Raw genomic sequence first — 72,089 nt, 5'->3', positions numbered from 1 at the left:
AGTGTCCCTGATTGGTCTGCTGTAGGGAATCCCGAGGCACTGACCCTGCGTGGGTTTGGGCGCTGTTTTTGGCCGTGTATGAGTCCCACAAGATCTTACAGTGCCTTTGAATGCCACCCTTGGGATTGGGTAAGGACCGCTAGATGTGCCGCGTGTTGGTTCTTCCAAAATTGCTAGATAAGGCAAACTGTCTCTAAATCCCACTTGTTAAACTAGTATTCTCCCACTGACTGTATATTTTGCTTTTCCATACAAACAATAGAAACCCCTTCAATTCTTTCAGAGAGCCTTAGATACGAAAGGCTGCTGGTGATCCATAATACGCTTAATGTGTTCCCTTCATAGTGCTTTTGTTTGTGGAGTAAAGCATGCGATCCGCTGTGCAATAGTGCAGCCATGCTTACGAATCCCTTTCCCATCATGCACCGCTGACATCAATAGATTACAGGCCAATAACGCGATGAGTTTGTCGGTGTTCGCGGCAAGCACTGGCAAGTGGCCGGCCCTCCCATCCCGCGATATCCCACCCACCCCACTTTTCAGCACTCCATTTGCCATGTGTGCGTGAGGAAATGTGCTGTGCACAGACCGGAGCACACTGCGCGGCCCTGATTAATATCCAGGCCGTTTCCCCACGGTGCCATGTGTGCAGAGGTCAATTAAATAAACATGTCCGAGACCTGATCTCACTTGTACACCACAGCCCTCTATTCCTGCCCGGGAACTAGCATTGTTTTCGCGAGCTTGGCTTGTCCTCTCTATTGCCTTTTGAAATAATAATAATAATTCTGCAGTGTTCTACGTGCCAAACGTGTGCACAGACTTGTATTCATGTTATTAATCAGACAGAATCAGAGCAACGTGTACCGGGACAGGTTTAATTAGCAGTGGATAGCACTGCATTGAATGAAAGCATCATGGGGCATGCATTGGCTATTAGTGCGATTTATCAAGGCAAGCAGTTCATTTTTCCACAATAAAAAAGAGTGCAGTCCGATCCCACCTACAAAATAGGGATTACTTGGCTTCCATCTGGATCGCAGCGACCACCCGTGAGCAGACCTCGGCACAGCAGAATCTTCTGCATCTCTCTGCATGGTGGGAGTTGAGGGACTGAGGGCGTAAGGGAGGGAAGGGGTAGCCAGCGAACCAGAGCGGTGTTACTTATAAGAGAGGTAAGTATTGATTCCAGTCTGCACTCACCTGTTTCAATAGACGCGGAGAGAGTGTAACTAATCTGCCTGGTAATGGACGTGGGGAGAGTGTAACTAACCTGCCTGGTAATGGGGGCGGGGATAGTGTAACTAACCTGCCTGGTAATGGACGCGGGGAGAGTGTAACTAACCTGCCTGGTAATGGACGCGGGGAGAGTGTAACTAGTCTGCCTAGAAACGCACCTATCCCAGTATGGGAGTATCACGTGTCCATCTGTAATGGACGTTGCGAGCGTATAACTAGCCTGCCTGGAAACGCACCTATCCCAGTATGGGAGTATCACGTACCTATCTGTGATGGACGTGGGACAGTGTAACTAGCCTGCCTGGAAACGCACCTATCTCAGTATGGTAGTATCACGTGCCTATCTGTAATGGACGTGGGACAGTGTAACTAGCATGCCTGGAAACGCACCTATCGCAGTATGGGTGTATCACGTGCCTATCTGTTATGGATGCGGGAAGAGTGTAACTAGCCTGCATGAAAACACACCTATCCCAGTATAGGAGTATCACGTGCCTATCTGTAATGGACGCAGGAAGAGTGTAACTAACCTGCCTGGAAATGTACCTATTTCAGCATGGGAGTATCACGTGACCATCTGTAATGGATGCGGGAGAGTGTAACTAGCCTGCATGGAAACGCATCTATCCCAGTATTCGAGTATCACGTGACCATCTGTATATTTGGTGCAGATAATTAGCATAATTGTAATGCACATGATGACAGCTATCTTTTCGTACTTAAGTGACTTCTAATGAGACCTTTGCATCTGTAATTCAAGAAAGGCTAACACCCTAGTAATCTTTGAATTTTAAGCACTCTTTTAGGCAAAGATTTATATTTTTCCGAACCAGGCCATGAAATAGGAACGTGGATGCCCAGAGAGAAGCACTAGACAAGGTATATGTTTTTCCGCCAAGCACAACTCAAAGGAAACTATTGGGCCCCAAAAAGATCTATCGAGATCACCTCTGACTTGATGTATGCCCCAAGGATCAATCCTGTGGTACCTTCACTAGAATACAGATGTGTTTCCACTTACTACTCTAATCAAATCAGTGGTTTCTTAAAAACACTACATGCAGATGATACACACGTGTTCCTCTAGATGCTGCAAAGGAATCAATAGACTATGCCATATGATGTGCAATGGCTGCTAAATGCCAAAACATAATCCAGAAACGGATGAATGATAACTAACTCTTCCTTGGAGACAATAAGTCACAAACCCTCTAAATGATTGTAAACTAAACTTCCTAAATCCATGTCCCTGTTCACCAACTTTTTCCAATTCAGACCCACATCAGGAAGAAGCTCAGAGGTGAAATCCATGGGCGTTCTTTTTTACTTTGAACTTTGTTTGTTAAAAAAGTCACCAGCCCACCTATCCTCCTGAACCACCCCAAAACCGTCATCCATGCCCCCAAACATGCCAGCTTCAAGATTGATTCCTGGAAGACAATGATTTTTAGAAGAAAAATCAATTTGTTTAATATAAAAGAATAAAGTGTGTTATCTTGATTAAACCCACTGGGACAGGGGTCCATTTTATTGATCCATTTGGCTTCCCACTGTTTTAGGAGCATTTCTTTGTAACCTCCTCTTGGTGGTAGACAGATATGTTCAAGTCCTGTACATTTGAAATTCTCTCTTTTGTCTCATGGGTGTTCAGTGTTCCAATGTATTGCAAGTGGGTATTTAGGATCAATGCTTTTGATCACTTGCATGTGTTCTGCTAGTCTTTTATTTAATGTGCATATGGTTCTTCAGATGTAGCATTTCTGACGGGTACATCGAATCTCGTAAACTACAAATGTGTTGAAATTGATGAAGCTTGTGATCTTTTGGGTTCTTCCATTGGGTAAAACAAAACAGAATACATAGACATTTACCTCAATATGCTAACACAGGCCCTATCATCCTACATTAAAAACACCAAGGATGTCATCCAACAGCTGGAACAGAGCAAGAGGACTACAGATTCGGACCCATAGACGTTACATCATTATATACCAGTATCCAGCATGTACAAGGAATTGCCATAGTAGGACACTTTTTAAAATCACACTCCATAGCATACTTTATAAGAATAGTTTTATTTTTAGTATGTGTTACATTTAGTACTGTTCCTTTAACTTTTAATTATGCCTTGTCAGATAGGGAATATCATTGGTAATCATGTGTTTAATCTTCACAATATTATTATCAAGCTCAGTCATGATCACTTGCGACAATTTTATAATATCATAACACCTAGTACTTTCTACCACTGCCCTTTAATATCATGGGCGCTGCAATCCCAAAAATAATCTTTATATATTGTTCTCTTTTTCAATATTATTTACAGGCACACACTATTCATGTTTAATAATTGATTATTCGTCTGAAAATAGCTGTTCCAACCATTAACAAGTCATATAATTATGACATTTATATTAAATACATAGATTTTTATCCTGAAATCTTTTTTCCAACAAGGAATAAGTCATATTTGTATCACACTCTGTTACTTTAAACCCAAAGATTGTGATAATTTGCCATTAATGTTCTTTTATGTACTGAAGATGGCTGTCACACAGCGTGATGACATCACCATGCAGAACATAGCGCAATGATGTCTTTAATGCCATGATAAACAGTCACCATCAAGAATCAATCGCTGCGTGCGATACTGATGTATAACAAACACACTCTATATATGTTTTAAGTAATATCTTTATGCCATTCAATCATTATAAATACCTAGAAAGTGTCAGTTTGTGTGAGATGGAGTCACACTGTGACACAAAACTATAGAGATATTTTTCATATCACATATGGCCACCATGTGATGCGGTGATGTCATCATGCCTAATGAAATGCAATTACTTCATGCACGTCACTATAAATAGGTGCCACCTTGAATTTATCGCTGCATGTGATATTGGCGTGGAATAAACACAGGACTTGTCAGAGGTATTGATCTGGCACTCTTATCAACAGTTGTAAGAATGATTTTTGAATTTTCTTTGCACATCCTAGTACCTTTTTATTTTATATTTATTTTAGCACTTTATTTTAAAATCTGTATATTATTCAAACACTGCTAACCACAGCTAGTTTTTCACATCACAGCTTTAGATTTTTGGAAAACCGTTTCCATATAATTGCAACTTGTCCTAATCATACACTGTGTAACATAATAAAACATATTTTTGTCTTACTTTCCTTTAGAATAGAAATTAATGTCAGTATCAGCAACAACCAGACAATATAGACTACATCCCTTTCTAGACAATTCACAAAGACTAAAATTAGTCATCAAATATAATCTTTGGACACAACCACACTTACAATAAATCAGGATTACAGACATCAGTTAAAGGTCAGTAAGAAATTCATCTGAAATCATTGTGCATCAAAATAATAGACCAGTAAAACAGCATAGAACTTTAAAAGTCAAAGTCATATACAATCTGTTTTGCAGAATATCATCTCCTTTATGAGCCACATAGTGTGGTGAAACAAGTGTCGAGGAATAAGAACCGTCTCCACTTAGTGAGGAATATTCACATTTTACATTTTCTTTGCACAGTACAATCTACTAATACAAGTGATGTGAATTTGAGAAATCACTGGACAAGATAATATGCTGAGAAATATGAGGATTATCTAAATTCTCTTTGCACAGCACAATCTGCTAACATAAGGGATGTGAATTTGAGAAATCACTGTACAATATAATATTCCACTATTAATTGCAATGTTCTCCAAAAGGTTCTAAAAGAACTCTAAAGGACCAGTGGTGATCCGACCGGATATGTGTATCTGGTCAGCTGGCACGCTGTATTAATCTGCACAAGTGATAGATCTAATCAAACGTCCGGCACGAGCCCCCAATTTGTAAGAGGATTCAATTCAACACTACAGCTAAGTCAATGCCTAGTCTGGGATACTGAATGGAAACCCTTATTGATATATCTTTATGTCCAGTTCATGCGTTCTGGATGACTACCCCTATATAACACCCCGCTCTTGGAATCCCCCTGACCCCACTGAGCCAAGAAGTAGTTCTGTTTTGCAAGTTAAAAAGGTTTATTTGATAATTTAAACAATAGATATATATATCACACTTTATAATAATTTAATAATTGAATATCACACTGAATCTGAGCAGTAATCAATAATGGATAGTCTGGCACTAGCACACTTCTTTATAATCAATGATGAGTGGTTATAGGATGGATAAGATAGCAACAAGACTTTATGGTTTCAAATGGATGCAAGGTGGAATGAAAATGCAGTACAGAAAATACTCAATATGCGTTCAACAAAACAATGTAATCACTTATCTCTGGCAATCCCCTCCCCCCCTTTATGCAATGCAAGGAAATGGAAGGAAAGCACACAGTTCTCAGAAATGCAATCAAATGTAATTCAGTTCACCCCAGCAAGCTTAGACTACAGAAGTTTAAAACACAGGCCCAAAATGCTTTTATGTGTGCTGGCAATGAAGTGAAAAATATGCTAAATTGCCTTTAATTCCCTCTAGAGGTTCAGGGTGAGTGGTATATACTTTGAATGAGTTCAGGATCACTTTAGCAATGCTCTATAATGGTTGTCAGGTTGCAAACGAATTTTTGCAACGGAAGGCAAGCAGCAGCAGATTTTTTTAACACGTGGAGAAACTTGCAAATCGCGGCAAAATGTCAAATCGCGGCAGATTTTTCCGAGTGCGCCGGGCGCGATTACAGAGGAACTACAAGGACTATCAATATCGTTTTGGGTCCTAGGACAGCCTAGGATCTCAGCTTCCAGATGAAAGTTACTGCAAGTCTCTAGGACAAACGGACACGGAGATATGAGCGATTAAATAAAGGTCGTTTTTCAGATTTAAAATTTTAAAGTTCAAAAAGACAAGTGCAGCTTGCAACTAGAAAATGACAGGTGACAGCTTTACAAATGACAGGTGACAGTTAGGAGACAGTTCTACTTAGATTAAATAGATTGAATTATATTATTTTAACTAAGAGATTGGTTCTGCACAGTTTGCTAGATACTCACACTATATTCTTGAATTAAACGGGCCTCGCCACGGATCTGGTCAGGTTTTAGACTGGACTCTGGTCTCTGCACTTCACAATGATCTGGGTCAGCTCTACTCTGCTGGTATGGGTCTCTGAAGGTTGATGGAGGTAAAGTATGGATTTTCCCGGCAGAGCTTCCAGCTGCAAATGGATTTGAAGGTCACTATCTGTCCTGTCTGTCTGCTTTTATCTGTTTTTAAAATGGGTGTGTGTGCAGCATCACTAGACCCTACCCCTCTCCCCTTATCATTGGCCCAATTCTCCCCTCTCCCATGATTGGGGAAGGAACTGTGAGTCAGAGTGATGCTGTAGGTTTTATGGGTCAGAGGATCCTCCCCTGTCAAATTGCACACAATCTATATTTGATAAAAAAAAACATATTTGCACAGGTACACATTTGTTTAAAATTACATGCACCCCTCACATATCAGAGGAGGTATCCCCTGTTCAAACTCTGCTCTTCCTGGGGGCTTGCATTCAGAAATGGCACATATTTCACTTTTTAACTGATTTTGCAATGCCGGACATTAACCCAAATTTACACACGTGTGCGCAAGGAGTATGGACATTAATTGATGAAGTGTCAGATTTTTCACATGCATACATTTTGAGTAATATCCTCTTTTCCGCTAAAACCCCCCTGAACATACCACCGGGTCCTAACACGTCTTAAAATGTGGGCAGAAAAATCACAAGAATTATGGTATCATTTAAATAATTTTCACAAGTCCGTACTATGAGTTATTCATCTTTTTAGAGTTATGTTCTGGCCCCAAAGGGGTGTGGTTTCCCCCCAGCACAAGGTTGAATTTCTGTTTTTTCCAGTTCTGCCAAGCCAGCTTGCTCTCACAGGCAGTGCTCCTCCCCTGTCCTTCCAGGAGGAAGCTCCATTTACGACTCCCGCCAATAAAACATTTGCCTGAGTCAGGACAGGGCTTTGTTCAGAGCTCCTGTATTCTGTGGGGGCTCCCCTTAATTCAATTATCAGAGAGATGGCATATCCTTAGAGTGGCCAGCAAAAGGCAGATAGGCCTGGGAACACAGCTGTGACTCAAGTTTCACTCCTGATGGGGGGTAGTTGCCAGGCAAAATTGGAATCTCTTTAAGCCAGTTTTTAGATAAAATGTCACTTTTTGTTCCCCAGTTTAAGTCAAGACAATGTTTTACATATGCAGCTAGAATGCTGATTCTAAGTTTAAAACTATGACATTTAAACAATTGCAGCCTATGTGACACTCAAAAGTAGGTCACTCATTTCTTTTAAACATTTAGATTTTTAGTGTCTTTCAGTCCAAATTTACTTAAACTGCTGAAATCCACAGCTCAGCCAGTCTTGTTATAAACCTTCAAGTCACTTCAGAATATAACTTTACATTGGATCCACCTCTCAGTAAGTCTTTCTTTGGCTTGCCTTGGGTTCATTTATTCAGTTTTACACAAAATCTGGTGGTTTTAAAACGCTGGCTTTCTGATAGTGGTGAGTCCTGGTACTGCACCCCTTTTTGGGATTTAAGAAAAGGAATTCCCAACAGTTATGGGTTTGCTTTTGGCAATCAGCATTGCCATTCCCAATGGTTTCAGACTACTGTGTGGGTAGTCCAATGGTGGTTTTAGGCAGTGTCCTTCTGTGCCCATAACATCGGCAAAAATGAGTGGCAGCCTATTCTTCATGCATTTCCCTGTGCATTTTCTGGGAAGCTCTGGCCATCATGATGTTTTCCATGTCAGTACTGCACAGTTTTGAGGTAGGGCTTGGATGCGTGGATAAAAACATCCCACAAGCCCCCCTCTTGCGATGGCCATTCTATTTCACTAATGGGACTCGCAAGACCTGGGATGTTTCCTCATCTTCTTCCAATAGATAGCACAGTTCAGCATCTTTTTCTCCATCCGGTCGGATCGATCGGTTCTCCTCGCCAGTCCTGATGGGAATATTGGGCGGTACTCTGGGCCCGTTGCGTCTCTGCTCCCGGTCTCCGGATCGTCCTCCTTGTCCCGTCTCCAGGTTTTCTTTCTCCTAGGACGACAAAGGAAGAGCGGCAATACCTACTCATAGACGTTTTTCCACCACTGTTGAGATAGTGGGGCAGCATATGCATTTCATCATAACGAAACATTACATTCTTATTTTGAAAAAAAAACAGTATAACTAAGAGACAGTTTCATGCAAATCACAATATTTTAGAGACTAGATGTGGTATGTTTTATGGTTGGAACTGAATTAGTCTGAGACAGTACCCGCTAGGATTCCAGAGGATTCCTCCAGTTGTTGCAGAGTGTGCCTGGGATGGCAACATTTCAACTGGTTTATGTGGACCCACTTGTCTTCCCCCTCTGCCAAACCGCCTTTGGGGATGTGGATTTTGTAGGCCACAGGGGAGATCTTGTCGATGATCTCAAAGGGTCCCTTCCACGTAGGCAAAAATTTCCGCTGTTTTGCCTGGTTTCTTTGGAAGTTGTATAGATAGACCCGGTCCCCCACCTGATATTCCTTCCTGGAAGTCTTCAGGTCATAGTGGGTCTTCATGCTATCAGCCGATCTTTCTAGATTCCGCTGAGCGTAAGCAAAAGCATGTTGGAGGTGTTTCCTTAAATTCTCCACATACTCATGAGTTGTGGAGGCATTTATCAGTTTCTGCTCTTGGGTCCTGTAGAGCAAATGCAGAGGAAGCACCATCTTGCGTCCAGTCATCAACTCAAATGGTGACATTTTGGTTGCAGATGAAGGGGTAGATCTGATGGCCATTAGGACCAGAGGTAATCGGATGTCCCAACTTGGCCCAGAATCTGCCACAAACTTCTTTAATATGCTCACAATGGTTCGGTTGTAGCGTTCCACTGCTCCAGAAGAAGCTGGCCTGTAAGCAATATGCAACTTCCTTTTGACCCCCAGTATCTCCCACATCTTTGTCATTACTTCACTGGTGAAGTGGCTACCCCTGTCTGACTCAATCCTTTGAGGTAGACCAAAACGGGAAAAGATGTGGTTAATCATCAGGGCAGCTGCAGTTTCTGCCTTGCAATTTGGGGCTGGGAGACATTCCACCCACTTGGTAAACAAGCATGTCACAGTCAACATGTACTTATTCCCCCTAGCAGAGTGAATCACGGGGCCTCCAAAGTCGATTTGTAAATCTGACCATGGCAGTGTCATCCCCCTCTTTTGGAGAGGCGCACGGTGCGTGAGGGATGATGGCTGAAATTGTGCACACACAAGACACCCCTTCAAGTATTGGTCGAGGTCCTGCCCCATGTGTGGCCAGTATGCAACCTCTCTTAAGATTTCCAGTGTTGTGTGAAACCCCCTATGACCGGCGGTGGCCGCATCATGGGCGTGACTTAACATCAGGCTTCGGAACGAGGCAGGAACCACCCACTGATCGTGGCCAGCTTTGGATTTCCTTACCAGCAAACCGTCTTGGATTCGGAACATTTTTGGACATTTCATCAACACTCTTAGGTCCTCTTTCCCAATGTAATCGGTATCCGTCAGGGGAAAGTTCTCAGGGTCCTCAATGTGCTGGTAAAATTTACCAATTATTGGATCCCCCTTCTGAGCGGTAATCAAATCAGCATCAGGGGTCTCCTTACTCCATTGGGCAATTGAAAGGTCGTTGTGAGCATTTGTCTGGGACCTAGTGATAGCAGTGACCTGGATTTCCCCCAATAGGGACTCAATCTCAATTGGATCCCCTTGGATGGCCCCGGTTTTGGCCAGCTGATCAGCTAAGTCATTTCCAGTTTTGTCTGGTCCCTCTACTTTGGAATGACCCTTGATCTTTTTCCAATAGATGGTCATCTCATTCGAGGTGACCAGATCATCAATGTTTTGGATCAACTTCCCATGTTTCAAGGGTTTGTTGTTAGCACATAACATGCCTCTGGTTTTCCAATTAACCAGGTGCTCCACGAACCCGTTCCGTACATAATCTGAATCTGTGATTATGACCAGTTCGTGGAGTTGATGCTGGACAGCAGTGAGGATGGCCTGATGCACAGCCATCAACTCTGCCACCTGACTACTTCGGGGACCAATTTTGTAACCAGCGGAGGGTTCTGGGGACTCATTCACCCATGCATTCCCTACGCCGGCCACCAGTTCTTTCTCCCCGTTGTTGTCAACATGGTAAGAGCATCCATCCACATAGACAGTGGGCATTCCCTCACACTTGTCCTCTTCAAAGACTTTGTGTGGGGAATTAAGGTATGCCTCCATGTTGTCCTTGATTTTTAGACTTTCGTCCTCGAGACAGTTTTCTCTGGCACAATCATGCAAGTCAGCCAGACCTTGCGCGAGGGGACTCTTCTTGTTTTGGCCATATCTGACCTCCACAGGAAAGCCTTGCATTGACAGAATCCAGGAAGTAATTCGGGAATTACTCACATTTCCGGCCCGGATTCTATCACTTTGGAGATATTGCAGAGGCTGGTGTGGAGTCTCCACTATGATGTGTTCCCCCTGGATAAACGGGCGGTAATTCTTCAATGCCCACACCGTTGCCAGGAGTGCCTTTTCACAATCGTTGAATTTTTCCTCCACAGAGGATAAAGTTTTGCTCGCATAGGAGATTACTTTATTGACCTTGTCATGCTTTTGGTATAATACTGCCGTCAAGCACGTATTAGAGAACCCCGTCTCCAGGAAGAACTCCTTGTTTCTGACAGGGTAAGCTAGGCAAGGCGCTTGTGAGAGGCTTCTTTTGAGTTGTCTTACTGCCTCGGCTTGTTCTGGACCCCATTCCCACTTGACCCCCCCCTTCAGGAGATGAATCAGGGGTCTGGTGATCTCTGCGTAGCCCTCAATGAACTTTCTGCTGTAATTCGTCAGTCCAAGGAGGCTCCTTAGTTCCCGCAGAGTTGTGGGGTCTTTCAGTTTCTGAAGTGCTTCCACTTTCTTTTCCTGGGGACAGAGACCCTGAGGAGTAATCTCATGCCCCAAGAAATTAACACGGGTTCTACACCACTGTGCTTTCTGAAAGGAAAGTTTTGCTCCGGCGGCCCTCAACTGCGTCAGAACATAACGGATCTCCGCTATGTGTTCCTCCACAGATGAACTTTTGATGAGGACATCATCTACATAAGCCAGGTTACCCCTCGCACCCAGGTCGGGCATGGCCTTATGTAGGAAAATATTGAACTCATTACCGGAGTTAAGGTATCCGAAGGGAGTCCGGGTCCATGTGTACTGCTGGCCCCCAAAGGTAAAAGCCAGCTTATATTGGTCCTCCCTACTGACAGGCACAGTCCAGTATCCATTGGTCAGGTCTATTGCAGTGAATACCTGTGACCCCTGGATCTGGGCCAGCCCTTGGTCAATGTAGGGAAGAGGCCATCGGGAAGTATGGACCCGTTTGTTGAGCTCCCTGAGGTCGGCGCAGAGTCTCCACTGGCCGTTTGGCTTCAATATTCCCAGCACCGGATTATTGAAGGTGCTGTGGACTGGACGGATTATTCCCCGGGACTCAAGGTTCTTAATTATTTCAGTAAGGGACTCCATGGATGCGAGAGGCAAATGATATTGCTTCACAAACACAGGAGTCATGCCAGGGTCCGTGGGGATTGTTGTTGTGTGGATGTCGGTGCGACCACAGTCATATGAGTCTACCGCAAAGAGATCTTGGAAATCCAAGAAAACTTGTTTCAACTTTTGCTTTTGTTCCAGAGTCACACAGGCATCAGCTAGGTTGACTCTCTCTTCCACCATCTGCCTGAAACCTGGAAAGACTTCTGGTTTGGCTATCTCAGCGGCCTCCTCCAGCTGGGTGGAGAAGTCCCTGGTGCTGATTTGGACTGGAGGCTTCAGGTGGGAAAGGCAGCCCTCATAGACTTGGAAAATCACCTCATCCATCCTGAAGTCACAAGTCACATCTTCCTTACCATAAGGGCAAGAAGTGTACACCAGGAAGTTCCCCCCATGCCGGGTAAAAATCCTGTCTGGTGTTGTATTGTCGTCACTGTCACTGTCAAAGCAGTCCTTGGGGATTGGCCCTAACAGTTCATTACCTAAATCTATGGAAAAATGTCGGTCATCAACCGCCATTCCAATAATGGTGCCTGCGGCTAGAGTAATACTCTTTAAGTCGCTGTTATCCACCTCTATTGGAATGGTGTCGTGTTCTATGTTGACTAATGGTGTTGGGTTTACCCCCAACCCTTGCTGTTGGAGAGAAGCGTTTAGATGTATGTAAGCATCAGGGTTTTGCAGATATTGTCCTCTTTTAACTTTCACTTCCAGGGAAAATTGTCGGGTCCTTTCTGGGATGGTGACTTCCTCTTTAATCTGAATTTCAACTGCATAAGGTAGCAATTGAGCTGACCTAAATGCTTTTTCTGGATCATCAAAGCCCATGGGATTATCCGCTAATCGGGACCAAGCTTTGAAGTTTATTAGGTCCAAACTAATGGCAAAGCGATTGAGAATGTCACTGCCTAAGTAAAAGGCGGCAGGGACGTCTCGCACGACCCAACAATTGTGGACTATGCTCTTGTTGCCAATGGAGATTTTGAGCATACACCTGCTTGGCAGGAGATGTTTGGAATTAGGTGCTTCCAGGTCCATTTCCCATTTGTCTATCAGTTTGAATGTGGGAATGGCTGGATCTTTTGGGAGTTGGCGGAACATGGCTTCGCTGATGAAGCTCTTACTGTTGTTCACACACACTCGAGCGAGAACAGAGTCCTTCCCATCATTTAATTGGACAGGGATGAACAACTGCTCTCCAATTTGCTGAATATCAGCCAGGCTCTGAGCTGATTTCACATCTTTCTGGACTATAGGAGTGGGAGTTTCTGATTGTGGATTAGTATAGAATCTCAGAGTGTTTCCTTCCAGCGCGGAGTACCACTTTAGACTGGAAGGAAGGTTGATTTTCAGAAATAGAGAGGACCCTCCATCACCAGTCTGTTGTCCTACTGCTATTACTGTCACGTCTGGAATTTGGCTATTCTGGAAGTGAAATTCTACTTGGTCAGATTTTTGTTCAACCATGTGGCAGGTGCCGTTTAAACTAACATGGTTGACACTCTGTTTTAATTTTATTGGTCGGCTAGTCTGGGTCCAGAGGACCTTGTTTACACAATCTATTAGGGGTGACAACCTTCTCAGGAGGTCATTCCCTAGTAAACAAGGGGTGCCCTCTGGAGTCACAACTATGACTGGGTGTTTCAACTTGTGTCGCCCAATTTTAATGTCCAAGTCTGCCGTCCCCTCGACGGGAATTTCCTTCCCGTCAAAGTTCTGGAGTTGTCCAGGAAGTGAGGTGAGAGGAATTTGGTAATTCTCTCCCCTTCCTGCATTCAGTTCGTCAAAGGCCCTTCTGGACAGAAGGGTAGCTTGAGATCCAGTGTCCACCAGTGCCAAAATCGTACCCTGCCCCTGTACTTGTACCGGGGCATAGTATCTTCCCTCCTTCTCCTCAAGGGGGCACAGATAATGCACATTTTTGGACAACTGGTGGGCTAACTTTCTGGTTTTGGACATTGCTAGCGAAGAGATTTGGGCAGAATTCTGTGGAGAGCCTTGGGAATCTGAAAGAAAAAGTTGGCAACTGGAGATCAGAGCCATTGTGGGTTCCCCTGGCTCCGGTTCCGGGCCGCCCCCCCCTTTTTGGAGGCAGTCACCAGGATGGGTTTGAACCAGGGGATTTTCTTGCGGTTGGTTCTGGGATGAGATGGTGGGCGGCGGTAGCTCAGTCTCCACATCTCCCCAGTCTGGATTTGCATCCCTAGGGACCCATTTTTCTTTGGGAGGAGTTCCCCCCTCTCTGAAGGAGAAGATCCTTTTCCCAGGATCCTCTGAGGATCCCTCTCCCTCAAATTGGAAGATCTGTACCTCCTCCTCCAACTGAGTCTGTTTGGGTCTTTTGTTTCTCCTACCCCCCCTCTGCTCCTTAGGAGGCAGACTTTCAGGGGCAAGAGATTTTGTTTCCGGTTCCTGGGTTTCCAGGGGCTGTTTACAAGTGAGGAAGGAAGCTTCCTCCAAGGCTTTACACCCCCCTTCCCTTCGTGCCTCCTCCCTGGGAACCGGTGAGTTATCGGGGTGCTGCCCCCGTCATTGTTCTGGAGCACCAGGTCCAGAGTTGGGTGCGTTCTGCGCCGGCATGCCGATCTGAGGGTTCTGCTGAGCCCTCAGTATGTGACCCAGATCCCGCGCCATGTTTTGAACCTGGCGCTCTAACTGGGAAACCCGCTCAGGCTGATACGGGGCCCTGTTTTCTCCCCTGGGCTGATCCCGGGAAGGGTAGCTATCCCTTCTTTGGTAGTACCCCTGGTTGGGAAGATTTGGATACCCCTCCACCCTTGGCCTCCCCTCTCCCGGATTCGATTGTCTGGGCTCAGGGAATTGGGGAAAGAAGGGTGGAGGATTTTGGGGCTGGAAATTGGGTGGATACCTGGGGAAAAAGTTCTGCCCAGGATTTGGAGAATTTCTGCCCTCCTGTGGGAAGTTAGGAGGGAAGTTCCCTGGGTTAGGTGCTTGGCTGGATCCCCCCCCTTGGGCTGGAGGAGTCCACACATAACCGAGGATGGGTCGATTTCCCTTGTAACGGGGACTTACATAATCAGGAGAGCGAGGGACCCCATTTGTGGGGCTGCCTCCCTGGCTCCCTGTCTGTGACTGGCCCGAAGACCTTCTGGGCCTAGCATTATTAGGTGCAGGTAGGTTTTTAGGCCCCCCCATCTCCAACTCTAAAACGGGGGTGACCTTTACCTCTGCCACCTTGGCAGCAGCAGGGGTGCTGTTAGTTTTGGGGTTTTTGGGCTGGTTTTTGTTTTCCACCGGTTTCTGCACCTCGTAGATGCGGGTGGCTTGTTCAATGACCCATTCTAAGGATCTTTTCTCATGAAAATCTCTCACGAGCTGGGTCATTATGTATTTGGGCAAGGCATGAAAAAATGTATTAATGAATTCTCTACTGTCTGTGCGCACCCTTCTGGTGGTCTGCGCAAAAGCACGTTTCAGTTCTTGCACAAATTCTTGTGGGGCCTGATCCTCCCCACATTGCAAATTGTAGGCTGCCTTGCGAGCCTCTTGGGGATTTCTGTGAACAGAAAAATGTTTCAAGATGGCCGCCTTATAGGTGGACCATCTTAAATGATTTTGGTCCTCCAGCCCCGCAAAGAAACTGGAGTATTCCGGGGAGAAGGTCCACTTTACATATTGAATACAGCTTTGGCTGTCCTTCAAATGAAAAGTCTCCATCATTTGCTCAAACAACTCTAAGTGCTCCCAAACAGAATACTTGGCATTCTTATGATACGGCGTGATGACGCTCCTGATTGCCTTAATCTGCTTTAAGGGGTCCTTAAGCAAGGCCCTTTTTGTCTTATTGGCCCTTTTGGTCCGGGTAACCCTGGTCCATTCATCTTCTGACTCAGAGGCACTGCTCCCAGAGGTTCCCGTCTGTTCTTCCAGGTTTTCCCGGATTCTGCGAGCCTGGAAATGGCTGGCAGAATGTGGGGACCTGGTCTCCTGTGTCCTGTACCGCTCAGAGGAGTCTTCAGATCCCTCCTTGCTGCCAGGATTTGATGGGTACCCCCCCCCACTGACCTAACTGGGCAGAGGTTTTCAGGATGCCCTTAATGGGCCTACTCTCCTGGGGTTCCCCACTAAATTGCACTGTGCTTGGGTGCCCATAATCGGATGCCCGCCCCTCCATTCCTCGGTGGTACTGGCCTATGAGCCCCATGCTTCTGGCTGGATAGTAATCTGCCATCCCTGTGGCCCTGTGCTCATGTGCGCCAGGGGACATGGGGGTGGCAGAGTCCAGGGACTGAGAGAAATAAAGGCCTCTGGTACTAGGGCTCCTGGGGTTATGCTCAGGAGTTTCTCTTTCCCAGCGAACCTCATCTCTATCCGCCCCTGCTCCCTGTTGCAATGCAAGAGCCTGCGCCTTCAGTTCCTCAGTTAAGGCCTTACTAGACTCTATCAGTCTCTCCTGCATCGCTACCTGTTGTTGGAGTCTATCATTGTGCTGGCAGAGAGCCTCATTCTCTCTCTGCGTTTCCTGATTGGTCCTGGAGCACTGGGCCAGTCTTTGCTGCAGGAGGGTTACCTCCTGAGCTGTGTCCCTAATGGCCTGCTCCTGTCTTGCCAGAGCATCCTCCACCCTCCTGGTGTGCTCTAGCAAGTCCTGGTGTTCTTTTTGGAGGTCACCCAGTCCCTGGTGGGCCAGGTGATTTTCTTCCAATTTCCTTTTTAAGTGGCAGACTTCCTGGCCCGAGGTATCCCTTTCCTGACTAAGAGCCTGCATCTGTGCCGCCAGGTCGTCCCTTTGCCTTTGGAAGGCACCAGCTTTCTGGCGCTCCTGGTCAAATTCTGCCTGGGTATCCAGGTCTTTCAAAATCAGTTTATTGCTCTCTGCCTTCTCCCTATCTAGGTGGCTTTGCAGGGTGACTACCTGCTCAGCACATGCCCTATTGAAGTCTAACTGTTGCTCCAGCTTTTTCTGGCTCTGCAGTAGGGAGTCCAAACCTTCTTGGTACTCCTTCTGCAAGGCCAGAAATCTGGTATCCTGGTCAGCCTTTTCCTGTTGCAGGATGTCCATATCCTTCTTTATTTTAATGATGTGCTGTCTACTCTCATTTTCTGACTCCTGGCTCCCCTGCAGCCTCTGCTCAGAAGAGACCAGGTCAGATTGGACCTTCTCTAACGCCATCTGTCGCTTATTCGCCAGATCTTGGCTTTCAGTACATTTATCCTGCATGTCTCCCATATATAGGTACAGGTATGCCGCTATCCTAACCATCTTGTCTTGTTTATCCTTAGCTTTAGGAGCCATGTATAGTTCACTCAGGGCCACATGTAGGGGACCCTGATCTCCCCATATATCTGACCCTGTTTCAGTGACCTGTTGCGTGATGGCCTGCAACCAGACCATCTGGTCCTGGTGAGTCCACTCACCTCTCACAAATAACTTATGTAAGAAGTGCTCTCTGGCTATTTTCATGTCTACTAAGGTCGTCATTCTAGAGATTGGTCTCTGTCCTGACTTACAGAAATTAGTATTTTATTTTTGCAAAACAGACCTTTTTCTTAGAGCGTTCCTTTGAGGAGTGCTTTAAAGCGTAACACAGCGTGGTGATCCGACCGGATATGTGTATCTGGTCAGCTGGCACGCTGTATTAATCTGCACAAGTGATAGATCTAATCCAAACGTCCGGCACGAGCCCCCAATTTGTAAGAGGATTCAATTCAACACTACAGCTAAGTCAATGCCTAGTCTGGGATACTGAATGGAAACCCTTATTGATATCTCTTTATGTCCAGTTCATGCGTTCTGGATGACTACCCCTATATAACACCCCGCTCTTGGAATCCCCCTGACCCCACTGAGCCAAGAAGTAGTTCTGTTTTGCAAGTTAAAAGGTTTATTTGATAATTTAAACAATAGATATATGTATCACACTTTATAATAATTTAATAATTGAATATCACACTGAATCTGAGCAGTAATCAATAATGGATAGTCTGGCACTAGCACACTTCTTTATAATCAATGATGAGTGGTTATAGGATGGATAAGATAGCAACAAGACTTTATGGTTTCAAATGGATGCAAGGTGGAATGAAAATGCAGTACAGAAAATACTCAATATGCGTTCAACAAAACAATGTAATCACTTATCTCTGGCAATCCCCTCCCCCCCTTTATGCAATGCAAGGAAATGGAAGGAAAGCACACAGTTCTCAGAAATGCAATCAAATGTAATTCAGTTCACCCCAGCAAGCTTAGACTACAGAAGTTTAAAACACAGGCCCAAAATGCTTTTATGTGTGCTGGCAATGAAGTGAAAAATATGCTAAATTGCCTTTAATTCCCTCTAGAGGTTCAGGGTGAGTGGTAAATACTTTGAATGAGTTCAGGATCACTTTAGCAATGCTCTATAATGGTTGTCAGGTTGCAAACGAATTTTTGCAACGGAAGGCAAGCAGCAGCAGATTTTTTTACACGTGGATAAACTTGCAAATCGCGGCAAAATGTCAAATCGCGGCAGATTTTTCCGAGTGCGCCGGGAGCGATTACAGAGGAACTACAAGGACTATCAATATCGTTTTGGGGTCCTAGGACAGCCTAGGATCTCAGCTTCCAGATGAAAGTTACTGCAAGTCTCTAGGACAAACGGTCACGGAGATATGAGCGATTAAATAAAGGTCGTTTTTCAGATTTAAAATTTTAAAGTTCAAAAAGACAAGTGCAGCTTGCAACTAGAAAATGACAGGTGACAGCTTTACAAATGACAGGTGACAGTTAGGAGACAGTTCTACTTAGATTAAATAGATTGAATTATATTATTTTAACTAAGAGATTGGTTCTGCACAGTTTGCTAGGTACTCACACTATATTCTTGAATTAAATGGGCCTCGCCACGGATCTGGTCAGGTTTTAGACTGGACTCTGGTCTCTGCACTTCACAATGATCTGGGTCAGCTCTACTCTGCTGGTCTGGTCTGGGTCTCTGAAGGTTGATGGAGGTAAAGTATGGATTTTCCCGGCAGAGCTTCCAGCTGCAAATGGATTTGAAGGTCACTATCTGTCCTGTCTGTCTGCTTTTATCTGTTTTTAAAATGTGTGTGTGTGCAGCATCACTAGACCCTACCCCTCTCCCCTTGTCATTGGCCCAATTCCCCCCTCTCCCATGATTGGGGAAGGAACTGTGAGTCAGAGTGATGCTGTAGGTTTTATGGGTCAGAGGATCCTCCCCTGTCAAATTGCACACAATCTATATTTGATAAAAAAAACATATTTGCACAGGTACACATTTGTTTAAAATTACATGCACCCCTCACATATCACAGGAGGTATCCCCTGTTCAAACTCTGCTCTTCCTGGGGGCTTGCATTCAGAAATGGCACATATTTCACTTTTTAACTGATTTTGCAATGTCGGACATTAACCCAAATTTACACACGTGTGCGCAAGGAGTATGGACATTAATTGATGAAGTGTCAGATTTTTCACATGCATACATTTTGAGTAATATCCTCTTTTCCGCTAAAACCCCCCTGAACATACCACCGGGTCCTAACACGTCTTAAAATGTGGGCAGAAAAATCACAAGAATTATGGTATCATTTAAATAATTTTCACAAGTCCGTACTATGAGTTATTCATCTTTTTAGAGTTATGTTCTGGCCCCAAAGGGGTGTGGTTTCCCCCCAGCACAAGGTTGAATTTCTGGTTTTTCCAGTTCTGCCAAGCCAGCTTGCTCTCACAGGCAGTGCTCCTCCCCTGTCCTTCCAGGAGGAAGCTCCATTTACGACTCCCGCCAATAAAACATTTGCCTGAGTCAGGACAGGGCTTTGTTCAGAGCTCCTGTATTCTGTGGGGGCTCCCCTTAATTCAATTATCAGAGAGATGGTATATCCTTAGTGTGGCCAGCAAAAGGCAGATAGGCCTGGGAACACAGCTGTGACTCAAGTTTCACTCCTGATGGGGGGTAGTTGCCAGGCAAAATTGGAATCTCTTTAAGCCAGTTTTTAGATAAAATGTCACTTTTTGTTCCCCAGTTTAAGTCAAGACAATGTTTTACATATGCAGCTAGAATGCTGATTCCAAGTTTAAAACTATGACATTTAAACAATTGCAGCCTATGTGACACTCAAAAGTAGGTCACTCATTTCTTTTAAACATTTAGATTTTTAGTGTCTTTCAGTCCAAATTTACTTAAACTGCTGAAATCCACAGCTCAGCCAGTCTTGTTATAAACCTTCAAGTCACTTCAGAATATAACTTTACATTGGATCCACCTCTCAGTAAGTCTTTCTTTGGCTTGCCTTGGGTTCATTTATTCAGTTTTACACAAAATCTGGTGGTTTTAAAACGCCGGCTTTCTGATAGTGGTGAGTCCTGGTACTGCACCCCTTTTTGGGATTTAAGAAAATGAATTCCCAACAGTTATGGGTTTGCTTTTGGCAATCAGCATTGCCATTCCCAATGGTTTCAGACTACTGTGTGGGTAGTCCAATGGTGGTTTTAGGCAGTGTCCTTCTGTGCCCATAACATCGGCAAAAATGAGTGGCAGCCTATTCTTCATGCATTTCCCTGTGCATTTTCTGGGAAGCTCTGGCCATCATGATGTTTTCCATGTCAGTACTGCACAGTTTTGAGGTAGGGCTTGGATGCGTGGATAAAAACATCCCACATATAACAAACACACTATATATATGTTTTAAGTAATATCTTTATGCCATTCAATCATTATAAATACCTAGAAAGTGTCAGTTTGTGTGAGATGGAGTCACACTGTGACACAAAACTATAGAGATATTTTTCATATCACATATGGCCACCATGTGATGCGGTGATGTCATCATGCCTAATGAAATGCAATTACTTCATGCTCGTCACTATAAATAGGTGCCACCTTGAATTTATCGCTGCATGTGATATTGGCGTGGAATAAACACAGGACTTGTCAGAGGTATTGATCTGGCACTCTTATCAACAGTTGTAAGAATGATTTTTGAATTTTCTTTGCACATCCTAGTACCTTTTTATTTTATATTTATTTTAGCACTTTATTTTAAAATCTGTATATTATTCAAACACTGCTAACCACAGCTAGTTTTTCACATCACAGCTTTAGATTTTTGGAAAACCGTTTCCATATAATTGCAACTTGTCCTAATCATACACTGTGTAACATAATAAAACATATTTTTGTCTTACTTTCCTTTAGAATAGAAATTAATGTCAGTATCAGCAACAACCAGACAATATAGACTACATCCCTTTCTAGACAATTCACAAAGACTAAAATTAGTCATCAAATATAATCTTTGGACACAACCACACTTACAATAAATCAGGATTACAGACATCAGTTAAAGGTCAGTAAGAAATTCATCTGAAATCATTGTGCATCAAAATAATAGACCAGTAAAACAGCATAGAACTTTAAAAGTCAAAGTCATATACAATCTGTTTTGCAGAATATCATCTCCTTTATGAGCCACATAGTGTGGTGAAACAAGTGTCGAGGAATAAGAACCGTCTCCACTTAGTGAGGAATATTCACATTTTACATTTTCTTTGCACAGTACAATCTACTAATACAAGTGATGTGAATTTGAGAAATCACTGGACAAGATAATATGCTGAGAAATATGAGGATTATCTAAATTCTCTTTGCACAGCACAATCTGCTAACATAAGGGATGTGAATTTGAGAAATCACTGTACAATATAATATTCCACTATTAATTGCAATGTTCTCCAAAAGGTTCTAAAAGAACTCTAAAGGACCAGTGTGAATCTTTGCCCATAAGCACTGTAAGCTAATTTCAATTGGATCTTTTGAATCAAGGCCACAATAATCCCAATTTCTATCAATGTTTTATGGGTGGGGGCGCCAAAAGGCAAACTGCATTTGTCATCTAATTATTCATTCCAAAGAAGTAGATAGACTTAGATAGGCAGGGAAGTTCTGAGTTAATTTGGCTTTCTATAAAATGACAGCTTTATCCTGAGCCCCATACACATTTTAATGTATGGTTGATGCATGCTCAGAGTAAATCAAAGCTACTAATAGTGATGTGTATGTTACAAAAGTCTCTATACCTGTAAATGTAGCTTTGAAAATTGAGATGACTAGTGTACTGATCATTCTTCATGGGAGTCACCATTGACATTGGAATGTCATAGATGTATAATTTGTTTATATTTAAATGAATTTACCTATTGCTATTTTATTAATAAATAGATATTCTGTGCAACCATGTGTGTTTCTTGTCCTGAAAGGGGGCTGAGGGGTGCCAGATGTTAGTATTGCTAATTTGCAGGTCCCAGGTTCATAAATAAAACTTAATTCAATAAATAAAAATGTTGTGCTCCTGATTTGAGGTGGGTGGAAAAATCCCCGGAACTGGTTGCCGCCCGATTAAAACATCCTTCAAGTCATTTCTAATAAATATTGTCAAATAACACCCTGTAGCACCCTGACATCAGGGAGCGATAGAGGGTTGGTATATGTAGAAAGGCAAATGAACAACAGTGAAAAGCATTCTGATAAAATGCTATCTAAGGTAAAAGAATATTCCCAAAAAATAATTATCATCAACCTTTCACAATCTAGCCCCATATTCACATTAGCATTAGATTAAAAAGCCTCCCCATTTTAGGTACAATTTTATTTTAGGTATAAAACATGGGCACAATTCACAAAGCCTTTTCGGAGCAGCTAATGCACTTGCAAATGTGCAAATGAAAAAATGCGCTAACTGTGGCTGGCATAAATGGTGCCTGTTTTTCAAACAGTAAGTGAATTAGGGCATTTGTGAACATATGCATCAATGTGTGTGTGTATGTGTGTGCAAATAGTGCCATGTGCATGCAATTGCACATATGCCTCTTAATGAGTGGAAGATAGATTTACCTTCATTAAAACCTACTTTGCATATGTAACATGGGTATATCTGGAAATGGGCAGGAAATGTAACTGTTGTTCATACCTAAAGAGACAGGTGGAGCATCCAGATTCCCAAACGAATAGCAAGGCACTTGCACCTTTAGATATGCACACTTGTGCATAAATCAATATTGGAATGTGTATTGGTGGAGGAGGTGGGCTGTGTGACAGCACATAGACACTACTCACTGGAGCTCAAAGGTTGCTTGGCAACCAAGTCCTGATTCCCGTGCCTCACTGAATGCCAGAGCCTTCCTGAAACTAGCTTGGAGCCCCTGAGAGAAGACTGAAGATGATCATTGCATGGAATGTAAGCTTAAAGAAGTGTGTTTGTGTCTTCATGCGCATATTGTTTAATATGCAATGTGTGGGGGCACACAACAGTTTGAATGCATGAGCACAATTGTGAGTTAGTGAGTTTGTGTGTGTGGTGTGTTGGTCTATGTTTGTGGCGTAGTTAGTGTTTATGTGCTCAATTGTGAAATGCGTGTGCTTGTTTGGCGGGGGCTGCCCTGACACCTTTAATGTGTTTGACAGTGTTATCCTGGAAAATATGCTGGCTTTAAACTTGTTTCCTATGCCGCCTGCCTGTGCCTTCCTGAATCTAGCGTGGAGAGCCCAACAAAAGACTGAAGGCAACACCACTGCATGGAAAGTTAAGTTTAAAGAAAATGTGTTTATGGGTTTGTGACAAAATTACTATTGCTTTGCAGGAGTGCAAGGACGAGTACTGAATAAGTGTACTCATTGCCACACAACTACTAAACCAGTGTAGAGGAGGAGCCAAATGCCTCTACTGGAAGTCCCACCCCTATCTTGCCTATATGTTGGAAACCGGAAATAGTGACAAGCACAACACCTGTAATGATGCCTATAACCCAAAGAGCCTTTGAGACAAGGTATCCATTGAGAAAACCATTCTTTATGCATCCGCGGAGAGCTGACCGTCTCTTGGGAGAGATCCCTGAAGAGCATGTAAAGACGGATGGAAGAGGAGACTGGTGATTTCACATGAAGCAAGGTGACAAGCCTAGAAGAAATGGCAAGATAGAAGGTTAATCGACCATATAGAATCTGATGGTGAAGTAGAGGATGGAGTGACCCTTTACATGCGGAATGAAGATTGCACGTGCAAAGAGCACTGAAGAAAATGCAAACTGTTTTATAATTGTACAGATGCTGTAACGCAAGTAGACTAAGTATTCATGAAGGCTGGCTATATGTAGTGAATAGACTGCAGGCGGTGCCGCCATTATATCGAATCTGGATGTTCCATGTTGTTTTTTAGCAAACTGGGACCCCATGAACAGGAGGCCTGAAAAGTGTGGCACAGTAGAATAAGGACAGTTGACGATGGACGAAGGACCGAGAAGGCTTGTCTGGCCCAGTGTCAAAGGTTGAGGCAGCTAAGGACCTGGTTATCTATCATGGAAGGATACAATGAACGGGAGAGGTGAAGTGAGGTCCTGTTAAGGTGCGACAGAAAGACAATGAGTGCCAAGTTTTATTCATTTGAAAAATATTAAATAAGAAGAAGGAGTTAAAAAACATGGTTTTCTGTCACATGGTCTAGATGGAAATAGACTGTGGGGAAAGCTACGGCGAGACTTGAAGAAAAGAGCATGCTCACACTCCCTTCTATTCACAGGAGCAGTGATACTTTGCAAGGCCAATTTCAAAGACTATTGTAATGGCAAACGGCTTGAGTGATGATGGATGATGGACTAATTGGGTGGGGAGGCATGCTCAAGTCCAACCCACCAGCACCTGGGGTACCAGCTTGCGTGCTGCTAGTGAGTGGAATATTCCAGAAGGGTACAAGCGTGCCAACCAATTTTAGAGGTCCACATATCAAAGAGCCCTATAGTTTAAGACCCAATGAAACATTGTGTATTTTATGACACTGAAAATGACTTGCACTAGAGGTGGGCATAGTTGTCCACCTGACTGTAGAGACCCAATCACAATCCTATTCCCCATAGGAAGTATACCTAGATGTTCCCCGTAGACCAACCACAATCCCAAGTAGGTTTTCTTACTTTGCCACGTAGTATGACGTCAATGATGATGAGCTTTACTATATAACTGTGATTTTTATGTAATTCGCTGAGAGATATGCTGTGAGACGTCCGTTGATGTCCATTGTACTGTTTTGGATAATTGTTAATACATTTGCCAACTTCCTGAGTCTGTCATATTATTGGTGTATGAGTAACTTCTGCATCCCCATCAATCCCATATAGCGCTACCTCGCTTAAAGGGCCTACAGGTTCACGAGCAATGATCCCAACTAGAAAGGTGAAACAGGCACAGCTTTACAGGTATATTTCCTTTACCTCCTTGTACAGAACATGACAATGGTAGGACGTAGTAGAGCTGAACCATTGTAATGCAAAATGACTGGAGTACCCAGCATTATCACCTTCCAACTCATTGTTATACATGAAAAATAGTACTGTCGTGCCCATCTGGGTCATTAGGTTCAGGAATAACAAAGAACCTGCCCAGAATGAAGAGACTGCACCCAGTGCCCACCGTTTTTTCCTTCTTGTTTGACAACTACTGAATGACAGTTAAAATAATAAAGTTCCCGAAAAACCTCATCATAATCAGACTGAGTTTGGGAAAATAAGTGCTGGGTCTCAGAAATAAGCACTGAGCCTTGGCAAACACCCCTACAAACTAAGCACTGCATAAGACGGAGTACAATAGACCAGAAACACATAAATAACCTAGATGAAGAAACTGTAATATGCAGGAGCAAAGCCTCCATATTAATGTGATGGTAAAAAGATGGCGAGGAACATAAGAACGACGAGCGATAGATCATTGCCGTAGCCCCGCCAGGGCGAGAAGGGGCTCTATACAGCCTCAAAATATTAAAACCAGGAGGGAGCACCTGAGCAAGGCTAGGACTAGGGGAGGCGTTCAGCCAGGTCTCTGTAACGAAAACAAGATAGGGGCTGCTGCAGCAAAAGCTCATAACAGGCTAAGGCTAATGCATGGGAAACCAACAAGCGTGCATTCACTAAAAAGCATATGACCTGAGAAGATGTTCCAATCCAGCTGACAATACCCGAGGCAGGCTGGGAAAACCAGCCGTAGGGGAAAGTAGTGTCAGCAGAGGCAGGTTTTAACAACATTTCACATGTGAAACTATTTCAGGAAGTAGATGGCGTTCAAGCTGCGTCTGAGGCCCGGATGGGCATAGATGGGAAACATTAGAGAGTACCATGCAACATCATGACAGCATTTAAGGTGCCCAAATCAGTGAACAATAAGTTCAGAGATGCTGGGAGAGTTAGGGGTCACTTCATTGGTTCTTGGTTGCTTGGAGACTCTGAACAGTGTCTCTAAGGGTAGGGGTAGTCTTTTTGCTGCCATTCGCAACCAGGAAGATTCCAGAGAGCACTTGGAGGGGCTGCAAATTATAGTGACCAAGATCCTCAGTACCAGTGTTCTAGTTTCAAGCAGGCATTATCCAACAACTGGTCACTCCAAATGTTCCCTTGGGATGGTTAGGAAAAGAGCTTGCCTCTTCCTTGGAAACCTTGGTCTACACTTCTAGGGTACAGTGGTCTGTATGCCCAACCTGATTCAAGATGAACCATTTTTCAAGTGTTCAAAGATGAATAGTCTAAGGAGAGGTTCTGCTCCCCTTGTATTTTATTGTATTGTATTGTATTGTATTCATCATTTATATAGCGCCCTTTCCCTATTTGCATGGCCTCAATGCACTTTGTGGTTGGAACACTGTCTGTGACCACGGTCCATGTGTGGGAAATTCTAACAGTTAATTTAAAGATGTGTGTGTATTTTGCCAGGTTAGGACTTATGTGGACTGGCTAGGTTCCAGTAAGCAGCCCGTAAGGTCAAGCACATGGGCTGGTGCTGTTGGTGGTTTAGGATAGAGTGCTAGTGCCAAAGATTCGATGTGTTCCCAGCTCATCCAAAATATTAGTAGGTTATCGCTGTATATTAATGGCAGAGGTGTTGAGGTACGCCAGGGGTTTCAGTATGGACGGATATGCGAGCTGCTAGACCATAATAGCATATCCATTGCTGCATTCTAGAGTGTATGGATGAGTGGCCGTGCCTGTGGCCTGCGTCCACAGATGTGGTGCAAGGTATACATACCACAAGCCTCAATGGAGATCATCTTCAAGGTCGTTTTCTGGGTCCAACATGATTGGCTGGTCTCGCCAGTTGTGTTCTCCATTGATTGAAAGTCTGAGCAGTGGGAGAGGGACCCGGAGGGATGGGGGTGATGTACGATCATCTGTGGGTGAGGACGTGGAGGTAGCCTGAAACATTTGTCATGGTGTGCTGCTGCAAACGCTGCCGCAATCTATGGGGACATGGGTGGATAGGTGTGTTGTTGGGTTTATGTTGGTGTTTCTGTGTGCATATCTACAATATAGAGTGCAAGAGGAGTTCAAGAGGTGGAGGGGAACAGCCATGTTTTGAGGGCCTTTCTGAAGGCCATTGATTGTCTATGTTGCAGATGTGCAGGGGCAGAGAGTTCCAGATGATCTGTGGTTGGACGGAGAAGGAGGATCCGCCCAGTCTAAAGGAGTTGTAATGTGGCAACACTAGGAGAGATGCTGTGCCAGATCTGAGTGTTTCTGAGGGGTGGTAGCGAGTGACTTTGTCTTGGAGGAATTCCGGGATGGTGTTGTGGATGGCCCTGTGAGCGATGCAAATGGCTTTAAAGGTAGTGCGTTGACCAATAGGGAGTACATGGAGGACTCTTAGTGTGGTGCTGATGTGTTCTGTGGGTGGCAGGCTAATGAGCAGGTGGTCACAGTGTTTTGGATTCTTTGTAGTTTCCTCAGCTGAAACTTTGGTGTGCCAAGGTAAAGGCAATTTGCATAGTCTAAGCGGGAGAGGATGATGGCGGAGAAACGGTGAGGATAGGTGAGGTATGGGAAGATACGCTGGAGGATGGGTAGATGTAAGAAGCATATTCAGGGTATGGAATTGATGTGTTGGGAGAGGGATAAATCCGTGTCCAGTGTGCATCTGAGGTTTTTCACTGAGGTGGAGGTTGGAAGGGGCTAGGGATTGAAACCAGGGAATAGGTTGGGGAAGGAGAGATGTGTTCCTGCAGACTAGGATTTCCGTTTTCCCAGGATTGAGCATGAGGTGGTTGGTCGTCATCTAGTAGTGAATATCCGAGAGGCATGATGACAGATCTGGATGGTTGGGTCCTAGCGATTTTGGTATTTTAAGGATGATCTGGGTGTCATCCACATAGTTGTAGCAGGTGAGATTGTGGGAGCAGATGATTGCGGGGAGTGGGTTCAGATAGATGTTGAAGAGGAGGGGAGATAGGGATTCTCCTTGTGGCAACCCTTTTCATACATATCATGAAGTAGAGATGGAAGGGTGGAGGAGCATGATTTGTGAGCGATTATAGATGAAGGAAGAGATCCAAGAGAGGGCAGTGTCTTTGATTCCTAAAGAGTGTAGCCTGTCTAGGTGAATGGTGTGGTCGATGGTGTCAAAGGCAGCAGAGAGGTCAAGGAGAATGAGTACAGTGCAACCTTCTGCATCCATATTTCTTTTTAGGCCATCCCAGACGGACACTACGGAGAACTCTGTTCCTCAGAGCAGTCTGAAGCTGGATTGGGCAGGATCCAGGAGGTTGTTGGCTTTGGTGAAATGCATGAGCTGCTTGTGTGCTGTGCGGTCCATGAGTTTGACCATGAAGTGGGTGTTGCAGATGGGCCGGTAGTTCTGGGGGCGGAGTGGTTTGTGTGTAGGTTTTTTGTTTTGGAGGGGTTTGATGTACAGAGTTTGTAAGGCTTCCGAGAAGGTTTCTGATGTTAGGGAGTGCTTGAGAATTGAGCGTGCGATACTGCCTACACAGGTTGAGGCTACAATGTTTTTAGGAGGGTAGGCTGGCAGGGGTCCTCAAGGGAACCTTATTGGCGGGCTTTGTGCTAGAAGAAAGAAGAAGATTGGAGAGAAAAAGGATAAGGTTTGTACCGAGAGTGGGTTTGGACGGGTGTCAGGCTGTGGATGGATAAAGGGCAGGGGCATTCTTTCTAATTTTCAGATGATGGTACATTGTCTTTCGGTAGCGACGTTGTAGAAGTGTTCTGATAAGGCGTTGCATAGGGATTGGGAGCTGGGTGAAGCAGCCCAGAGAATTGAATTCAGAACTTATTCTGTGATTTTCCTTGCTCGGGTTTTGTGAGTTTAAGATTCTATTTCCATAGAAGGCTTTTTTGTTTTTTATGATTTCCAATCTATATGCTCTTGTTAGGTTTGCTACGGTGATTTTGTTGTGGGTGGTTGGGTTGGTTCTCCAGGTCCATTCCAGAAGGGTGCTTGAGGGTTTTTAGTGATTTGGGTTTGGCAGTGTACCACCTGTTTGTAGAGCCTGATCTCTGAGAGGGCTGTTTGTTTGGGGTCAGGGGTGCGAGAGCGCTCAAAAGCAGGAGGTTGAAAAGTTTGATGGGGGATGCTTCCTGGAGGGACAGTGCTGAGAGTAAGGTGAGGAGGAAGTTGACTGGATCAGGGGTGATAGCAACTTTGTTGCAGGGTGGAGTGAGTGGTGTGGAAGTGGATGGTGGGCTTGCATGGCCTTGGACATGTGCCGCAGTTGAAAGTGGGATGGAGAAGCAGATTGCTGAGTGATCTGTCCATGTTAGGGGGAATGGAAGTAGTGTGGATATGATGTTTGTGGTGCTAAAGACTGCATCGAGGCCGTGGCCTCCAGTGTGTGTGGGAGTGGAGATGTGTCATGTGAAGTTGAAGGCTTCTAGGTTGTATGTGAGAGATAGGGTCATAGGGTTTGAAGGGGAGTCAAACCAGATGTTGAAGTCACCTTGGATAGTAAGTGTTGGATGTAGGTTTAAGTTAGTTGTCAGAATGTCGCAGAGTGTGTCTGTGAAGTTTTTGCTGTAGCCAGGGGGTCTGTAAATGAGTAGGAAGCTGTGCATGGTGGAGGGTGAGAGTTGGAGCATTACCAGAAGGGATTCATAGTCTGTGGTGGTAGCTGAGGTGTTCTTAATAAGTATTGGAAATTGGTGTTTGTGTAGTATTGGAAGTCCCCCACCCCTTTGTGATGATCTGTTCTGAACAACAAGGTTGTAGCCAGGAGGGAAGCCCTTGTGTGCATTTGGTTCATAATCGTGAGCAAACTAGGTCTCTGTGATGAAAAGGACATCTGGGTTTTTGTCTGTGATAAGCTCAAAGATGTTGAATTTATTTTTAGAGGCTGACCTGGCCTTGATGAGGATGCAAGAGATTTGGTGGGGTTTGTTTTCAGGTGGTAGACGAGTCGGTTTGGGGATTGTAGGAGTAGAGGGAGTGGAGGAGGTGGAGGTGGCAGGGAGTTGAGGGACAGTGTGGACAAGGGAGGGCATTGGGGGATGGGGTTTGGTTGTGGTTGATGGGTTAGGGGGGTAGTCGGGGGAGGGTGTGCGGGTGGAGATGGGGTGTAGGTGACCGGGGGTATGGGAGAGATGGGGAGTAGGGGTAAGACTGGGTTGGGTGCTGAACGGGAGGCTAGGGCATTATAGTGAGGTGGCAGGGATTGGAATCTGGGTTGAAGTATGGGTGCTACTAAGTGGTGCCTGAGGTGGCCTACGTCTGGGCCTGTCCTTGACTTTCTGCAGCCCATGGGGTGTGGGTGAGAGTGCGGGGCTATGGAGGTTGAGGGTTTGTTCAGGGCTGCTCTTGTTGCACTAAGAGAAGAGAAGCGTGAGTTGGTGGCGGGGGTGCTATGTTGTTCGGGAGAGTTGTGAGGTGAGGGCACAGGTGTATAGGTAGTGGGCGTGGGGAGGGAAGTTTGGCTTACTTGGGTCGCTGGCCAGTGCAGTATACTCACGGGGTCAATGTTTTCAACTCCCGCTCTCCATTGTGCTGCTCTCCATTGTGATATGATATGATTGCTTATTCACAATGCGCTTAATACCCAGAGGTTTCCAAGTGTGGACCCGGAGATCGAACCTGTGTTGCTCCGCGTCGTCTTGCTTCCAGGGCGAACTCGTTGCCCCAGAGCTATCCTCCCGAGTGCAGTGCAAGATCTACGTGGAGGTTGTAGCAGGGAAGGCAAATGTCTTGGAGTTTTGGGGTGAGGGGTGGGCTGCAAGTCGAGGAGGATGTTGGGAGGGTGGGTTGTGTATTGGAGGTAGCTAGGTAGGGATGAGGTGGGTCTCGAAAGGCCTACTGGCGTGCCAGTGTGCGTCTCTGATTTGGGCAATGTGTGGCATGGTGTCTGTCCTGTGGGTAGGATGCATCCTTACTTGGGAGGTCACACACGTATGGACAGTGCAGTTGGGGTCAGGTGTGGAAGATTGGGTGGTTGGTCAGGCTGGTAAGTGTAGAAACAGGAACACCTAGATTATGGACCACTGAATAGAGGAGGCAAGTCCACCTGGGACACAACAGGAGATGTAGACTCACCCAGCCCTGGAACACCTTGACATGGGGTGGAATGCCTATAAATTTGGGCACAACCTAAAATGCAGTAGCAACAGGATATGGGACAACTGGATAGAGCGAGAAAAGCTTAAAATGGGGGTGAAACCATCAATGCAGTAACAGGGAAGCCTGGATAGTGGTAGAAACGCCTAAATGGGGGTACTACGCTAGACAGTAAATACAGTAACTCCTAAATGTGGGGAGGTTGGATAGCTCAGGAGCAAAACGCATTTGTCTTGGAAGCAAGACAAGGCAGTGCAACACAGGTTCGAATCCCTATCCTGCGCTTAGAAACCACTCGTTGGTATTAAGCACATTATTAAAGAACAATTATAATTATAGTTACTTTACTAAACAATAAATGCAGTAACACCTAGGTTTGGGACACAGAGAAATGCCTAAATTGGGGGTATTACACTAGACAGTAAATACAGTAACACAAAGGTTTTCAACCACCTGTATAGAGGGAGAACGCCTAAAATGGGGTACAGCAGTACATGCAGTACCACTTAGATGTGGGACAGCTGGATAGTGGGAAAGATGCCTAAATGGGAGTGCTACACTAGACAGTAAATGCAGTAACGCCTAGGTTTGGGACCACATGCCTAGAACGGGGTACAACAGTACATGCAGTAACAATAAGATACGGGACACCTAGATAGTGGGAAAGATTCCTAAATGGGAGTACAACAGTAAATAGTAGACTATTGGCCTAAATGCGAATTATGGTTAACTGAGACAATTTGCCTGAATGTTAGATATGGCTGGCTAACACAATCTGCCTAAATGCGAGATATGGCTGGCTAACACAATCTGCCTAAATGCGAGATATAACTGGCTAACACAATCAGCCTTAAAGCGAAATATGGCTGACTAACACAATCTGCCTAAAAGCGAGATATGGCTGACTAACACAATCTGCCTAAATGTGAGATATGGCTGATTAAAATGTGAGATATGGTTGCATACAATTGCGGACTTCATGCATCAGAATACAAACTATTGGGTAGTATAGGAATAAGACCATAGTGGGTTGGCTCCGTTATTCCTTTATGTAAGGAGTCCAATGCTGTCTGTTGGAAAATCTGAAAAAGGGGGACAGGAAGTTCAAGAATCTTGAGAAAATCCAAGTTGGTGAAAACCCCAGCTCCTGCCATCCTTGGAGGAGACAATTATTTCCCACGGTAGAGAAAGGCCTGTGCTGCGACCCATACGAATAGGTCATGTTCAATATAATTCTAGAGTCACAGAGATCACTGTGTCATAACCAGACATGGCTTTTATTTTCCGATCTGCCTTCTGCCACCAGATCCCGGGACCCACAATTTTTTTAATTTTCATTTACCCTCAAAAATGCCCACAGTTAAAGGCGTGTGCTGGCATGCAGGACTTTTAGTTGCAACAGTTGCATGCACTTTGTGACTGCCATGTTGCCAAACCAAAAAGCAGCTGCTGGAAGGTGTCAGTAGACAAACTCCGCAAAGCCAGTTGTGTGCATTTTGGTTATATAGCATGTGGAGCCTTATGAAAGTAGTGTCTGATTAGCATATCTCACTTTCAGAGACAGAGCTACCCGGGTTATTTTATTAATGAAAACAATCAAAGCTCAGGCTTTTAAACAGGTGTCATCTGTCACAGTGTTCATGCATGTTTAGGATATCATGTGATATGTGTGGGCACGACACAGTTTGAATGAGTGTGTGCCTGTGTGAGTGAAAGTGTGTGTGTGTGTGTGTGTGCGTGTGTGTGTGTGTGTGTGTGTGCGTGTGTCTGTTTGTGACTGAGTTAGTGTTTGTGTTCACATGTGTGGCACATTCATGTGTGTGCTTGTTTGGTGGGGGGTTGACTGGCAGCTAAAATGTGTTTTACAGTGGCATGCTGGAACAAATTGTGGGCAGAAAAATGAAGGTGCTTTACAGTTGCAATACTGGCATATGTTTGGTCTCTGAAAGCATGAGCATAAATGTATTTCACAGGGCCTTGCAGGCATATATTGTGGGCCCAGATAAAAGGAACATATGCTTGAGAGTGGCTATACCGAAATATATTTCGGCACAGACAGAATGAAAGTGTTTTGAGGGGCCATGCTGCAATATATTCCTGACATAGAAATCATGAATATTTAATTTACATTGGAGAGTTTACATTGGCAGCCTATATTGTGGGCAAAATTATGAAAATATTTTACTGTGGCAATATGAAATTGTGCTGACCTATATTCCAGGCACAAGCAGCATGAAAAAGTTGTACATTGCTTGTGGGTACTGTTGGTGACATGGCATCCAGCTATTGGATGTGTGTCATGTGTTACCCCATAGAGCCAATTGTAAACTACATGCCTTTTACCTCGTTTTTCCTCAAATATTTTTCTGAGAAGTCCACCATTGAAACCCATCAATTTCAAAATGTTGTCGAACCCCCCTAAGGTAGTCGAGTCCATGGCTACGTCTGGCCCTTCACATTAATTGAGGCAAAATATTAACACGTCAAGTGAATTAAAATCACCACCCACCACTGACATTGAATCATTTACAATGGTGGTGCCCTCCTAGGAACACTTGACCTCACGGGCACCAAAATCCGTCTCCGCCTCCGGTTGCTGAGTCGCTTTAGACTTGAGAATATGAGATATTTAAGTCCTGCCCAAAATTCTGGGATCTTCCAAGCAAGGAGTTCGAACATAAATGTAATTACAGGCCTGGAAGGTGGCAAATATTTCTCTGTAAATCCTTCCATCCCACTTCAATGCGTGTAAATCAATCCCAGGCAATACATATGTGCTTGGAGCCGAGTAGAGTTACATCGTCAGGGAGGGTATAGCAGAGGTTCGGGAAAGTGGGTGACTTTGTCCAAACTTTTGATTAGCTCAGAACGTCATTAGATTTCCAATGTTTATCTATAGATCATCATTCGCCTTGCTACAAAAAAACTTCTTCAGTTTTGCTTGAGTATTTTATCATTTCGATTTGAGATTAAAACCTCTAGTAAAATTACGGCAGCAGTGAATGTAAGAATAAGGTATTCTATGTTCTCAACTAACTTTAGGAACGGCACGTTAAAACGCTGTACTGGTTCTTCCTATAGACGTTCCCCTTTGTTATTTGTCGGTGTTTATTTGCCGCTAGTCCTTATTTAAAACAGTTGGGGTTGACTATAAAAACACTCCCTAAGTCTCACGTCTTCAACGTGTCGAGTCCTCACGTTTTCTGTTACATGCCCAAATGTGCTTCCAACTTCCCGGCGCTCATCGCTGTTTCTCAGAATGTGAAATAATGCAGGGGTTTATTACATTGTAGGCGCACGAGGACGCTTCAAATTGCACAAAAATGGTTGCAGACAATGAAAACAAAATTCCCTTGAAAACCACAAAAGAGAAGAAATCCGGGATTCATTTTGGGTCGCACTTAGAATGAATGGACGCTGTGTAATATTAGCCCGAGCCGGGACTTTTTCCCCTCTGTAATCACACTCTGAGCGCATGTAGCAGTCCTGATCCAGGCTGGTTGCTGTCTGGCGCAGGCGGGAATGCTGTACCACAAGCTGTTAACAGTTAAGGGTTTTAATGAGAGGGCAGATGCGGAGCAACCCACAGGAATATATTGATAGTTCTGTTGCTGATAAACTCTCTGTGGGAAGATCATATCACCTGCCATGAGGCTAGCCCAGTCACTATGCCAACTGCTTTTCTTTCTTTCATCTGCATTCCTCAGAATTCCGCGCTCAGAATCATCTGCGCTTATGCAATAGTTTGTGGAAACTGAGAAGCAGTGCGATTTCAACTTTTAACATGGGCCTTGGGAGAAATGTCGGTGATATCAGAGGGATAACTTGCTTCACCCGCTTTTGGTAATTGATCCATTTGTGAGAATCCACAGGGCAGTCTCTGTTTTTATGATCACTTTCAGGGCTACAGAACACCAGAAGAGCTCTTTAAAACATTATCCAATGGGTATTTACTGCTGGAAATTCAAAGCACGTGAATCGAAGGCGAGGGCCTTGTAATAGCGCGAGCGACTCAAGTAACTCAAGCTTTCCCCATCCTTGTGGGAGCCAACCGCAAAGCTTGCATGAGGACCAACACCCAGAAGTGAATCCCTTGCACGTGCAAATGACGGCGCGCGCGGTTCAGGCCGCACACAAATCTGACACGCCGCCTGGGGGTATTTCCAGCACATTTCCACAAAAAGCATATCCCCAGAATGTCCCCAGTCTCCCCGCCACCACACCCTCTGTCGTAAACCAGGCGCAAAGTAATTTTGGGATAGCAGCAGCTACACCTGACTCTCCCTTTGGTACTCATGGGCCTGCTCTTTATTAAAAGTAAAGCACCCTATTCTATAACCCAAAGGCACAAGGTAAGGTATGGTTCATGTTGTTGTGCAATGCTGTAAGGCTATGAGTGCTGTGCCAAGACAATACCCAATTGTTGTGACATGAAATAGGATTGGACTACCTTAAGGGGAGAGCCACCTTAAGGAAAGGAAAGGAAGTCAAGGGGATGGGGAAAGGAGGGAGCAAGCGAAGGGGCTAGTAGAGCCCGGGAGGCAGAAGTTGTATAGGATAAAGTAGAGGTCATCCGATGAAGAGGCTCTGAGTGGTTCTGTGGGTTTGCGAGGGAACCTTCAGGAGTAGTGGACCTGAGCGATAGCTTCCTCCGGTGCCACTCCAGACACCAATGTCCACTTTCACCGATGCACAAGGGGAATTCAGCTTTAATGCTTTATGGTTTAGGCAGAACATAAATGATATATGACCCAATTTTTGCAGAACATTGACCTAACAAAGGCATAGACGTGATGTCTGTCAGTATGTCTGTTAGTACCTTTCCAACTTCATTCACTACGCTCTCTTCATTTTCATTGGGATCCTTGGGACATACAAATACAGACAAATTCATGAAGGATGTGAGATTCTTTTTGTAAAAAAATGTGAAAACATTTTAAATAAAATAAAAAAAATCAAAAAAATATTGAGATTCCTTATTAACGCCATTAACCAGCAGGCTGTCATATTTTAATCCTGTGCAGGCTCTTTCCCTCCATGTGCACGGGAATATGTTTTTGTTTTTGTGCGATCTGCCCTGTTCCAGTCTTTCCTTCGACCACACTGTAGCAGACTGAAAAATCAATGTCAGTAGTTGATGTATAGCATCACTGCCTCAGTGATATTCACAGCGATATTTATATCTACCGACCGCTCTGGTCTACATCTGTGTATGACTAGTACAGATTGTTCTCTTGGTACCCAAAGGATGTCCTGCTGCATCTCTGGCATATGAAGGGAGAATCCTAGTAGATGTATATATTGTTGGTAGCTAAAATAGCCCCATACATCAGTCATGTCATTTTCTGTGATGTCATCAGGGTCCAAAGCCATGTATCATCACTTTCTGTGATGTTCTCATTGCCAAAGGTTATGGCGTTTTGACGGAGACCTGGTTTACCGATTCGTCAGGTCCCTCCAAACTTACTGTTACCTCCCCAAGATACTCTCTCATTCGTGTGGACAGTCCTCATAAAAGAGATGGTGGCATGGCCATCATTTCCAATAATGTTCTTGAGGTATGGCAATTAAATGCATTCTCTCATTCTTCAAATTAATTTCCTCAATGTAAATTAAGAGACAGTGGGCCTCATTACGAGAAAAACACAGTCATTACCGGCATGGTTGTAGTAGCGCATCCGTGTACCCTTGATGCCGCAAATAGCGGCTGATTACGAGAGTGCGAGCATGCGCGAACCCCCATGCCGGTAATGGCTGCACCGCCATGCCGCTAAAGATCCCCCAAACCCCCGATAGCAGCATCACGGAACCCACTGATACCGCCTCCATCCAGGATCAACCCCTAATAATGGACCCGGCAAGACCATCATGCTAATACCGGGCTTGTAATACCGGACCCGGAAGTAACGTCATCGCGCTGGTTGCACATGCAGAGGAAGTCTTTGCCACAGATCTGAAGCGCCCAGAACAACTGCGGAAAAAAGAAATCTGGGAGGAGGTGACAAGGAAAGTCACTGCGGTTGGCACCACCACCCGCACAGTGAAGGATGTTTCAAAAAAATGGGACGATCTACGTCTATGCGTCCGCAACATCCTGTCTGCCAACCGCAGGGAGGCCATGGCAAGAGGTGGCGGGGACCACTCCCCCATCAAACTGAAAAAATGGGAGGAGAAGTATAGCACCACCATCAGCATGGAGTCGATAGAGGGCTTCGGAGACATGGAGGCGGGTGCGCCGTCATCGGCAGATGGAGGTGAGTGTCCCCACAAATCACAGAGAACCAAAGCATGACGTAGCACAACTGACATGAAAGTTTACCAAGTCAATGCATGGCCCATCATACACACAGAAACAGATCCATGTCCAGATGGTGGCCCAAACCCTGGCACATTGATATGCATGCTGCGTGCCAATCCCATTACCAACAGACACCCAACACACAGCAAAACATCACATGTCCCACATCACGCAAACTGCAACACAACAGTATGCCACATAGCACACATCAGTTCAAAAAGGAGAGTCCACGACGTATGCCAATATGTCCCCCACTATTGCAAGCACCCTGTGCGTCACACCTACAAGTATGCAATGCATTAAATGTGAACTACTGAACAACACCAACGTATGCATCTTGCACGTACCACCATCACTGATGCCCTGCATCTCTTGGTCCCCCACAGGCACAGATGCTGACAGTGAAGTCCAGGAGCCTGCCGCACAAGCCACAACATCCTCCAAGGGATCCAGGGCCAGTCAAGAAGGCACAGGACCTTCTACCTCCAGGGCAACACCAACGCCCAGACTGCAACACAGGCCAGCACCAGCAGTACAGGGCAGGCCACCAGAGAAGGAAAAAACAAGTGAGACACCACCCGATGACACAGCCACAACGGAGTTGTCCACTGTTGTAGAGGCAGAAGGTGATGGCACACAGTCTGCTGCCACCAGTTCTATTGGGGAGGTAGCTGCCTCAGCCCCCCTCAGCAATGTGGAGGGCCATGTCGAAGAAAGTTTTGACATGGACGACAACCTCCATGTGGAATGTCCTCATACCTCGAGCCCCCAGCCCACCCCCCTGCACTCCACACAGGGCACAACAGTCAGCCCCATGCAAGAACAGGCCGTAGTACTAGGGAGTCCACATCTGTCGTCCCCATCAGAGGGCAGTCCAGCATTGGCCCGCCCTGCCACTGCCCAGTCCACCTCCACAGCCACCACTAAAATGGAGGCCCACATGACGAGGATCGAGGCCCGCCAGGATTGTATGATAGAGCTAGTCCGGCAGTATGTGGCAGATGGGGAACTGAACCATGGGAAATCTGTGAGGCCAATGCAGCAAACATCCTAGTCATAAACAGTAATACTTTGGTGATCCGCGATAGTCTGGCAGCAGTGACCTCGGTCCTGGGCAGGATTGTTGAGCAACTGCAGCAGCAACAACCTGCACGGACGGTTTCACAGGTGGCCACCTCTACCCTATCAAGCACACCTGCCAGCTCGGCTCCAACAAGCCCTGTGCGCCAGACCAGGCGCATCGCACGCCACACAGACATGCAGCCCCCAGAACCAAAGAGAGGCTGTCACTAGCAGCGCCACCCTGCATGTGCTAACTACATCCTGAGGAAAACAATGATTGGCACATCATGTGTGGGATGTGAATGGGGGAGGGGGTATGGGGTGTTAGGGGTGTTGGGGGAGGTGGAAGGGGTTATGGGGTGTTAGGGGTGTTGGGGGAGGGGGAGGATGTGTGTGAGGTGGAGGGTTTAACCACAATAAGTTTTATTTCCAATACACCCGTTATGTCAAAAATCATATCTTGACTGGACATTGTTCGTTTTGTGTGTGTTTATTCAATTCATGACAGCACACAGTGTCCAACTCCCCACACACCCTGTGTCCATATGCACACAATCCCAGTGCCCAGTGTAGTACTGACACAGACCCATCAGCATCCCAGTGGTTCAGAAGAAATCGTCAATCACTGATTGGCGCACATCACGGCCATCTTGTGCATTGCATACTGGCAGGGGTGCTGCTTCTCCTCCATCATCATCTTCATCCTCACCCAGTGCATGCAGGTCAATGTCAGGTGGCAATGGTACATTTCTCCAGAAGCACATGATGTGCAGCATGGCACAGAGCATGGTGATCTTTCCCACCTTCTCAGGCCCGTAAAGGAGTGTTCCACCAGACCTGCTGAGGCAGCGGAACTGTGCCTTCAACAGGCCAAAGGTCTGCACGATCACAACACGGGTACGGGTGTTAACCCAGTTGTACTCCACTTGCTGCCTGTTGTGCGGGTTCCGTACAGGGGTAAGTAGCCACGGCTTCAAGGGATAGCCACCAGCACCTGCACAATGAGGTATGTGTGAGTCAATATCTGTCATGACACCTGTAGAAATCACTGGCATGGCTGCAGCTATTTGGTGTTGACATGCACATGTCTCTGGATGTATTCACACAGTTTCATTTGTCGCAATGTGTGCTGTACTATGGTCTGCAGGTGTGGATTGTGTTGTCCATAAGATGCAGGGTGTTCACTTGCAGTTGATGTGCAGTCGACGCGTTGAGGGATGTGGCTTGCTGGTACGTCTGGGATATTGTCTGGGATATTGTCATTGGTGTGCAACATTGGTCTTATGTATGGCATTGATGTGTCATGTTCAGGTTGGGATGTTTAGGACCTCAGTGTTTTTGTGTATGTGCATTGTCCACTCTCCCGCCATCTCACCCAGCTGGAGTATGCATCTCCCCCCAATCTCACCCAGCTGGAGCATGCATCCCCCCAATCTCATCCAGCTGGAGTATGCACCCCCCAATCTCACCCAGGTGAAATATGCATCCCCTCAATCTCACCCAGCTGGGGTATGCATCCCCCCACTGCACTGCCATGGGCCTGTCAGGCAACACACCGAGCAGCCAGGCACGTCGTCCAGCAGGTCGCTCCATGTAGTGGGGTAGCGAGGAGTTTTGCAGCACCATGACATCATGGTTGGATCTGGGAAATCGGGCACAACAATGTGTGCTGGAGTCAAATACCATTTGCACATTGATGGAGTCGTATTGCTTACGATTCCGGTACACCACCTCCATGGCATGAGGGACCACCAATTCTACGTGGGTGCAGTCGAGGGCACTGATGCAATTGTGCATGCCTGTCACTGCATGGAAGCCAACTTTAGTGTCAGTGAGCTCCTGGCCAGTCCGTGGTAGGGATATGTGGTTGCTTGCGTGCTTCAGGAGGGCATCCAGCACTTGGGTCAGCATGCGTGAGAAGAGAGGTTGTGATATGCCATGCAGCTGGCCCACTGGGTGATGGTAGGTGCCTGTGGCTAGGAAGTGGAGCACAGACACTACCTTCAGTAGAGGGGGAATGACAGTGCGGATTTCTATCAGGCTGACGATGTCGTCGTGTATCATCTCCACTATGGTGGTGATGGTGTCACGGTCCAACCGGTACAGGGTGTGCATTTGCACAGGGGTTAGGTTGAATGGACTGGTTCTGATGCGAGGGATTGGTGGCTGCCTATGTGGTACCACTGCCTGCACTAGTGGGACTTGCTGGGCCTGTATCACCCTCCTTCTCCTCCTGCACCTCCTCTGTGCTGCCTGTTGTTGTTGTTGTTGTTGCTGGTGTAGCAGTACAGGAATGTCCTCCAGCATGAGGATTGCAACAGCAAGTGGGATCATTTTGGTGTAGGAAGGGGTGTGGTGTGTGGGTGTGCTCCTTTTGTGCTGGGACAGGCTCCATTGCCTCCACCTGTGGTGATTGTGTGAACCTGTGGCAGTTGGGTACACAGCAGGTTGCTATTTATGGGTTATCCACAATGCCTGTAATAACGGCTTCGTCCAGGCCCTATTTACTGCCTTCGGGATGCCGGTAGGTGCATGGCCGCATGACTTGTGATGTCCTCCTATTAGCAGCATCCCGGTATTGCCGCCACAAAGGGTGCGTGTACGCGTGCATGCCGGTAAGATGGGGCACGGCACAGGTGGTGGCGGTATTGCCGGGTTTGCGGCTCGTAATGGCCCGGACCGGTACTCGATGCCGGTATTACCATTCCACCTTCCTTTTTTGCTTACCTCCATGCGCGTAATGAGGCCAGTGACCAAATTTACTTAACTAACACCCCCAAAGGTTCCCAAGTCCACCTTTGTGGAAGAATTTAGTCTTTCCATACTATCCATCTCAAACATGTTGGGTCTGCTGGCTTTTCCATTTTAAACACAGGTCCCTCGCATGTCAAGGGCCAGAGCGAGGACAGCAGAGCAAAGCAGTCTGTTGCAATCTGTGAAAGGCTGCAAATCGCTGCACTTGCATTCTGGGGTAAGATTGCCCAGATACTCTGTGCAGTGTGACGCGACTGTGGTATAATTCATTCTGTTCGTAGTCTGTGGTGCGTGTGTCCCTGCTGATAGGGGCCATATTTGTTTGTTAGATATTGGTGTTCAGCAGTGTTTCATAGTGGGAGCTACGGCCATTGCACGCGGAGCGTGCTGCTGAGGACTTCTGTGCCTGGCTCTTGCTCCTTATCCATTAAGGACGTGGCACGGGTTGCTGTGCGATCAGCCACACTGGTGTGTTTGAAGCCAGTAACTGGGAGTGAAATCAGCCAGCAAGGACATTGGTTACCAGTGGCTGCACACAAGGTAAACCCCATTAACCCTATTACTGCTCTGACGGATTTTTGTAGCTGTAGTTCCCGCGTATCTTGGAGCTGTAGTCCCGGCGTATCTGCGTGTGCTGCATTTGAAAGTTTGAGGGCGAGGTACGGGGCTGATCTCGGTGCCTTTGGGGGACTCTTGGGCAATAGTGAAACTTGCTAAAAGCGTTGTAACTTGTGTGCTCCTTGACCACCGGCATAATGCCTGGTAAAGTAGTTAATAAGTCCCGTACCTACAACCTAAGAAAGGGAAAACCATATTGCCAGGTGGCCAGTCACAGCGGGGGATGCAACAATATATCATAGAGTCTGCAAACAAGATGCTGACCCCGGTGCATGATGGGAAGCCAAGTATTTTGAGGAAGATGCCCACTGAGGGTAAAATTACATCTTTTTAATTTGCCTGTGCAGGGTGGGGCCCGAAAGGGTCAATACGCAAAAGGTGTGTGACCCGCTGCAAGGGAGTAAGGATAACAATACTACTTCAGACTATGGAGACATTGATGGCAATTCCTTACTGGCCCTTCAACCGCGGCAAGTCTAGATAGGGACATTGCAACTGAGGAATTGGTGACATCATGTGCTGTCAACATGTCTAATCAGCATGAGAGAGACTTTGACCCCCATAATTACGCAAGAACAGGATCAGCATTTATCGGCATCCCCATATGTATATATGGACCTCACTGCAGAGCAGGAAGTTGGGCAGTATTGTCAGCAGGACAGGTCAATCGGTAGAGGGGTGTCAGGTGTGGCAGATACAATCAAGATGCCAACAGGAGCAAAACACTTTGCCATTAAGATCTTGCTCAAACCTTGTTGGGTTATCTTAGATGAGGTCCAAAAACAGGGTAGGGTCATTGCTTCTATCGATCATAAATTCCAAGAACTGAAAATTACAGAATCTTTTATAATGGAGCAGGTTCTAGGGGAGCTTGAGGTCCCAACAAATGCCCGACTAGTCAGTTTGAGGATGCCACCCTGCAGGAATGTGAGGTGATTGTAGATCCTGATGCTGACCTTTCCATTTTCTTGTTCAGGAGGAAAAGGCACTTGGTGAAACGTGCAAAGAAGCGGGAGGCTCTGGCCATTGATCAAAGCACTGCAATGGCAGTATTAGCTGCTACTGATCCGATCAAATCTACAGCCATTGTTGAGGGTCCCCGCAAAATCAGAAAAGAGTTGCCAGGCAACAGAAGAGGGCTGCGTAGATCTGCCGGTACCATTACTAGCTGGTTGATTGGCGATGGTGTCCCGGCAGCAGGGGGTACACCAGTTATGATGCATGACCAAAAAAACCTGTGATGGTGGTAGAGTCTGAAGCTGAGAGGGTGCAACCTAAGGGATCTATTAATGTTCCAGCTTCCAACCACAAACTACCAGAAACCACTGGTATTCACGTTTGGACGTGAACCATTAACCTTTACAAAACAATTGACAAATAGATCAGTGTTGCTATCTGATTGTAAAAAAGCTCTTGCCTTGAGAGTCCTATCATCCAGTGATGTTGCTTTTGTGGAACCTGTGGTAGCTATGTGGGAGCCATTTCACAAGAATACATTGCCCAGCAGGCTGCTATTCCTGCTCTGGGCTCTGTGATTGATTGCCCTACCTACGTCCATCAACCAAAGCAAGATGTCCCTTCCTTGAAACCCCAGAAACCTGCTAAGGCGATGGTCTAGTGCCTAGAAAGTCTGTCCCTACATTGATAGAGGCTATGCCTGACAATGTAGCGGGTGGGCATGGTTTAAAGGGTTTTCTAACGAGGCAAATGGCTGAAAGTAAAAGAATCCGGAAAATGTTGAGATGGAACACTGGTGGCCATAAGCACTTTTTGACTGATAAAGGCCCCTGTTCTATTTTGCTTGATCATGATATTCTTTTTTTACAAGAGACCTGGCTCACCACAATGTTACATCTAGATGAGTTTGTGATCCATCAAGTACTTGCTGAGAAGGGGACAAGTGGACGTGCCTTTGGCGGTTTGATTTCTTAGAGTAGAGTAGAGTACTTTTCTGCCTACTAGTCATAGAAACGTGTTGGCTGTGGACGTTTCTGTCAGGGGTGAAGGTGTTCTAGTGGCCATGTTATTGATGAATATCTATGCTCCACATGATTTAATACATGTGGATGCTGTACATGAAAGTATTGATGCTATTGGGATTGCATGGCCGTCTGTGGTGGGGCATGAATTTAACTTGGATGGTGGTTGCAGGGACCACGACACCTGTGCTAATTTAAGAGACGTGAAGGCTGTGAGTACAATGGTTACAAATAATGGGAGCCTTAAAGGTGGGCACTGGGACAAGTACTTTAAGGAGTGGGAACTGATTATGTTTAATGGACAAACAAAGGGGAACTACCCAGGGCAGCACACGTGGTGCCTAGGGAACAAGGTTGCTACTTTAGATTATTTATTTGGAAGCAACAGTTATGCAGAGTTGGTGGAATCCCTTGTGGTCCGTGATACTCATTTCAGCAACCATTCCTTATTAGTACTCACGTTGTGTTGCCAGGGTTACGGACCCGGGAGCATGATGGGGGAGATGTGGAAGGAAATCATGGAGGCAATTCACTGTGGTGGACGCCGGGGATATCAATAAGGCATCTAAGTTGGTTTTTCAGTTCTCTGTTTATGAGCTAAAAGGTTTTTCTCACCTGAGCATGAATGAGGGGCGTCTTAACCAGGTGGCTGGTAAAGCTGGGTCATCAGTGCCGGGGAGTTCTATTGCTTTTAAGGCACATGCTTTCGACATTGGAGTTTGAGATGAGATTACTCTTCCTTTTTTGGTGATTTCATCAACACCTCCCTAGATTCTGGTTCCATCCATTCCATCCTGGATACCACTGCTTACAAATCCTGCGTTGGACGTAGATTTACCTAATAACTATTGCTGTATTGCCAACTGCCCTTTCCTTATGACAAGCCTGGAGCGGGTGGTCTCTCCACTTCAAATGTTTGATGAACACAATAATTGGCTGTGGGCCTGCCAATGTGGCTTTCGGGAGTTACACGGCACAGAAACTGCCCTTCTGGATGTTAGAGAGGGTCTTCTCTGGAACTTGGATATGCACTATCTGTATTGCTTTATTTGAGTCAGTCAATGGTACTACCTAACATTGGATGACGTTGCCACAGATTTTGTGGACAACAGAGGCCTGATTCTAAGTTTGATGGTATCTCAGCTGTAAATCCTTCAAGATGCTACCAAACGGATTTACCGTTACCGCCACTTGGTCTGGCGAAATTACCACCAGATTACAAGTGGCAGTATGTCGGTGTTAGTGCCCATTTATGGAGTCCATAGGACTCCATTGGTATTTCAGCATTAATTCCACTGGCAATAATTGCCTTTTTTTGGCAGTAATGTGGTGGAATTACTTCCAGCATTTTGCTAGAGGTGTTTCCTCCACCTTACCTGTAAACCCAGAGTTTGGTGGTGCGTTAACCACTGCATTACCACTGTTTTTGACCATACCGCCAAACTCATAATGGGGCCGCAAGTATGGTACTTCAGAAGTATCAGCCCTTTCACAGCTGCATTTTAACATTTTAACATTTAACATTTATGTCAAGCCACTCCATGATCTCCTTGCTGATATGGGTTTCTGGTTCCACTGGTATACTGATGACACCCAGCTGTTTTTATTTTTTAAGTTACCGCCGATTTTGACACTGATAATAACATGTTGTCCAATACGCTTATCCAGGTAAGGACTTGGATGTTTGCTAACTGGTTTAGTCGCAACAGAACCAAGAATGAACTTCTCCTGGTTTATGCTTGTTCCTTCCTGCAGTCCTTATCTTCATTGCTCTCTTCTTCCAGCTATGATTCTTGCGCCTTCCTATACTTAGCAAGGTTAAGTCATTAGGTATTTATTTAGACTCCTCACTAGATTTGTCTTTTCAAATTAATCAGACCGTTAGGTCGACTTCTTATTATCTATATTTATTTAGGTGTATTGGTCCTCTTCTGTCACAGGACCATCTGGATGTTATCGCTTGCGCCATCATTTGCTCAAATTTAGATTATTGTGCTGGCCTTCCCAAATCACTCCAAATCTAGTGAGGAGTCTAGGGAAGTAAAAGAATCATAGTTAAAGGAGCAGGGCAACGAAGATGGAACCGGCAGCCACTGCAATTCTTACAGAATGGGCGTAATGTGAACAAGGAAAGGGAGGTTCAATACAAAACTACAGATCCTTCAAAACAATAGCGCAAGAATTAAATTCGACCTCCCTTTTCTTGCTGACAATAGGCCTGCTCTGAAGATTTGCACTGGCTGCCGGTTCCAGCTAGCATCTCCTTCAAAATCATAACCTTGGTTCATAAATGGACCACCAGGTAAGGTCACAAGATTTTTGGAGAGCACCTTGCTTCCTAACCCTTCCTTCCATCTAACCAATTAATCTTGGTTGGCGAAAACAGGTTTTTCTGTTTTACGGCTCAAGGCTCTGGAACAAACGTCCTGTGTCTCTCAGAACTGATTTTCTTGTAAACGTCAATGAAATGTTTGTAAATTTAGAAAAGCCATGAAAACCTGTCTCTTTCATCAATACTTGCTGGGCTAATTATGTGGCTACATCTTGTATGTATCCTCCTAACAGCACTTTTCTTTGCTCTTGGGTTCCAGTGCTTTATAAATAACAAATAATAAATGCAACATCACTTAGTGTTATGTAATTAGGCACTTCATGTATTTTCTGAGAGATATGGTATTTTGGTCGCCTGGTATCAGCTCCATCTGCCTTCACAAACCCTGACCTCTTCCCTTGTCAATAGCGTCAAAGGCCTTTTTGGTTGGCAGCACCCTGGTGTGAGGCTAGTCCTTATGTGAAGGGTGTGCCCTTGGAATTCTGTTCCAAGAACAGCTTCCTGTGAAGTAGCTGTCTCACTAGAGAGGCTGTTACCTGCTCTCACAAACGATCAAAGAGAGGCAACTGCAGGGCTGCAGTCTTAGTGGGAGCAGCATAGACAGATTGACTGGGGAGAATAAAGATAAGCCTTCCAGACCAGGCCTGACACACGTGTGATGTCAAATTGATGGGGCTTGGATAATTATGAGTGGTGCTAGCCACCATACCTCAATTTCAAGTATGGCTTATGTTTAGAGTTTAACATGCCACCAGGTTAGGAACTCTCATAGTTATGCGATTTTGGAAACAGGGGTGAATGTCATAAATGCAGTCTCTGCGCTGCAAAGACATAGCTGTCACTGCAGCCACCAAAAGGGCACCTGTGACCTCTAAACCTACTATGTACCACTGAATAGCAGGTACTGCAGATCAGGGTTCTGATCCAGCGTGACATATGTGTACACTATGCTTATGCATGTAGTTTAGGAAAAGGGGATGTGTTTAGTAGATTACCCTTTGTGTTACGGAATTACCTGCATCATTATATTAATTAATACAAATAAAAAAAGACAGATTGTCTACACCTGTGTCAGATGGCAATTTCTCACATTGTGAGTATCAAAGTTTAGAATTGTATTAACATGGCAAAGAAGAGGTAGACCAGTGAGTAGGCCTGGGCAATAGTGGAGAATCCGGAGTACTTGGGTTGAGATAAGAGGGGTTTGTGTTCACAGTGTACCAGACAGCATTATAGGTACCACAAAACCACTGTGATGGCCAGTTTTGTGTGAACTGGCTACAACAGTGAGCATCAGCCTTCCCTGCAGAATCCTGTTTCATGCTTTCAGAAATAAACGTATTTCATATATGCAACTGTGGGCTTTCAGTGCTTGTGAGAATATTGCTCGCATTATGTTGGCTCAAAGAAGCAGGGAATGTAATTCCTAAAATGGAAGAGCATTCTTAGAACAGATATGACCATTAATCAATGTTGTTGACTGACTGCAATCCAGGATTTTGACAAGCTTTTAATTGATGAATATTAGGTGGTTTCTGTCCTTATGGGTGTCTGGCGCTTATCTTCTAATCCAGGAAAATTGCATTTGAGACCATATTTTGAAGGATGCTGTTCTGATAGACACATTAGAGATGGGTACAAACTTGGCCAAACAATTGGATTAGCATTGGGTTTCCTGCGGAAAGGGTAGGGATTCTTAAGTGCAGGGACCCTCTGTTGATGTCAGAGATGATTTGCAATGTCTGGTGAGTGAGGGCACTTGAGTTACCATGCATTTTTCCCAGAAGATTCTAGGTCATGAGTCAGCTTGCAAGAATTGGCTTTGGTGTTTAGAGACTAACTTTATCAAGTGTCTTCTGTTATGCATAGAATGTCATGAAGGGCTGTCCTGTCACTGTTTCTGGGGATGTGGTCCCCATCTTGTTGAAGCACATTGTCTCTAATGACTTCAATGTATGTGCAAAGAAGAAAGGGATTTCTACCCAGGTTTACCTGACAGAGAATATTGTGCCTTGGTTGGTTGTGTCATCTCCTTAGGACTAGTACCTCCAAGGACATATTTTTGTCTTCTGAGATTTAGCCTTGTATGTGTTCTTTATTTCACTAATTAGTTTTCTGGTATCCTATTAAATGGAGTTTCTATCATGTGATTTTATCTGTGCTGTGTTCCCATCAGTATCATATTCTTTTGTGTCTCATCCTGTTCATCTAGAGGTCCACTACTAATTTACCTAACCATGTGCTGGTTGCCTTGGTTCCTTTGTTTGACTTATTCTGCACAATATGTGCAAGGGGGCTCACAATGTCCCAGCGTAGGAACTCCAGACATACCTCTGTGTCAGATAAGGCAATGTTTTCAGTTTGAGGAATGACAGATCTAAATATGTGATCTTGCTATATGATACATTTTGGTTGCCATTCCCTCTATGCCAAGGGTTGGCTTTGGTGCGGTGTAGGCAGGTTTGCCTGTTATAAATTGGCTTTCCATACAAAATGGTCTGGAAGCAAGGGTATCTACGATGGACATCTCCAGAGTGAATATTGTGTGTAGTGTGTGCACTTGTACGTGGGTGGGATCTCTTACCAGTTGGGTGAAGCCCAGTTTAGTCATGTAACTCATCCATACTATTGCTTTTTTGCTCATGGAGTCATTGTTCTGGCATCTGAAATGTCCAGGCATTATGAATTTGCCTGTTGAGTCGATTGTTGTTTCAGGGAGGTCCAGCCAGGTCCTGTGGCACTCCGTATAGTACGGAGGTGGTCATTAACTTATAAGAACATTAATTGTGGTAGTGGTGTTGATGGAATTTGCAGGTTTTGTATGCTCAGATGTGTAGGTGCAGGTACAGGTAACATTCCCCTACTTCTTTTGAGCTCCTGTTTTAGGGGATGATCCTGCAGTCAAATGGGAGAAAGTTGTCAAGAAAGGAGGTGGAGATGTTGTCAAACCAAGTCCCAGTTGTGTCCAGTAATATGATGAATACATTGTAAAAGATACATCAAAAATAAAAGCATCGAAATTCTATGTTTCACATTAAAAGTACATATCCATCGAAACTTTTCCATCAAATGGATATGTACTTTTAAATATAAAAGATAGCATTTCCGTGCATTTATTGTCTACATTAAAATGTTACATTGAGCTGTCCAGTGCTGAAATTTCGGCACTGGCCAGCTCCTTGTAATGTTTTAATATTTTTTTGTATATTGGGTGGGTTCCCTCGCCCCAGCCCCGCAACCCCTATGCCTACCCACCTTAAACCTAACCCAATCTAACCCTTAATCTAACCCTAAATCTAACCATAGCCCAAACCCTAACCCCTAATCTAACCCTTAATCTAACCCTTAATCTAACCCTCGCCCCAACCCTAACCCTAACCATAATCTAAGGCTTAATCTAACCCTTAATCTAACCCTAGCCCCAACCCTAACCCTAAACCTAACCATAGCCCCAACCCTAACCCTAAACTAACCCTTAATCTAACCCTTAATCTAACCCTTAATCTAACCGTAGCCCCAACCCTAACACCTAACCCTAACCCTATCCATCGAAATTAACCATCGAAAATGATTCAATTGATATGCTTTTCGATGGAAAGGCAATTCAATGAATAATTTTCGATGGAAAGGTATTCGATGGAAAGGTGTTAGATAGAAAGACCAGATACCTTTGAGTAGATGTTACTGAGTAACTAAACAATAACCAGACCAAGTGTGATGTATTAGTTATAACCCATTATTGATTTGGTGTTTCACTGAGGGGGGTCTGAGCTCTACTGTCTGGATTAAGCTGTCTGTGGGGGTATCTGTACATGGGTCACCAGGTGTCTCCACATTGACTACTTTGTAGAAATCTGATTAGTTTATGAGCATCTTGAGGCCTGGTAGTGTGGTGAATTTCTTGTAGTTAACAGCCTTGTTACCATTATGCTGGTACAGTCTTCTAATGCAATTGAGCCTAGGGTGTGTGACTGTCTTCACAATGGTCCAGTTTCAAGGAAGGGAATCAAACGTGTTGATTGGGCCTGCTGTGTTCTTCATTTACCGTTTTTTATGACAATGATCATTTGTGTTTCTTAGCTTGTATCAGTAGGGTGCCATTCCCAGAGATGTTAACAGTGACCTTTCCCTTTAAGAGAGGTCCCTCAGTGCCGTCCAATCTGGGTTCTCTTTGCATTGAGTAGGAGCTGGTACTTCAAATGATTGCCAGTTAGGTGTTTTCATGAGAAGAAAGATTTATTCAATGTTCTCCCTGATTTGTTGCAGTGAGAAGTGTCAGTGACCAGGATCTCTGGGTTCTCTTTGCATTGAGTAGGAGCTGGTACTTCAAGTGATTGCCAGTTAGGTGTTTTCATGAGAAGAAAGATTTATTCAATGTTCTCCCTGATTTGTTGCAGTGAGAAGTATCAGTGACCAGGATCTCCGGGTTCTCTTTGCATTGAGTAGGAGCTGGTACTTCAAGTGATTGCCAGTTAGGTGTTTTCATGAGAAGAAAGATTTATTCAATGTTCTCCCTTATTTGTTGCAGTGAGAAGTGTCAGTGACCAGGATCCCTGGGTTCTCTTTGCATTGAGTAGGAGCTGGTACTTCAAATGATTGCCAGTTAGGTGTTTTCATGAGAAGAAAGATGTATTCAATGTTCTCCCTGATTTGTTGCAGTGAGAAGTGTCAGTGACCAGGATCTCTGGGTTCTCTTTGCATTGAGTAGGAGCTGGTACTTCAAGTGATTGCCAGTTAGGTGTTTTCATGAGAAGAAAGATTTATTCAATGTTCTCCCTGATTTGTTGCAGTGAGAAGTGTCAGTGACCAGGATCTCTGGGTTCTCTTTGCATTGAGTAGGAGCTGGTACTTCAAGTGATTGCCAGTTAGGTGTTTTCATGAGAAGAAAGATGTATTCAATGTTCTCCCTGATTTGTTGCAGTGAGAAGTGTCAGTGACCAGGATCTCTGGGTTCTCTTTGCATTGAGTAGGAGCTGGTACTTCAAGTGATTGCCAGTTAGGTGTTTTCATGAGAAGAAAGATGTATTCAATGTTCTCCCTGATTTGTTGCAGTGAGAAGTGTCAGTGACCAGGATCTCTGGGTTCTCTTTGCATTGAGTAGGAGCTGGTACTTCAAGTGATTGCCAGTTAGGTGTTTTCATGTGAAGAAAGATTTATTCAATGTTCTCCCTTATTTGTTGCAGTGAGAAGTGTCAGTGACCAGGATCCCTGGGTTCTCTTTGCATTGAGTAGGAGCTGGTACTTCAAGTGATTGCCAGTTAGGTGTTTTCATGAGAAGAAAGATTTATTCAATGTTCTCCCTTATTTGTTGCAGTGAGAAGTGTCAGTGACCAGGATCTCTGGGTTCTCTTTGCATTGAGTAGGAGCTGGTACTTCAAGTGATTGCCAGTTAGGTGTTTTCATGAGAAGAAAGATTTATTCAATGTTCTCCCTGATTTGTTGCAGTGAGAAGTGTCAGTGACCAGGATCTCTGGGTTCTCTTTAAGCATCATATTCTTGAACGTCTTTCTACGATTTTTCGAAATCATCTGTGGAAGTCAACAGATTTTGAAAGTGCCAGCCCTCTCCAGTATTACATCCAATATGCCATTATGGAATTGATTTGGAGTGAGGGGGTCAGGAGGTTTGAGAAATAGCTATCTGTTTTCCCATAGGTTTGGGGAGAACCCTCTATCTGTGTGTAAAGAGCTATGGCAACCCTCCCTCCCTCCCTCCTTCATTCCCTCCCTCCCTCCAAGAACCAACTAATCAAGCTACAATTAGCTGTTAGCACAGACTGTGGGTGGAATTGGGGAGCCTATGGGAGAGTTGGACGTAGTGGGTGAAATGGGAGGAATTGTAATTTTATTGGTTCATGGACAGGGTCCCAGGGATTAATAGGGGGACCATTATAAAGGGACTCAAGCAGAGGGTGTAAGTAGGAGGGAAGTCAGAGGGAGCAATGGACAGGTTAGGTTGGGTAGTATTAGTCAGGGAGACACTGTGGATATAAAAAATCACAAAATGTGGAATTTATAGGGCGACAGAGGCACGATTGGCACAGAGAGCAGCGGCCAACATATGGGGGGCAAACAGGGGAGGGGGAGGAAATGGAGGAGTGAAAGCCAAGTGTAAGCAATGAGAGGGATTGTGGACAGACTGAGATGAATAGACACAGAAGGTGCTTAAGGGAGAAGAGGAGAACACGCTTTATAGAGGCGTTCCAGCAGATTTTTAGAGAAGAGTGGCAGGGCACTTGATAGAGCAGAAGCAGAGGGGTCACGAAAGTGGGACAATCAAGGGAGAGAAAGTATAGGGAATATAAAGAGGTCACAAAGAGGAATAGGTTCATGGTAGGTAGAGGTTGGAGTTGCTACATCGAGGGCATTGCAAAGAGGGGGAAACGGGCCTAGGCGGGAAATGGACACCTGGGCAACTAAGGGAAGGGTCTCAGAGTAGATGGCAGCACTATGGAGGATTATCATACTCAAGGGGTCACAAAATAGAGGACAATCAAGAGAAACAGAGCACTGGTGAGCCCATGCTGGGGGCACTGGCAGTGTCTCACAGGAGGCAACATTTCTAGCGAGGGAGTGGACAAAGGTGCTAACAAAAGCAGGAGGCTCAGGAAAGCCAGTGGCCCTTGGGGAGTGAAGATTATGCTATCAGACGCAAGTGCAAGCTTGCTACACATATAAGGAGAGGGGTGTGTACGGTTTAATCTCAAGTCCTAAAGTAAACATGTTGGCATATCACATGTGCATTAATGAGCCACAGACGTCACAGTGAGGCTCAACTGATTAAGGGCAGTAGACAACAGCCGGCAGTGGTATGGCACTATTCTTTGAAGGCGTCATCAAGAGAGATGACATGTTAACATTTTGGTAAATCTAATGTTATTCAATAGGACAGGGACCACACAATGCGCCTCATTACGACCCTGGCGTTGGACCATGGTGCTATTAGCACCATGGTCCATGCCGGATTCCGCCATGGTGGATGGCGGAATTACTGCCCCATTACAAGGTTGGCGGGGCGGTAATTCCCCATTCACCATGGCCCATTCCCCATTCCCATTTTTGGCCCATAGGGCACAATGGGAATGGGGAAGGCGCTAATTACGGCACCGTAAATTACGGTGCCGTAATTAGCACCAAGGTCGCTTAGCGCCTTGGACTTTAACGCCTGCAAAAAGCAGGCGTTAAAGTGTGATTCTGGCGCTAAGGGTTTAACGGCGCCGCAGCCTTTTACCGCGCCGTTAACCCCTTAACGCCAGGGTTGTAATGAGACCTAGTGAAGAACAGCTGATAAAACTAGTGGCTAAATTAAAGACACCTACCTGTGAGGTTTGGCTTGAAAGGAAATGCAGGTGGTTCAGATAAGCCTGGAGGAGTGGGCCTGTAACCTGTATAAGTAGCTACACAGAACAGCATGTGGACACAGATCACAGAGGCGGCTGGAGGCCAGATTCCACAAGAAGACAGATGGGAGCAGTGCTTGGCAGACTTCGCTGACTCACAAGTTGGACAACCCCAGTAATAGAAAGCCAACTAATTCAGTCCATGGGCCATGACCATCATTTATTCTATGGACCTAGAGTTGGCACTTTGCTAATGTTTCCAAATTCTAAATTGTAATGCTTTCTTCAATAACTTGGAGGCAAATATAAACTACAGAGAAGAAGTGCTTGGCCAAGAAGAAGCCGTCAGCTTTCAGATGCCCTCGCACTTTGCTGATCGGTTGTAGATCGCTTTAATGTTTTAAAGTGAGTAGAGTATGTTGCTGGGACTCCATTCAACTACTTAATTGTTGATATTGTGAACTGTATATTGTGTGACTATACAATGTATAATGCTGGTAGATTATCTATATTAGAGAAACAATTAAAAATCAATACAAATACATGCTAAACAGATAGTGACAGCATTTTAATGTATTTCTATTTATGAGTATGTAGGACAGTATATTGCAAGTAAAAATATGAAATGTTTTAGCAGTACAGCTGTGTAGTAGAGATGTTGAAAACATCCTATGTTTATCATACACAAGGGTAACATTAATCAGTTCCTATATACTGTTGATGTAGGCCAGGGCTGTCCAACTCCAGGCCCCGAGGGTCAGAAACATGTAAAATTCTTCAGGATACCCCTCATTAATTTTCATGAGATACGTTTAAATACAACTCAGGCGTTAAGGGTTAACGCCGTCGTTAACCCTTAACGCCTGATTCCAATTTTAACGGCTGCTTTTAGCAGCCGTTAAAATCCATGGCGCTAAACCGTCTTGGTGCTAATTACGCCACCGTAATTTACGGTGCCGTAATTAGCGCCTTCCCCACTCCCATTATACCCTATCGGGCAAAAATTGGAATGGGGAAGGGTAAATGGGAAATGGGGATTTACCGCCCCATTCACCTTGGAATGGGGCGGTAAATCCGCCATCCACCATGGTGTAAACTTAGTTTACAAATGATTCTAAATGTATAAAAAAAAATGTCATGAATGTTAATGAGGGATATCCCAAAAACCAGTACGGTTTCCGGTTTTCGAGTTGGACAATGCTGATGTTGACTCCCAATATTGCTGTCCATTAGTATGTTTTTCAGGTGCACGAGTTAAGAGGTTTCTCTTACACTAAGCAGAGAGATCCAACTCTCTCCAGAGCCTTGTGCCGGGTACAGATCTAATCTCTGCTGCAATACCTGCCACAGCACCAGGTGGGCATAGAGATTTCCTTTGGTGTGGAGGTTAGGGTCTGGCTTGCAGGGTATGACGAACATTACAGCACACTAGGTATACAACAGCGCTAGTGGGGAGCATTCATGGAGTCACAAAGGAGAAGGTTCAGGGGAAGGAAGGGCAATGGGGGGAGCAGACACCAAAGGTTGCACAGGGAAGCGTGCTAAATGGAGCGGAAGCACATGGTGGGCGAATAAGAAAGGGACACAAAGAAGATGGTGGACAAGGATGTTGTTATAAATAAAAATGTTTTTGCATGCAAAAGGGAGTGTGAGTACAGTAGGTGTTGCGTGCTGGTTCCTTGGATAATTGAATGATGTGCCCTGCTCATTTTGAATAATGCAATATGATACATGAAAGGATACATTTATATATATAAAGCTATCTGATAAACATAATAAATCACTATGCGAACATGATGATGTGTTGTAGCAAGCCTGTTATTGATCTAGTCTCGAAATGCCATGCAATCTGTATCCTGTTATACACCAGTGGTTATAACTAATCAGAATGACAAATCCCAGAGGTCTTTTCCACTTTAACCTTTGATTGCATCTCAGCAGATTTGGTGTCATGTTTTCCTGCTTGCACCCATTGTACACTGACCATATACACAGACGTCCCTCCCACAGCATGCAATTACACACACACAGACCAGCATAGACTCACCAGCCCACCTGCCACATTGGACCCTCCTGGCATTCTAGTAGCACACATTCACTTCATCTTGCAGGTCCTCTCTTCTTACAATGTGTAGCTTTACCCGAGGGCACCTCAAACTACAACCATGATCGATATCAGTGACAGCACTTAATACTTTATGGACACAGAGCAGCAAAGATGTAAGGCCGGGAAAAGTAAACAATGAAATAATTAAAAAGTAGTGCCAAAAGGTAAGCATGGTCGGGCACGAGGCACAGCGATTTTAGAATAGAAAAGGATGGCTACTGTTCCTTTAGGTCACATTGCTTCCTCTGTGATTCTGGGACTGGTGTGGCACTTTGTTTCTGACTCACTGATGTCTGTAAATGTGTGTGTGATAGGTATGTGCATGCAATGAGTCACTTAACACTAGGTGGAATACGCCTTTGGTTATTCAGCAATGGCATGTAAATATAACTGATTTCATTTAACAACAAATCAGCTCTGTTAATGCTAAAAATTGCAAAAAGATTAATATTTGCCTTGAAATGCAGCTGTGAGGTAATTAAATTAGCACCCGGGCCGGTGGGGATAAGCCAATCAGGTTCCTTGGATCGCGGGCCAAAACTGCTGATCTCAGCACTCATGCCATGGAACCTGGAGGCTGCTTCTCCCGCTTGCAGTGCCATCTTCCCCGCACCTTTCCCTCTCATTTATTTTTTGGTTCCCCCAACCCCACTAACCTCTATTCTTCCCCGGCTGTGGCAGACCCTCCATAGGCTGCCATGGAAATGGAAGAGGGGCTCCGTATGGAGACCGCATCCCACATCCATGGTGGCTATCTTGCCACAGTAGTCAGTGCAAATTATATTCAGAAAATATGCCAAAATAAACTGTTCCTGTTGTTTTGCATTTTTACTAGGCATTCAATTTAGTTATGCTGGTTAAAAAAATCAAATATTGTTTTCTTTCAGCACCTTTTGTCCTTGCTGTCACCAGTGCTTGTCAGAACTGAGACTAATGTTCTTATTTCATAATGCTGCCACAACATGCAGCCAGGAAACTGACTTCACAAAAATAACATGGATTCTAACCTGCTGTGTCAATGTAATAACCAATAAGAAACCACAGCTCTGTCAGTTTAAAACACACTTCAGCCCTACAACTCTGTATGCACAGCAGATTTGTAGAAAGTAGATTTGTAGACAGTAGATTTGTGCGAATAGTTGACGTGTTGGGATATTACTTTATTGGACGCATTACATTGTGCGTTGCATTTCTTTTTCAGTTGGAGGTTGGAGGTCTAATATAATCAGGCCTATGTCCACAACAAGCACAGAGAAAACAGTCACTGGTATATTCATCAATTGTTGCACACAATGGCGAACCAGCTGTGAAAATGTCTTTGCAGAAACCTTGACCTTGACTATTGCTTTCTATTCTGACTCTAACCCCGGGTCTTGATTTCCATTTGCTGAAAGATGAGCGCGCCAAGGTTTAATGCACTGTTAGCTCCTCTATTCCGCCTCTGGATTATCCCAGGGGGCCATTTTAGAAAAATTGTCCCAGTTGAAAAGAAAGAAAATGGTGGACTCACTGCTTAAGAATTAGGGGCATCTTTAAAGTTGTCAGATGTGTTCTTTTATTTAGCTGGTATCCCAGACTAGGCAATATTTATCAAATGTCGGTATTCATATATAAGATACTCAATCATTGACTACGTTTCTAGGCCTGGAGCGGAGAAGTAAAATGAGATTACATTTCCATCAATTGAATACTTGTAGACACTTTATCTGTCTTATCAATACGGCCATACTCTATTTGTTACTGTACTATGTAACGCAATCTGCGCATTATGGTGCACATGAAAGCTGTTTCTGTAGCATCTTGTCATCAGGGCATGAGTGCTGCTTTCAAGCGGGCTCGGGTTCTGAACTCGGCGCATAACAGCGGAGGCTCCATTGCACAACACCGTATTATTTACCCAGATGGGGTTAATTGCCGAATAAAAGAAAGGCCCCTTTCAGTTCACCTTCACAATCGCCCCCACACTGGAGAGGGAAGTCAGGGAAGGCCATGATGAATATGAAGGTCCTTATCAGGAGTGTACCACACCCCCCCGCCCACCCCGCATTTGAAATCTCGAACTTAATCCAGTATCAGGAAAGGCAGCCACTTGTGTTACTGTCGCTGAAAGAGGAAAATGCCCTTTTTATTGTAGCGTACATTCACTATTGTGCCAGGGAAGCAATGGGACGGAGCAGAGATAAGCGCAGGGCTTTAGATTGGCTTTCCTCGCAACCAGGCCACAATAAAGCACAGGAAACATATCCGTCGGTAATTAATAGCGACAGGTGGAACACACTTCCTCCAGTCCATTTTTTGGAGTTGTCCAGGGATTTGTGCTATATTTTTCACTTTTGTAACGGGGACACATCGTTTCGAGGCAGTATTTCTTTGGGACTCCCCGAAGGATGAAACACTGCTAAAATAGCAATGTCACATTTCGTTCCAGCACTCACATATATACTTATTGACATTAACAAAACACAGAAATGATAGCCTTCATTTTCACTCAAAACAGCTGTCTTATAGGAATGTTGAAGACAGGTGCAACATTAAACCCACAAAATGTTTTATGTTATATACATATGTTATATTCTTCCCACCATGACTAATATTGTAACAAATGAAACCCTCATTGGCTTAGATCCCCTCCAAGTCCAGCCCGATATTATTTAAAGAGCGGTATGCTAAATCCCGGCGCTATCCTCAGCACATAGCGCGGGATACTCCAACGGCTTGGTAGCAACTTTCTCTCCTGTGGAACATAAATGCCTTCATCCCAGAAAACAACTTCAGATCTGCTGTCCAAGCCTTGGTTTTCTCCCACCTGGATGGTGGCACTGCCCTTTTGGATGGCCTTCCCGTGTCTACCCTGGCACCCCTGAGATGTGTCCTGCCTGCTGCAGTATGACTTATGAGAGGGCTCCGCAAATTGAACCACTTCACTCCGACCCTCGTTGAGCTGCACCGGCTTCCGCTGCAAGCCCTTGTCATCTTAAAATTCTGCTGCATACTCTACAAGGCTGTCACCCTGAAATGATTGTCCTTCATACTAGCTCTTCTCTTTCATCCCAATCTTTCAGCCCAGTCCTCATCAGTTACCCTTGTTCTTTTCCTTCATCCTAGTCCTACATCCCAGCCCTCCCACTACAGCGAAGTCCTTCTCCTTCACTCTTCCCAGTTCTTCCCACCTATTTCTTATTCTTAGTCATTTGTCCTAATCCTCTCTCCTAGTGCCTCATCTAAATCTGTGTCCTTCACCTTTGTCCTAGTCCTTAGTAGTAGTCTTTCTCCTTCATCTTAGTCCTTTTATATATCCAAAATCCCTCATCAAAATCCTTAGTCCTGCTTCTTAGTCCTAGTACATCTTCCTCTCTTTTGTCATTCTCCTTCATCCTTGTGCTTCTTCCTCATCCTTAGTCGTTCATCCTAATACATAGTGTTAGTCCTTATTTCCTTATACATTGCCTTAGTCCTCCCATGCATCCTAGCCCTTCCCTTGATTCTGAGTCCTTCATCCTAGTTCTTCTTCTTTAGTATAGGTCTTCACCTTTTTTATAGTCCTTCATCACAGTGCTTCTCCTTTCCCCTAGTCTTTCTCACAATTCTCTTGATGTATACGTTTCATACACATGCCAAATAAAATACAAATAAATAAATAAATACATATTTCTTCCCCTTCATTGTGGTCCTTCGTCATGTCTCCCAGTTCTCCATCCTAGTCCTTCTCCATCTTCCTAGTTCGATTCAGTCGTTCATCATAACCCTTCCCCCTCATTCTAGTCCTCTTCAGTCATCCTTTTTCTTCAAGCTAGTCCTTGACCCAAAACCTACTTCATTCTAACCCTTCTGCTTTGTACTAATCTTTCTCCTAGTCTTTCATCATAGCCCCTCTCCTTCATCCTAGCCCACTGTCTGGTGCCTTCTTCTTTGTTCCAGACTGCCCATCTTCCTTTTTTCTAGTCCTTCATACCAGTCGTTCATTCTAGTCCTAGTTCATCATCCTAGTTCTTCTTCTTCATCTGATACCTCTCTTTCATCCTAGTTATTTTCAAAGCCAATTATCCTAGTCCTTCTTCCTTATTCCTTCACCCCAGTCCTTCTCCCATGTCCTAGTGCTGATTCTTTAACTGAGTTCTTTGTCAAGCCCTTCTCCTTCCTCCAAGTCCTCATTCATTCTAGTCCTTCTCCTTCATCATAGTCCTGTTGCCTAGATATTCTCCTTACACCTAGCCCTGCAGCCAGGCTCTTCATTCTAGCCATGCTCATCTTCCCAGTCCTTGATCTAAGTCCTTCGCTCCAGCTCTTATCCTCCACCCCAGTTCTTCTCCTTCAACCTATTCCTTAGTCCCAGTCCTTCTTCTTCATCCTAATCCATAATTGTAGTCCTTCTCCTTTTTCCCCAGTCTTTTTCTTTTATCCTAGTTCTTCATCTGAGTCCTACTTCTTGATCCCAGTCATTCCTCCTAATCCTTCATCTTAGTCCTTTGTTCGATTCCTTCTTCATTATCCAAGTCCTTCTCTTTCATCTTAGTCCTTTCTTGTATCTTTTCCCCTTCATCCTAACACATTTCCTTCACCCTAGTCCGTTTTACAATTCCTAGTTAATCTAACAGTTGCTGAGGCCTGTATCTTAGTTGGTCACAGTCACAGGGCCTCATCAATAGTGGGCAGTATCCCGGCGGTACAGCTATTAGCGCCAGATCCTAAGTTGCGGTGCAGCGATAAGTCCCCATTTATATTGGGTCCATTGGAAAATAGCACTGTGGTAATTGTGCCAAAAATGGGCGGAAAGTCAGCAGATTTTCTTCCAGCACTGAGCTGACGGAAAATCTGCGGACTTTCCACCACCTATTTACCACTCCGCCCAACTTGTGGTGACCCCCACAGTCCGTCTCTAGCCCTGTACCACTTGATCTATCTTTGCTTGTTTTCCCTCTCTCTATGTCCATCTTTTTCTCTCCCAAGTGATATCATCTATGAGAATGTTACTCTGTTTTACTGAAAGAACCTCCCTCGGATCCTGCATATACATCTGTGTGTGGTACTTCTATACACAGTGGCCTACCTAGGTTATAGGGTTTGAGATTTGCATGGCACTATAGTTAAGTGTGAAACCTGTAGGAATGAATTGACCCTTAACCTTAATCCTAGTCCCCATTCATACTTATCCATATTTTAGGACACCCCCCCCCCAAAAAAATGCGTTAGATGCACATTTTCTAGATGGAAAAAAATCAATGGAATGGCATTAGATGCAATGGCATTAGACAGAAAGACCAGAAACTGTGCTGTGAATTCATTTACAGTAGGTGTAATTGGCTGTTGAGCAATGTCAGAAGATGAGGGAATGGCACTCCACAGGTACACAGGCGCAAGCAGTGGTACTGGTAGTTGTGATGGTATGAATGGAGCTGTTGTTGATTGACGTTCACCACTGCCACCTCAGGATTTCTGAGGTGTTGTAAAGAGTCTAACCAGAAGAGTGTTTTGTGGTGCTATCTCTATACCCAGGACTTGTGTGGGGGTTGTGGTGATAGTAGGTGTGGTACTGGTAGTTGTGATGGTATGATAGGAGCTGTTGTTGATTGACGTTAACCACTGCCACCTCAGGATTTCTGAGGTGTTGTAAAGAGTCTAATCAGAAGAGTGTTTTGTGGTGCTATCTCTATACCCAGGACTTGTGTGGGGGTTGTGGTGATAGTAGGTGTCCTTTCAGGCTGTGCTTGCTCCACCAATCTTCCTTCTGGGCCACTGGACACAGTATTAGTGCATGTAGCAATACAAATCGCTCCCAATGTTTTCCTATGAGAACAAGGGGTGTAATCAACATTCTGGTCACCATTATCCTCGGCATCATTACCACCCTTGTAACTAGTGAAATCAGAGCCAAAAGCAATGGATGGTTTGGGACATGTGTGGGTGTGCCAAGCTGAGTAACATCAAGCTCTTCTAACATGGGCAATTTAAGATGGATCTGCTGCCCCTGGCCTACTACTGAGAGCTGCAAATTCAAAGCCCCTCAGGAACATTTACAGCTTCAGAGGCGCTCTCTTCAGCTGGTACCTCATCAGACCCTGGCATGACATGGGCATGTATGCTGACCTGCTCTAACAAGGGATCATGGGATATATTCCTACTTGTTCCAGACTCTGATGTTAGGGAAGTTGGGGTTTGGACTTGCTGCACTGAAATAGCAGAAACAGCTTAGCCAGAGATGACATTGGAAGGACTAGTAGCCACCCCCAAAATCTGATTTTGAATGCTTGAAGTACTTGTTTTAGCAGTGGTGGATGCACAAATTGTGGTTATTGACTGATGGTGTGCTTGTCTTCTACCATGATGAGTGCATTCCGAGCAATTGCAGTAGCTGCTGTTTCTGCAGTGAACTGTGAAACATTTCCTCTGCACCTCCCATGTTTGGCTGCTGCCTCTGAGCACATCGTAATTGGTAGTGCTTTTTCCCCCTCAAACACTATAGTCACGCACAGACCCTTTTTCAAAAAGACGTAGTGCCCTATGCCCACTGGCTGTGATCACCACCAGCAACTCTAACAAGTTTTCCGGCAGCCCCAAATTCTTTTCTATTGATCTTAAACAATTCAATCACTTGTTTTGTGTGTAAGGGAGACTGTTTAAACAAGGTGACCCAGCGCCAATTCCTACTCCGGACTCCTGCTCAGTGTGTTCAAGCAGTTTGTGTGCTCTGTCACGCAATCAATTAACCTGCCACTAATGCCCACCACCTTTGACTATCACCACCAGCTACAATAATTTTTCCAGCACACCCAAAGTGTTTTCTGTTCCCCCAAAACAATTCAGCTGCTTATTTTGTGTGTGAATGTGCATGTTCAAACAAGCTGGTCCTGCGCAGATTCCTCTGCTGAACTGCTGCGCAGTGCTCAAGCAGGTGGCATGTTACGTCACACAGCCAACCTGCCATTAATGCATACTGCCTGTGATCACTGCAACCACCTCCAACAATTTTTTTAGCACCCCAAAATCATGTATGTTCACCCTGAAAGATTCACCTGCTTGTTTTGCGTGTAAAGGCGTTTGTTCAAAAAATCTGGTCCAGTGCAAATTCCTCCTTCGGGCTACAGCTCAAGCAGTGGTATTACCCATCTCCAACAAGTTTTACAGCACCCCCATTTTTTTCTGTTCCCCAAAAGCTTTGGCAAATCAATTCAATTCAACTGTTTGTGTGAGACCGTGTGTTCAATCAAACAGCCCCAGGCATACATGCAAAGTAAATTGTTGAGGTGCCAGGCAGTGAAAGTAAAATCTCTAAAAACAAATCTACAGCCAATCAACCTGCCACCAATGTACACCGACTTTGATCACTACCTCCAACAATTTGTGCAGCACCCACACAATTTTCTTTCCTGTTCTTCAAACGCTGTGGCAGACAGATTCAATGCAACTCCTTGTTGTGTGAGTGTGTGTTCAATCAGGCAGACCCAGGGCATATATGCACATTAAATTATTAAAGTGCCTGACGGAGAAAGTAAAATCTCTCAAACACATCCCAAAGTCTAGCCTGCCTTTTTGTGAAATGCAGATTGCTTTTAAATGGTAATTGCATTTTTTAAATATGTGTATATATATATTCTGTTCAGCATCCAAGTTCTCTCCTATATTATCAAATGCACAGCATGCAATGATGTTCTATTTCAAAGTCCCAAAAAAACCTAAACATTTAAATAAAATGCTCCCGCCCTCAAACAGCAACTGACACGTATCCACCCCCCCTCCTCCTCTCTGCAAGATTCCCAGTGACTGCTATAGCACTCCAGCAGGCTTCACCATATATAACCATGTAGATCTGCTTGCTAGCACTTGTTTACCTGAATTTCTTAAACGTTCGGGAAGTTCGGCGAAACCCGAATACAGGAACAGTTACTCCTGTGATTTGAGCATTGTGGCCTCCCCTCTGCAGAGTGACTTCGGCATCAAGTACATTTTCCAGGATGGAGGGGTTAGTGCAAGCAGAGCCGATTAGGCTGCAGTTCTGAAGTACAGAACTGCTTTCATGCAAAGGACAAGTGCAACTAGCCCAGGCTGTCAGTCATATAATGCTTTGGTGATAACATTCAGTGCTGTCTGGTGTATAGTATGACCTGCCCAGGCTTGCTAGAAAGAAGCACATTTTTAAGCAGTGGATGACAGGAAAGCATACCTCGTGGCATGAAAATCCTTAGGGAGTTTAGGAAAGAAAAATACTACTTAATTACAGCTTTGAAGTTACCTATGTTGGTAGCTGAATCTACCAGCCTAGGCAGCAAGCGAGTGGATAGGGACTTGGACAGAGGTTTTCAAACGTAGGGTCTGATTCACAGACCAATGGGATTGCACCATTATAAAACACGTCTGTGTTTTAGGCCCTATGTGTTTTATTTGCAAGTCAAAAGTTATGTATATGATCCTGGGCAAGCCCCTGACCCCTACTTTCCCTTCTATACATTGAAGCATTTGCAGCCTCAGTTTGAAGTTGGGTGATGCAAAGTAAAACATGGAACGAGGCTTCCCACATTTCTCCCTGCAATCCCCTTGGTTCCCTGGTGCAGCGGGTCTGCATCCATTGTTCCTGCAGCGGACGAGCAGCATCTCTGCGTGTGGATCCACACACCAGAGATACCTGGGGATTTGAATGTTAGCAGAATTTCAAGATATTGACATTGCGTTTGGGCCATAAGTGCAGCAATCCAGACTTGGTGCCTTGCATTAGAATGACCATAGGGGACGCCATAATGACCCTCAGAGGTATATGTTGTAGTCGAACGGGTTGCGCGGCACTGACAGTGTTTCATCCCGTTGTGCTCAACCACCGTGGCATCGCACACTGCCGGAGAATGTCACATTTGCTCATGCACATGGTCCTGATCCAGAAGGGAATCCAGCGGAATGGGCAGACTTTTGGTTCTGATTGTATTATGGCGGTGTGGACTCTCCCCGCAAGGGGAATAAGACTGCCGTAAGCCACATTGCATGGAGATTGTATGAGCATTGATTTTACGGCATTCACTTGCGCTGCAGGGCTTAGCGAGCCCGCTCATACACACTGGGATCTAGATATTTTATGTATGCTATTACACACATATGTTTTTTCAGCATTTACAGATAATTTCCTTCTTGAATATATGTATGAGGACAGAGCACAGGATCGAAGAGGAAGCAGATGTTGCAATCTACCTTAGCGCAAGGAAGCACACATGTGGACACATAACTGTCACCATGATCTTCAAAATCACATTTCTTCACCTGTGCATGTGGTGTGCACCAACGTCTGCTGACACCACACTTCAATGAAGCGCATGCCTCCCACGTTTTGATGTGGCCATCCCAAGGCCATCCAGCCTCCCCCTAGTTGGCCACAAAGTTGATGTTAGTGCAAGTTAATGTAAAGATATAGGGAAACGTGCCTGCAGGGATGCAAGCATAATCGTTTACATGTCGTAAACGTTTTTGATCGCAATACATGCATGGTATGTTATGTTATGTTATAACATTTCTATAGCGCCAAAGCCCTAATGGCATCTAAGTGCTCCTTCACAAGCAGAAAAGGATCAGTGAGGATGATCGAAGATTAGATGAAGAGTGCCGTTTTCAAAGGTTTTCGAAAAGCCAAGTGATTGCTTTCTTTTCTAAGTGCCAGAGGTAGATTGTTCCATGCCTTTGACACAAGCACTGGGAAAGAGCGCCCATTTCCACAAGCTCTCTTGGTCCTTGCCACCTGTAGGAGTTGGGTGGAGGTAGAGCGAAGATTTTTTGTGGGCTGGTATATAGTGATCTTGTCCTTTAGGTAGCTCGGAGCTGTCCCATAGACGCATTTGTGACACAGGGTCAGCATTTTAAAGGAGATCCTGGCTGTTATAGGTAGTCAGTGTGACTCCTTTCTGGCAAAAGAAGTGGGTTCATATCTTTTCATGGCATAAATTATACACACAGATGCGTTCTGGATTTTCTGCGGTCTGAGGATATCTTCTCTGCTAGCACCCCCAATAGAGCATTGCAGTAATCCAGACGTTGCAAAATAACGGCCCTGACTAGTTTGGCTCGATTATTTTTAGACATTAGTGGGGCGACCTGTCTCAGTACTCGCAAGTGGTATTGAGTATTTTTTTCAATGGCATCTACTTGAGCCCCTGCGTCCTAGGAGACCTCTATGTATGCACCCAGGGACTTAACCTTATCGACCACTTCGATGAGGCTATCCTCAATCAAGAAGCTGGAAAAAGCAGGGACTAAGGCCTCTCTGGATTTCTTGGACCCATAAATCATAAGTTCTGTTTTCCTGGCGTTTAGGCATAGCCAATTTGTAGTCATCCAGTTCTTTATAACTCTGCAGACCTCATTTAGTTTGTACTGATCTTCCTGATGATCTCCTGATAGCTCCATTGACAGCTGGAAATCGTCAGCATAATTTGTGAAGAAAAAGCCCAACTTTTCCAGTTCTCTACAAAGAGGAACTATATAAATATTGAAGAGCAGAGGCGACAGGCATGCTCCCTGAGGGACGCCACACATAATGGTTTCCACTTCAGAGAAAGCGTCTCCCCAATGAACCGTAGATCTTCTACCTTCCAGAAAAGATCTGACCCAATTTATTGTCTCAGTAGCCAGTCCACCCGTACCTAGCAGTCTATTCAGTAATATCTTATGGTCTAACAGATCGAAAGCTGCACTAAGATCTAACAATATTAACAGGCCCGGTCTACTTCTCTCCACTAAGGTCAGCAGGTGGGTTTGGAGATCCACCAGAGCCCTTTCTGTGCCATGAAAGCGACGGAAGCCTGATTGTATACATACATGGTATGAGGGTTTTTGCTTCCACTCAACTCAATGTAGTGCAGAAGAATGAAGCCGTGTTCAATATATAGACATCAGTAAAAAAAATGCTAATAAAGCCATGCCACAATGTCTAAGCAATACAAAACTCAGTGGCCGGCATTTTGAGTGGCATATACAAAACTCCACCCACATGGAGAGTACAGCGCCTTTGGTTTATTCGTCAGGTGTCCGTCTTCGATTCTCAGTGCAAACCGGATTACTTTTGAGATGTTTCTTTGCCATTCCTCCCACTATTGAACAGGATGAATGTTCCCACATGAAAGACTCTCCAGATAACAAATTGCCATGTTGTCCAAGCATCACGTGACACAGACATCGGCATAGCCATACTTTTGAGTGTTGGGTACATAATGCAATTCTTTTCTTGGCTGCTATGTTTTGCACATATAAGGTTAGCAGTCACTCGTCCCATTTTGCTTGATATTGGCATCACATGCGGAGGGATTCACAACATTTCCCAGGTATTGCCATCATGCGCCCAGGTTTGCCCATTAATGGGTTAGTTATTCTATTGTTAGCAATGTACTTCAATAATGTTTTTCCATAACACGTCAAAATCCTCCACTCAGCTGACAGTTCTTGATATCAGTACCCACAACATATGCCAGGCTCCACCATTATATACCCAGGCATGCAAATCCTCTTTTATGTAGTGGCATCATAGTGCAGGTGATCAGAGCATGTAAAAGTGCGGGGAAGTGCAGTTGCCGGCAGTGGACCCGCACTATCGTAGTGAACCTCTGAGACTTCAGGTGGAGAAGCTCAGCTCGGTTTTGCACTGTGCCACTGCTGGAGATTTTAACTTGCTCACAGACCTTTTGACCATTGGGGCACATTGCTTAAGGAATCCACCTGAGGCTGTCATTGCTGCTGGAGCATAGTGACATTTAAATACCCCGGGCCTTGCATGAAGCGCCACAAAGTGTGGGGATATGGAGCTGCAGACAGTTGAAGTCTGAGTAGGATGCTAATGGAACCGGCAGATGGTTGCTGTCAACCGTGGATTCACTTCTCTAAGGTGGAGTGTGCAGCCAGTTGAAGACTGCAGCTTGAGGGTTGAGTGTGCTACCAACTGAAGACTGTTGTTGGTCTGTGGGAAATCCTTACTCTCCCTTCACATCTTGCCATACCTCAGTGAGTGTCCTATCTTGCATTTTCCTTTTTCCTTTTTCACCATGCATGACTTAAGGAGCAAATTCCCACCTTCATCCTCCCTTAAAAATACGGATGAAAGTAGAACTAAAAACCTTGAAAACCAAACTTTGACTCCATCTGTGAATTCAGAAATTATTCAAGTTATTTCACCAGCACATTTTCTGGCGGATCTCTCATCGGAAGGCTCGCAATCATGTTCACCTAATTGAAAGCATCTACGCTTGTCACGCAGCATTTCTGCGAGCTATGCAAATACTGCTGTTTTCTTTCCTAACAAGGAGGTGACCTGTTCGGATGAGCCTTTAACTGACTGCAATATTGTGAGGAATACTGAGGTCCCTTTGACTCTCTTGATATCTCTGATGAAATACTCTTACAACACTGCCAAACTGATCTCCTTATGCCTGTAGCGTCTGATGTCATAACTGGTACTGAACTCCTTCAAGCACTCTCCTGTTATATCCCACGAATCCCAAGGTAACCTAATTTCATCCTATCTCTGTAATCCCCAACCACCTCTTGGTGCCACACTATATGCATTAAATTTCGTTTTGAACTTATTAGTTAGACTATATGACAACATCAGTATTAGTATTCACTTCACTACTAAAAAACTTTCTTAACCACTTTGAGCTCGAAACTTTCTTTCTTAGAAGGCTTCATGTTAGCTAGTAAAAAAATGAGTCAGTCTTTTTCAGAACACGTCTTGGAGGAGGCACCCCAAGCCATGTTACATTCTCCTCTTTCGCCACTGGTGTGTCCTACCTTTTACCCTGTACGTGAAGTCCCTAATATTATTGTACCTAAAGAAAATGTTGTGCTACAATCAATTGAAGCACAGGACCATGAGCCTGAAATGTCATAAACCAGGAATTACTCTTTTTGTTTTAATCGGAAACCGCAGGTAGCGCTAAGTAAAACATCAAAGAACATAAAGTCTTCAGCAGCCAATAAAAATCGTGGATCTAGGAAATTTCTACGCAATATCCAACATCCTTCAAGAAAGACTGAGAGCCTTCCTGTTCAGAAGGGAAAAAAGAAAGGGAGAATCAAGAAGGTCTTGGATACTAATGGCGAAGATCTGCCTCTGAATTTGCTTGATGCGCTTCAATCCACAGTTGAGCCCTCTGGTGCGGTCCGAAAGGCACCCCGGAAATTATATATGATGAGACCTTGAATGTTCTGGATAACATTTCGACATATTCAAACGATGATGGTAACTTAACTGTGGACAGCAGTGACCTTCGGGAGGTCCCTGCAGCCCAGTCAATATCGTCATTCTCACAACAGCACTTTAATCTGCCTGTGACAACTCACAAAATCTCTCAATTCATTACTGATAAGGCAAATCTCTTGGAAGAAAACCCTGATCTATGTTTCTTAATCTTGGAACAACGAAGATCTGCGATTTCGAATGATATTACTAGAAGGAAAGAAGGGCTCCTACCAAAGACAACAAGGCCCTCTGTCAAGGCGGAATTACCCTCAATAGATATTACATCTTTGCCCATTTAGTTTGAATCCTAGTCTTAGGTCCATTGTTTCTAGCGATATTGACCAAGTATAGTTTTTTAATAATGATTCCTCAAATCGAGTCATATTACAAAAATGTTCCAGATTTGCAGTGGATGCTCTTTTATCATCTGCATCTTTGGTAATGCCTCTAGTTCTATGATCTAAGAGGTAAACCCTGCATCCTAACTACTTGATGTGTAACTGAATTCAAGGCACCTCACAATGACCATACTGATTGTTCTCAAAGGATTCCTATACTCCAGATTACTAGTCCTAAAGATGGCTGTGTACAAAGAAAGTTTTTGTTGGATAGTACTCAAGCCCCAAATGCATCCAACTGTGAAGAAAATTGGTTGTGGCTGGTGGGTGTACTTCAACCTAAGTATGCCAAAAAAGCAACTGATATACAATAACGTTAGCACTAGGCACATTCAAATAGTTTCATGGACTGCAAGGGATTTTTCACATCTCTTTCACTCTGGTCATTCTATTGTCAATGAATATGACATATTTTTGTTTCCAGAATTATGGTTTTTAGAGAAACTCCTCCTTGATGGTGAAATCAAGCCCCTAAATGCTCACACCAGAGAGAATAGAACCCACTAGGGAAGAAAGGCCCAAGTCGATCTTGTAAGGATAACAAGTCTTAATCTCACACACAGATAAGAGCAACCACAAAGAACTCTGCTGCAAAGAACGTTCTGCCAAAAAAGGAAACAAACAGAGGCTTAAGAGACACATCATCATAGTGACGCAATACAAACAGTAAAAACCTGCATGGCTGGTTGGTGTGCACCTATACAAGATCCGCTTGCCGCATAAGTGATGCCAGGTCATTGGTTCCATCCCAGTCCACCTGTCTTCCATCATGTGGGTGCCGCAGAGATCATCTTTTTCTCACCGACGAAGGTCAAAGAACAAATTAACTACACTCCTAACACAATGCTACTTTATCATAATACTGTGCACCTGGAAGGCTTTAAGACTGGCACAAAGAATGTTCTGGGGCACTCTGACCTTCACACACACATTTCACTCACTTCCTTTCGCACCATCCAGCCCCAATGTCTCCACCCTCATTACTGAATCCCTCCCAGCACCTTGCAATACAAATCCTATACTTGTAACTCAAAGACGTACAATGTCTATCCCCTTTGAACATTTCAGGACATATTACTTTAGGGTTGGTGGTGAAAGGGCACCTTTGCCATAGAATTTAGGGATCTTGAGGTTTAGTCAGTTATATGGGCAATAACTTGTGGTCGCCTAGGGATGGGCTGGGTCATGCTTTGGGCAGTGAGAGATAACATGCACACCAGACGCCGGTCCATGATCACAGCCTTGTAGGGCACATGCACTGTGGATAGAAAAACATCTTTGCAACACTGTCAGGGCAATGAATGAGCTTTATGGTGGTCGGGGTGTGGAATGTCATCATGGGAGCTCGGGCATGGCTGGAGATTTCCCTTGTCTCGCAATTAGGGCCTTGTGCATGAAATGCTGCATTCGCTGCGCAGGCCTTGTCTCCAAACTATGGTTACTAACATCTACACAAAATGTGCTAACATCTATACAAAATGGCAGTCTTGCTTGCGCCTTGGACTACACTATGTGGGTTGATTATATTGGAGTGGCGTCCTGCCACTGTCTCTCCTCCTCCTGGCCCATCATAGTGCTTCGAATGCCACTCGCCTTACGCTAAAGAGCTTAGGGGGCTGGGACGGGGTCGCCCCCTTCCCAACAATGGTTTTACACTTTTTTAAACCCAGCAACGAAAGGCCCTCTCGACTGAACTTCTGGCAGTCTCTTGGTACAGATTCAAAATGGGCAGTGTCTTACTGCCTGTATTTGGTCTAATCCAAATACTTTCGTCCAAGTGGTAGAAATAGCTTGGGGCAAGAACCCCAACCTTGGTCAAAGTATCTTTCTTCTGATAAATGCATATTGGAATCCCAGGGGCATGAGTCAAGACATGTTTCTTGACACTACTGAGAATATCCTGCATAACTGGAAAGTCATACATAATTTGAATAGTGTACTGATTTCTGGGGATTTAAATTGTTCTTGTCTTGTTTGTAATTACACTGTTGCAATCCCATATAGGGACAGTTCTAAGACTCTCATAAGGTGAAATTTGTGGATGGCCCAAATGCAAACCTGGAGTTACAGAAGCTTAATGTGTACATCATTCCTGCTCATAATACTTGGGCCCGGGAAGGGGAATAGAGCGATATTGAACTACATTTTTGTGTCAAATGACATTTTCCAGACATGTGTTGGCTTCCAAATAGATGACTCTACCCTGTGTAATCATCTGCCTCTCTGTATGTGATGGGTAATTCCTGGTCAGGGTCCTGTGAAAAGATGCTGTGCTTGTGGCCTAGAAATTAACTCGGGACTTAATAGACTTAAGTGGAATGTTAGAACCACTGTAAAGTTTAACACCCATATGGAGAATGTTTTGGCAATACTTCTGACGAAGACGTGGATCCATTTTTTTCTCTTTATAATTACACTGAAGTTTTGGTTCAACTCTATAAGGTGATCTAAGGGGAACAAGGTCTCCGCCAGGACTTATTATAAACACAAAAATATTTTCGATAAGGCCATCCAAACACAAAAAAAGTCTTGTGATCTAACCTGAGAGTTTTGGGTTTGGGACATTCTGATCAGACTAATAACGAAATTAGAAAAAAAACTAAAACTCATAAGAACTGGCTACAAGATCACAAAAGCTCACTTGTTCAAGCGGAATATGAGAATCTGTTTTTGGCCCTTAATCCCAGGAATTCTAGGTATTTTTGGAAGCTTCCCGACTCAAATTTAATTGCCAAGTCACCTTGCAAATTAATAGTATCTTTGAAAAGGCGTTGATTAACCATTATCACAGTATTTACTCTTTGGGTAATGCTCAACACATCAAAGCAATATTATCTCCAGTGTTACACTGGAACGTGCATTTCGATGTTG

Source organism: Ambystoma mexicanum, chromosome 5q, assembly GCF_040938575.1.
Source record: "Ambystoma mexicanum isolate Mex_15411 chromosome 5q, UKY_AmexF1_1, whole genome shotgun sequence".
Taxonomy (NCBI): domain Eukaryota; kingdom Metazoa; phylum Chordata; class Amphibia; order Caudata; family Ambystomatidae; genus Ambystoma; species Ambystoma mexicanum.
Note: the sequence above shows the minus strand (reverse complement) of the source record.